General features: G+C 41.1%; 6 protein-coding genes across 8 annotated transcripts in view; 1 reads left to right on the forward strand and 5 right to left on the reverse strand.

The window, feature by feature from the left end:
• Positions 1 to 814: 814 nt before the first annotated feature.
• On the reverse strand, positions 815 to 20397 carry atf7a (activating transcription factor 7a). 2 transcript variants are annotated; one of them, XM_061074341.1, is made up of 13 exons: positions 20342 to 20397; positions 15179 to 15250; positions 12185 to 12281; positions 11831 to 11943; positions 11245 to 11409; positions 10894 to 11042; positions 9815 to 9883; positions 6875 to 6968; positions 6649 to 6768; positions 5530 to 5679; positions 5049 to 5237; positions 4513 to 4618; positions 815 to 3835 (listed from the first exon to the last, which is right to left on the reverse strand). In XM_061074341.1, the coding sequence occupies exons 2-13, from the start codon at positions 15224 to 15226 to the stop codon at positions 3600 to 3602; spliced, it is 1536 nt and encodes a 511-aa protein (XP_060930324.1). In that variant the 5' UTR covers positions 15227 to 15250; positions 20342 to 20397; the 3' UTR covers positions 815 to 3599. The 2 variants fall into 2 exon arrangements, with proteins under 2 accessions (XP_060930324.1, XP_060930325.1); XM_061074342.1 differs by lacking the exons at positions 9815 to 9883; positions 20342 to 20397 and having other exon boundaries at positions 15179 to 15265.
• A 3201-nt stretch (positions 20398 to 23598) lies between these two features.
• On the reverse strand, positions 23599 to 28042 carry asb8 (ankyrin repeat and SOCS box containing 8). Of its 2 annotated transcripts, none has more exons than XM_061074409.1 (4): positions 27986 to 28042; positions 26226 to 26403; positions 26028 to 26132; positions 23599 to 25526 (listed from the first exon to the last, which is right to left on the reverse strand). In XM_061074409.1, exons 2-4 carry the CDS (start codon positions 26352 to 26354, stop codon positions 24891 to 24893), a joined length of 870 nt encoding a protein of 289 aa, XP_060930392.1. In that variant the 5' UTR covers positions 26355 to 26403; positions 27986 to 28042; the 3' UTR covers positions 23599 to 24890. The 2 variants fall into 2 exon arrangements, with proteins under 2 accessions (XP_060930392.1, XP_060930391.1); XM_061074408.1 differs by lacking the exon at positions 27986 to 28042 and adding an exon at positions 27704 to 27770.
• A 1565-nt stretch (positions 28043 to 29607) lies between these two features.
• On the reverse strand, positions 29608 to 42196 carry larp4aa (La ribonucleoprotein 4Aa). Its single transcript, XM_061074484.1, has 16 exons — positions 41673 to 42196; positions 39238 to 39355; positions 38795 to 38953; positions 37361 to 37445; positions 37108 to 37244; positions 36915 to 37018; positions 36703 to 36813; positions 36547 to 36600; positions 36245 to 36454; positions 35665 to 35768; positions 33405 to 33641; positions 33232 to 33286; positions 32976 to 33134; positions 32747 to 32886; positions 32447 to 32651; positions 29608 to 32131 (listed from the first exon to the last, which is right to left on the reverse strand). The coding sequence occupies exons 1-16, from the start codon at positions 41787 to 41789 to the stop codon at positions 31739 to 31741; spliced, it is 2388 nt and encodes a 795-aa protein (XP_060930467.1). The 5' UTR covers positions 41790 to 42196; the 3' UTR covers positions 29608 to 31738.
• A 1794-nt stretch (positions 42197 to 43990) lies between these two features.
• On the reverse strand, positions 43991 to 52906 carry pfkma (phosphofructokinase, muscle a). The gene is made up of 22 exons (XM_061074612.1): positions 52816 to 52906; positions 51784 to 51857; positions 51569 to 51646; positions 50005 to 50194; positions 49357 to 49522; positions 48990 to 49034; positions 48345 to 48453; positions 48145 to 48240; positions 47961 to 48053; positions 47711 to 47836; positions 47507 to 47571; positions 47081 to 47144; positions 46832 to 46978; positions 46336 to 46406; positions 46131 to 46218; positions 45846 to 45998; positions 45591 to 45755; positions 45386 to 45447; positions 45015 to 45126; positions 44828 to 44927; positions 44224 to 44329; positions 43991 to 44120 (listed from the first exon to the last, which is right to left on the reverse strand). Exons 1-22 carry the CDS (start codon positions 52904 to 52906, stop codon positions 43991 to 43993), a joined length of 2331 nt encoding a protein of 776 aa, XP_060930595.1.
• Positions 52907 to 55054: 2148 nt separating this feature from the next.
• On the reverse strand, positions 55055 to 60504 carry troap (trophinin associated protein). The gene is made up of 9 exons (XM_061074613.1): positions 60417 to 60504; positions 58940 to 59085; positions 58780 to 58834; positions 58598 to 58674; positions 58397 to 58495; positions 57720 to 57809; positions 57274 to 57598; positions 56533 to 56735; positions 55055 to 55561 (listed from the first exon to the last, which is right to left on the reverse strand). Exons 1-9 carry the CDS (start codon positions 60502 to 60504, stop codon positions 55487 to 55489), a joined length of 1158 nt encoding a protein of 385 aa, XP_060930596.1. The 3' UTR covers positions 55055 to 55486.
• A 3887-nt stretch (positions 60505 to 64391) lies between these two features.
• LOC133004514 (differentially expressed in FDCP 6 homolog) overlaps positions 64392 to 69469 on the forward strand; it is a 7785-nt gene continuing 2707 nt past the window's right edge. The window contains exons 1-6 of the mRNA XM_061073976.1: positions 64392 to 64529; positions 66084 to 66224; positions 66318 to 66503; positions 67357 to 67584; positions 67689 to 67835; positions 69332 to 69440. Of these exons, the coding sequence (XP_060929959.1) occupies positions 64434 to 64529; positions 66084 to 66224; positions 66318 to 66503; positions 67357 to 67584; positions 67689 to 67835; positions 69332 to 69440 (907 nt within the window). The 5' untranslated portion in view covers positions 64392 to 64433. The remainder of the gene's footprint in view (positions 64530 to 66083; positions 66225 to 66317; positions 66504 to 67356; positions 67585 to 67688; positions 67836 to 69331; positions 69441 to 69469) is intronic.

The following is a 69469-nucleotide window of genomic DNA, read 5'->3' on the forward strand; positions in this document are numbered from 1 at the left end:
TTTACGGAAAATAAGGCCTAGGGGAAGGAGGTAAGTAATGAAAAGGAGGGGAACCAGGACAGAGCCCTGGGGGACACCAGAGGAGACAGGGGACAATTGGGAACGGAAGGATTTGAGTTGGATGAACTCAATGAATGCTACAGTGACTTGCTGCAGCGATGAGCTGGTCTGGGGCTAGCTGGTTAGCATGCTGACGTGAGTCGAAGCAAAGAAGTTTTCGTTCATCGTTTTTTCTTTGTTATGGAGACAGGTCTTAATGAAAAAGAAAAGAAAACTAGAAATAGCGCGCTACAGTTGTTTGCCCCTGCTTGCTAGTGCAGGTTCAGTCTACATAAAACATTTTGTTGACTCATATGAGGTCCCAGTGACCTTTGACCTCTGATTACTGAAATCTCATCAGTTTATCATTGAATCCAGGTGACAACTGGTGAAACTGAAGAAATTCCCTGAGGGCATATTGTGTTCAGAAGCTTAAAATCATGTTTAGCAAATTCTAAGCAATTCATCCATGGGTCCAAAAGAAATTAACATTTGTACCAAAGTCGAAGAAATTCCCTTGAGGTTTCTGGAGATATCGTGTTCACAAGAATGGGACGGACAGATAACACAAAAACAACAACCACTGGCTATCACCAGCACGGAGGCCTAAAAATGTTGAATTTTGGATTTTACTTTAAAAGTACATGAAATAATGATTAAATTACAACCAGAGTACTGTCTGGAGAGAGGGAACACTAGATACAAGTGTTAACTAAGCAGAATATTAAGTAAACATTAGTTGACATTCTGCATTCCATAAAAACAAAGGAAACGGTTTGATATTCATTAAGATGTAGTTTCTTTAATTAAAACTGCAGCACTGTACGTAAGTGTTCATAGTATTCCACTTGGACATGCATGGAAAAGTTAATATATTCATATAGTACAGATATGTACAATAGGACAATTTCTGAAAACATCAGTCCAACAATGGGAGTGTGAAAAACCATTTAAACACAATGTGCAACTTTCAAAATGTTGCATTTCCATTTAAATTGCTCTTCTCATGACAATTCTAGTTAACATCAATATGCCAAAGACTGTGATGATTACAGTTATTTTACCAATTAAGTAAAAATAAGTTAGACAAGGACCATCAAAAACATGACCAAATTCATCTTAGCGAGGATAAAACAATGGGGATAAAATCTCTTTGAAAAAGGACTAATGACGTTTCGTTTCTTTGGGGAAAACAAAAAAACAAATCTGTGTTATAGAAATTTGTTTCTATATTCATCAGTACAATCAGAAGCATTATGATGAGTTGTATAGAGCTGAAAATAGAACACAACGGAGGAAAACAAAGAAATGACAAAAAAGGTGCCGATGACATGAATTACATGAAAACATAAAAGCTAAATATAGTTTAAATTTTCATTTCATACGAACAATCGTCTAGAAGGGACTGCCAGACAAATATAGCGCCAGCTTCAAAGTACAACAAAATGCCGGGCTCGACGTCAGGACTGCAGGACAAAAGGTTCAGTCAAAGGTTTAAAGTATTAAAGTTTCTGAGCAAATTCCCATTCATTTATACAGTACAGAGGAGAGAAAGAAAAATATCATCTGAAAACACAGACCAAGAGAATTGCAAATACTTAAATGAACAGAAATACAAAGCAATAATAAACTTGCATTATTTTAGTGCATAAAGACATGCCCTCATGTTAATGGACAGATATCTTGTCTTTGAAAAATCACATCTTGCAAATACACGATCACATCAGACAGAAGAGGGACAAGAATATACAGGAAAAATAAACAAGAAAAGAAAACCGCTCGTATAGGTGTTCATGGAAAAAATATATTGATATCTGGGTAAAATATCTTTGTGGGATTTCTAAAAAAATGAAGTCATTCGGAGACAAGTCACAAGACGTTTTCCTCCCTCAAAGCTTTTACCAGTGAAGAAGTCTTTGCTGTGTCCCACCACCAGATGACACAAAAGTATATTTTTTCATTTTTAGAGGTTCAAAAGGAATCTTTCAATGATAGGTTGATACATTGTTTTTTCATTGGATGAAATTAACAATTGGGGGGATTTATTTTTGCTAAGGTTCTAAGGAGGGGATATCTGAGGCACAGATGTGATCTTAAGGCAAAATGACCAGAAATTGTGTGTGACATTGTGAGTAAGTGCAAATAACAAGCAGTGATAAACTGTTGATTGTGTCACTGTGACCTCTGAATCGCAAAATAACAGTCCAGCTTTTTACCGCCCGCCCTAGGACAAGTACCTGGTGGTCTTTGGAGATTCAGAGATCGGATTTTTTTTATGGCTTACTTGAGGTTTGGTAAAGAGCTAAAGACAATAAGGGGTTCATTGCACCTCCAGCGAGCACCAAGGATGTGCAACCATCCTGAGAAGTGTGAAAATAACAGTTACAGTAAGTCCAGGGCCCACACTGAGAAACACAGTCACTAGAAAAGTTTCAGATGAAAATGAAAAAAAGGCATCCACTTACAAGCCACTAAACAGTAAAACTGCCTTTTTTAGAGGAAATCGGAGAAGGAGAGGAGAGGAGAGGTGAAATTCCCTTCAGTTCAGAAAAATTATTGCTCAAACCAAATTATTTCAGGGCCCTAAACTGATTTGGGTAGTTCAATGTATTTTGGTTGGGTGAGCTAATCTGGGAGGATGTGCTAATTAGTTAAAAAAAATATAGCTGCACATACTGTATCAAGATAAGAACACCCTAATAAAAAAGTCACATGCTAACAATCTAAATATTAATGTATTAGATCAGGAGTAGGCAAACTGCTATGTTCTGATGTACATAAATACATACACACAGAGCCAATCACACACACAGTTTATAAATTCTATCGTAGAGGGGAGTAACTGAGGTAAGATTTTGGGTCCATGTTGAGATCGCCTTAAGGTGGAACCATTTACAAAAAGGTTTACGTGAACATTTGAGATCCAAGTCACGGAAGTCTAGACAGCTGCTGTGTCTTTGGAGTTGGGGATATATTTGGACGTATGCAGTGATGGCTTGTGTGGGTGTATATGGCTAAAAAGTCGAGGAGTAAAAGGCACTATTCCCTAAACAGTGTGAAGTTGTGTGTGTTGTTGGGTGTCTGATTTGATCATGAGCGTTTATGCAACACGTGTGTGTTTCAAGCTATGCACATTCGTGGTACGTGTCAATGGGGGGGAGTTCGATATGACAGTCCACTCAAGAGTGATGCAGTCCGACAGTCCAGTGGAGACTCATTTTGACTGAGAGTGAGGCGGGATGAGAAGGAAGGCATTAAGGGAAACGAGGGTTGGTTGGGCGGGGGTGGTGGAGGTTGGAGTCCAGCCCCTGTAGTCTGTGGCAAAGTGAACAGGAAGCTCTCTCAAAAGTCTTAGTCCGTTCCCAGAAGGCTGCTGCTGAGCTCCAGGCCACAGCATGATGGCTCCACAGGAGGGTCGGAGAGAGCAGAGGAAAAGGGGGCGGGGCAAAATATGAGATATTTGGATTTCTAGATTGAGGAAGATGGGAGGGGAGGGGGGTGTCCTCTGCTCTTATTTCCCCTCGTGGTGAGCCAAGTCTTGGCCATGGTGGCATCGCTCATCATCTGGCAGCAGATTGAGACTGTGCTGATGCCATGATAATATGAGAGGGTCCACTCTCCGCCCTCTGATGCTGGCCCATTCCTGCCAGCACAGACATCGCCATGGCCTCTGCCGCTGCCCTTGAGCTGAGGCCGTTGTGCCCTGCAGAGTGGCTGGGCGCCAAGGAGCTGTGCTGGATCACCGGGGCGGGAGAACCTGTGGGCTCTGAGCTGTCTTTCATGCTCTCCTCTGCCACTGCACAGAAAAAAACAACGACAGCACATAATTAAAATTCATACTAAAATTAACCAACAAATTTAACTGTTAAATTGAATATACAGTATACTCAATACTTCATAGTGAAAATAATTGAATAATATAATTGTTGCTCAGCAGTTAAAATGTAGCAACCATATCCCAGTCCAAGGATTCAAAATTCTATCAAAAATAATTATGGGGGGGACATTTAAATATCAAATAAACAACTGTTTGAATTTGTAGCCTAAAGGGTTGTAATTATATAGGTTATCTTACCATCAGCTTTTAGAAATATCAATTCTTTACTTTGCCAATGATTTTAGGTTTTCCTCTTTCAGATGCTGGGTTTAAAACCAAACAAATGAGCTGTAAGCTGTTTAGTACAGGGTCTGGCATGCTAATTTATTATGCAATAGCAATAATACATATTTCCTATGTCTTTGCCTTATTTGTATCTCACTAAAAAATCAACCTGGAGTCTGGACTACGGCAAGAAAAATCTAAAGACTGATGAGCGGTGGTGAATTTTAGTCATAACATGATGCAAATGCTTTGCACAGTACACCACCTGTTTCGCTATTAATAGATATGGAAGAAACACAGTTCTACATCAAGTGTCCTGTCATTTGAAATACCACTAGATAAGCAAAATGGCTTCATTGTGCATGGCTCACTTAGGTAGGCAGTCTTCTTTTGTAGGTTGGTAACAGGACAGTCCTTGTGAGCCAGCAGCAGCTGCTTCAAATGAGCCACCTCGTTCCGCAACAGAGACACTTCATTCTGAGAGCATGGAGAATGAGGCCGATCAATGTTACACATCATAGATAAGTCATGCAGTGAAACCCAAAGAAAAATTATAATTAATGCTGGGTCACATAATTCAAAACAGTCTGACCTTTAAACTGTTTTCCACTAGTGTAATGTTATTGTTGTTTGCTGTAAAGCTCGCAGTGGAAATAAGGTCTAAACTTGACCTGAAACTCTAATACAATGAGGATGTGGAACAAGTTGCGATGGGTTCCACAGTTTCAACTCGTGTAAAATGATTCCCTGAAATTGATTTTGCTAATTGAAACATACAGTTCCTCTTAAACTTCCTTGACTTGTTGAATGTCTGACAAATAGGAGGTAAGTGTGACTATACACACACTAACACAGGCCTCCCACAGGCCACATTTCCTTTCTGCCCACCCACTCCAGGCCTACTCACCGCCAGTGAGACGTTCATGTTGTTGAGCTCCTCAGCCTTCTTCTCGAGGGAGCTGACCCACAGTTTGCGTTTCTGTCTGCAGCGCGAAGCGGCGGCCCGATTCCTCTCGAGGAAGCGCTGCCTTCGATCATCTGGGTCATCGTCTACCGTCCGCCGCCGCCGCCCACCTGTAGGCTGTGCGGGTGATACCTAGGGGAGGGTGAGAAAGAAAAGAACAGACGGGAGAGAAGCGGAAGCAAGACAAGAAAGAAAAGGGAAGTTTGAATCATAGTTTCACCATTTTAGTCAGAGCAGGACATAGTCATCACAATACCAGCAGTACAACCCCCATTTTCTGTAACTGAAACAGGGGATATGCCATATATTAAACAAGCCTTATTATGTTTGGGTATTTTTTAAACTTCCCAAGTTTAAGTAACAGCGGTACCTGAGGTGAAAATCAAGTTAAAGGTAAGGCCTTCACTATAGATGACCTGTGTACCTGTGGTTGTGCAGGTGATGGAGCATCTGGCTGCTGGACGAGCAGCTGGCTCTGCTCTGCCCTCTGAGGCACCATGGGGCTGCCGCCCATGGAAAACATCCCCATACTCTGTCCTGACGGGCTATGCTGGGACAGAGCAGCCTTCAGACGCTGAAGGAGAAAAAATGATAAAACCAATATCAGCAAAAGGTTAACAGGGATCAACAGAAAGGACCACAACACTATAAACGGACAAAAAAATGAATGAAACCACAGTTCAGGTTCAGTGAGGGGGGGGGTTACATTTTTTTGTGTATTGTGCTGTGTATGACTAATTTACAGTAATACACACTTATGCTTCATCATGTCACTAAAGCCAATTTATTTTAGGAACAAATGTTTGTGCTGTGAAGTGAGACTGTACTGTGTGCAGTTTTGAAATGCAGTACATCTTGTTGACTGGGTTTTCTACTAGATGTCTGATGTATTCATGATGAAATGTAATCCAGTGCCGGGTTGTACCGCCCCTTCCCTGAATCCTTTCAGGAGTTCATTTAAAAAGGTTCTCTAACTCTGCAGAGATCCTCGCCCGTGTTGACCTGACAGCGTCAAACAGTTACAGCTTATTTTCAGCAGCACAGTCATGTGACATCCTGTTCCTATCCCTTTTGTATTGAGTTCAGATCTGGAGGTTTTGCATGTTCCTGGAACAGTCTTCAGAAAATGTTGGTTGATGTTGTTGCTATATAATATGATCCGGTTTTAAAATTAAACTTCATAGCTTTGAAAATAGCTGACATTGGCTCTGATGGCACAAATCTGCTCAATAGCACATTTAATACACCATGATAAGTATCATTACGAGTATGTACCTGAGCCCAGTCAAATTCTGCACATCAACAAATTATCCCCTGCTTTTTTTTGGCACCAATGTTACACTTGTTACCTGGATTATCTCTGTATAATCATGAATTCGGTACAAATGTGTTGTTGTTGTGTAAGGGTTAAATAAACAAGCAACTGCAGTAGAAAGTCATATGATGAACGAACTAAGCCATTGCAGAGGAAGGCTGGAGGGCCAAGATGGAGACAAAAAGAACAGATAAAGAGATAAAAATAGAGAGCTAATCTAGTGCTGACCATCTTGGCCTCTGAGTGGATGTTGTAGCCAGAGGGGGAGTTAGAGCCGCTGCTGCTGCCTCCCAGAGGAGGACCAGGGATCCCAGGAATGTTGGGTACCATGCACAAGGGTCGGGCCAGCTGGAGACAAGACATGATACATAAATACACATGTATTAACAACTTGAAGCCACTTTTTCATTATATAAATGAAATAAAACATATCATAAGGTTTGGTCAGCCTTACATTAATGACAGAGGGTATCTGTACAGGACCAGGGAGCAAAGGCACTGCCTGGCCAGAGGGAAGCATCATCATGGGGTAGTGGCTGGTTGGCGAACTAGACAGGCAACGAGGAAGAGGGACAACATTACATTACAACTTCTATGTTTACTTGAGGTTGGGACATTAATTGTTTCTTTGATGCATTGTAATGTGGAGGTGGACGTCTCTGCATCTGTGATAAAGTAAAGGCTAATGATGCAGTCCACAGGTCTAAACTGAATGATTGTCAAATCCATGTGGAGAGCACTGACCACTGTTATAGACTGACTGTTTTAGACAGATTTTTGAATTGAAAACCTTATTTAGTCAATTACAGCACATGTACTGTAATCACAGTGAAAGGCTAAAGTACATTTTAAAAACACAAATCATGAGGCTATTAAAGACACACACCTCTAGTCACACATTGAAAACAAACATAATTGAATATTAAAATTCTTTGATGCATCAAGATGCATTTTATCAAATCATTGAGGTCTGACCCTCATTTACAATGATATAAAGTTAAATTATAGAGACTGAAAAAGAAGAGCAACAAGAACTTGCAGGAAACTAATAAACAATTTACCAAAATAAAAGACATTTAAAAAAAACTTTGGATTGGAACAGCTAAAGGAATCAAGATTATCAAAACATTACTTTGTAACCTTAAAATGCCAAATAAAACACAGTTATGTGAGACATTACAGTTAAAATACAGTTATACAGGAACTGAAGATTCTGTCATCTTTGTAAAACTGAAAATGGATTTCCCCTGAGTTTCTGTAACACAACAAGTAGCAACACACTAACAACCATCATTACTCCAAGCTCTGCAGACAAAAACTGCATATACCCAGAAATTTATCATAATTAAGTCAAAAACACAATGTTTGTTATACCCACATAACTTCACATCCGAATCACAGACGTTCAGAACAGCTTTGGAACCAGCAAACTGACGATGTTATATCATCATACAGGGTTTTCAGTCTTTTCTAGAGATCTAAGACTTTTTCAGTTTCTAAATACGCGAATAAAGTCTCATCTAAAAATGGTGTAATTATGAATAGGCTATTAAAGGGCTTGGCAAATACCAGAAAATGTATGGAAACTGACGTTAATAACCTCTAATGATCTTATTTTGCTCATGTCAGTTAATTTGGTTAATAGTTTCCCTAATGCATGCATTCGGGAACTGTCAGGTTTAACACACACGCGAGATGTGACGCGAAGTGAGAGGAACAAACCGGATTCATGATCTGACATCATCGATTAATAACTGAATAAATGTGATCTTCACCAACACACACACACAGGCAGGAGTATGTCTTATACACTTCTGCAGACAGGAGAGAAGTTCTTCCTGCAGATTATGTGTTTTAACTTCACTGTTGCATAAGACACAACGCCCTGTTTATCCAGGAACATAAATATGCATTCAGCAGGTTTTTATAAAGATCAGTTCTGCGTGTGAGTGTTAAGAAAAGCGCAGAGGAGCAGAGTCTCTTGTTGACCAACACTGAGTAATGCGCCCAGGGATGTGCACTATTGGGGGAGGGTGTAATACAATAACTGTTCAAATCAAATGTTTAAAATAATCGTGATATTGACTTATTTACATATCACCCATCCCATGGCAATTACCTTGCTTCAAAAGCAGTCTACAAATTGTTTGGAATTCCTGCCTCTCTTGTGTAGAAGCCTGATATGCTGATTGTGGTTTTATATATTTTCTTATTTTTCTTTACCATGCTGGTAATTTTATTATTTCCCTGTGTTACAGCAGAGGCAGGCGTGGGATAATTCAGTGCAGCAAATTAACATCTAATTTTGGTTGTGCGTAAATGTGGTCATGTGTTGTAGTCTAGAAATGCTTGCACTTGAAGTCCTGCAAGTACAATTCACACATGACATTAGTATTCATGACTAGTGACCACTTGTAATCAGATTTCACTTATCAGAGAGCAGAGAGAGAGAAAGAGAGAGAGAGAGAGAGAGAGAGAGAGAGAGAGAGAGAGAGAGAGAGAGAGAGAGAGAGAGAGAGAGAGAGAGAGAGAGAGAGAGAGAGAGAAAGAAGAGGGGTCTTTGCGGTTTTACTACGAAATACAATTTTTCTCATCTGAAGTAGTAAAAACACTGAGAAGTGTAAAAACACTTTTCCCCGATTACTTTCAGTTTCAGTATTAACCTGTAGCTGGTCAGCAGACATCAGCTTGTGCTCCTGCAATGGGGCCAAGGACGCTTTTGTGCTCACACAATGTGGCAACATGTGTCCACCTCCCATTGTGGTCTCTGCAATGTGTTATCAATTAATCTTGTGTTTGTTCACACCTGCACTTAAAGCAGTCCACTTGATCAGATCACCTGTGAATTATTTTTTATCTTATTAACGATCTACATTAACTGAGTGGAAATTCTGAGTAAACAAAATAATTCTGTGATTTTTCTTAGAATTTCCTTACAATAAGCAACTCATTGTACTTGGGAGCTTTATGAAAACAACCCTAGTTTGCTCGCATATCCACCATTGACACTTTTTTATCACACGTTTACCACACATATTCTATCCTGTTTACTATGTTAAGAGACTTTCACAAGGCTTTTTTTCAGGGTCTAAACAGGGACATGCCAGAAAAGGTCTGTCAACCACCGTGATAATCTCAGCCGCTGCAAAAAGTTGACCATGTTATGGTCCGAATGGCCTCAGCAGTGCAGCATTGTGTTTGATTGTAAGTAAAGTAAAAAAAAGTAGTATTTCAGTTAGATTAAAGTTGGGCTCCCATTCATTGTTTTGACAGTGCAGTTTTTACCAGCAATTACTTAGACTGTGGCAGTGCTCCATAGTCTAATTAGTCCCTCCATTTTCGTAATGGAACAAAAACAATGTACACTTCTCATAATAACATAAAATATCTCAACCTTAGTCTTTGTGCCGTTGCTTCTCTGTAGAGATGTAAGCCTCCATCTCTGTCCCACCCTCTCTCCATTCTGTGGGAAATGCCCCGGGTTCCCATTTATTATTAGCCAACAATGATCAACACACATCTGAAACCACCTCAACCAATTTAACATTATTCAACCATTGAAAACAAGTTGGGAAGAAAGCTTCAATCATATATAAACATAATACAAAACAGCCAGATTTATCAGTCAGCTGTGGCTGATATTTACAGTTGATGGATAACATCACTTACGTAATTCAGAGCTTAAGTTATAGCATCATGCAACATGCATATGCTACCATGTGACATGACTTGAGGCTGTGTTCACAGCGTTTCTACCACATACAGTAAATGAGGGAAGCCTATTCAAAATACTCTCATGCATGAATTACAACATGAACATGATCCTGAACAGAACTTGGATCTTTCAGATGGCTATGTTATCAGTTATGGGGATCTCTGATTGAAAGCCTAGTAGTTCCTTCTCAGCCAAAGAAAATCTGGAGGATGCTGCAACAACATTCCAGGACTACACAACATTTTGCAGGACATTTGACATTTTCCTCTCATTTTCCATGGTGGAATTTGTTAAACAGGTTCTTCAAGTATAAGAGGGGCAATGCATACCATGTCTCTGCACTGTATATACAGCAAATAGGGAATGCTAATGTGTCCATATTGTAATAATACCATTTAATATAATTGATATCATAAGGTAACCAATGGTTAATAAGAAAAACTGTAGATTGTGTCTCTAATCTTATTGGTTGCTAAAGTTAATGCAATACTACACTATGACATCATTATGACATAATTCCTACCAAATTATTGGGGATCTATACAAGCTTCAAGTCATGACTTAAGAGCTATAGGATGCAATGATACCTTGAACTATGACTACATTTTTTGACTTCACTGTGACATCACTTATATGATGGGTCATCATTTTATGATCAATAAAGACATTTTAAAAATTATTTTGTACATGCACACACAGTAAAAGTTCAACAAAGGTCAGCAGAGGTTAGGAGAAGGAAGTCAGAGACAGAGACTTACCCCAGAGTACGATTGGAGGGTGGTGTCTGTGTGATAACAGAGGTCGGTGATGGCATTGTGGGCTGGAGGGCATCAAAGCCAAGGTGTAATGGGAGGGAACCTGGACGCACAATAGTAGGGGTGGGGGCTGAACTCCTGGGGGGGGTGTCCTAGAACATAAGTGTGGGAAAACACATTTCAAAGGCTGCTTTTAAATATACCTGACATTAAACCTCTCAGAAAAGGAGAAAACATGGTTCCCTTCCTTTATTTAACACTGTAAAATTATAACGAGCCATACTCTTTCTACATCATTGGAAGTTTAGGCTTGTTTCTTTATCCACTCATCCCCTGCTTCCAGTTTTCTCCTACCTTTCCTTTAACCAGATACTCTCTGCTGCTGTCAGACTGTCCAGAGAAAGAGTCGGGGCTGTCTGGTGGCGATGAGTCGACCTCTACAGGTTCCTCCTCTTTCACCTTCACTTCTGATGATGTCTGCACGGTCATGTCCAAAGCCCCAGAGTTGGCAGCAGCCAGCTGAGAAGAACAGTGACAGGGAGACAGAGATAAAGGGAGTCAGTTCACACTACTTATCAAAGATACCATTCTCACGGGCTACAGTACAGTAAAAAAGGAAGTGGGTATTAAACACTCAAACCAAACAACGACAGCCTCAATTCATGCAATATATGAATTTTTAAACGCAATGTACAGAAGTGGAACTTAATAAAATCACCCTAACAAATGGTAACAATAGTAGTAGCACAAGGCTGGAATTTCTACAAGCAATTTTTTTTATTACATAGAGTAAGAAAGAAGGAAGTAGAAAATGACAGTCTTTTCAGAAAATTCCCTGGGCCTCTGTAGCGGTAATACATGCATAGCTACATGCAGTCACACACACATCCACGCAGAGAGATACAAACACAGATTTCACCAACCCCACGTCCCTACTTACAGAGTTTTTGGCCCTCTTTTCCTCCTCTTCTTGATCGAAGGAGTTGGCCAGCTCGTTGAACAGACCAACCTCCTCACAGTTCTTTAGGAAGCGAGTGGGAGTAGGTGTCTGGTCTGGCGAATGGAAACGATCACAGATGACTATAAGTGACACTTTCACACATGGTTCACACTTTGCAATGAATATAGAAACCATGTCATGGATGTGAGGTTGCTTTTCTTAAGGTGGCATTAACAGTGTTGGAATACGCCGGAGCCGAGGGAAGCTAAAACAGTTTTCATCGGAAAGACGTGAGTAGATATGAAACAAAAAGGAAGAGTAAAGCTGAGTGTTTGTCTGGTAAACAAAGAATACCTGCTATAATGACAGAGTCGGTCCTGGGTGGTCCAAATTTCAGTGTCATCTCGTGTTTGTGTTTGTGTACGGCCAAGTGGTCTTCATTGGTAAACCTCTGGAACAAGTGAGCGAGAAGATAAGAGGAAAGATAAGTACATTATATAAATCAGCTTAGAGCTAATTTTCAACTTTTTGCTGTTGACCTAAACCCAGATATCATATTGCAAAAGCCACAGACAGATCATCTTTCGCAGATGTAGCCCAACACATGCAGCCTATACAATGTACATTATGTGACGAACCAAAAAGAAAACTGTATCTGTACAATTCTTCCTGTATTAAAAAAACCCTGAATGAGCCCTTTAGAGCCGCAGGACACGGGCTCAAATATCCTTACATCTACTAGAATCTGAAAAGAATAAAGAAAGAGGGCCTGTATGGATGAGCCCTGAAATTATTTTAGGACCACAGAAATGTCAAGAATGAGCAATTGTTTTAAGTGTCAACAAAATTATGAAAAATTGTAAAACTACTAGCTTCGGAAAATACCAAATGAGCCGACTCATCCAAACAAATGCTTTAAACGCAAGTGTAATATTTCTACAGAAGGGATCTTATTGTTGTGCAACAAGGAGTAAAGCATGTGGATGTAGTAAACTGTATTTCAGCAAAGCTCTACATTAATCTACACGTCCTGTTCCTCAATACCAGGTACCCACAGTGGAAGCTACAGAACCCCAGCAGCCAGCCCGTCCTCTGAGACACGCCACTTCTTCTTCTTTGGAGAAGTGGCGAGGCGAATAAGTCAGAGACGTAGGAGGAATAATCTTGGCTCTGGCACCAGCCTATTCACCATTCGCTGCAGCCTATTTTAGGGCGCCGCGTAGCAGTTGCGAGTTCAGTCGTGAGAGTGAAGTGGAAACACAGTCAAGTGTCATGGGACTTATTTTTAGCCCTGCCAGGCAGCATCACCAGTACAACTACATGTCTCATTTGTCTCTTTCCCCTGAACAAGGCGGCTGGGTCTTGTGGAGAGAACTATCTATCCGGCTAATCTCCCCTGTATGAGATACTGGCAGCTCAGATTACCCTTCCAGCACACTAAATACTAGGCATCATAAAATGGGGGACTGCCGCTGCTGCTGTTGTTGTTGCTGTTGTTGTTGTTAAAAGGAAAACCCTAAGCAAAGCCAGGAGTCAATCACCCATGTTCTATTATGGGCATGATTCAGACTTTCCTGGTAGACAACTGTTGCTTCTAAAGGGCAGCAGTAAAACAGTATTTAGACATACGACACTTATGTTTCTAAATGTACACAATTTAAGATCAAACTAAAGGCCATTAAAATCCATAAGTAACAGTGCAGACTTTCTCGTGTACAATTTGTATAGTGAAACTTAAGGTGACTGATATAACTTTTGCTGTTTCATTTACAGTGATTTATGTGGGGCAGCTGCAACATCAAAGAAAAATCGTATTTCAATGTAGAGCAGCACAGAGGCCATTATTCACCCCGCTAATCCAATAATAAATCCACTGCATTTTCCTCATCAAAACGTCAGTTACACAAATGTTACCAACTAACGGTCGCTCATGAACCTAATGGAGCACTTATCAGATTCAGAGTCCTGAGGCATTAGCCGAGACCAAAACAGAGCTAAAAGAGAAGAAGTATAAGACAATATTTCAGTGTTGTGTTTTCAATTTATTTTGCTGCCACTTAAGTCTATAGAAAAGTAATTAACCTTTAATATTTCAGATTAAATTGTTAATTTATAAGAAAAGGGTTTGTAATCAACATATTTATATTGCTAAAAGTAAGGTGGTGACATAAAAAACACAACCAAACAGCTAGCACTATCACACCATACTACGATTCCCTGGCCTGTTTATACAAGGGTTTAACAGTCAAACAAAGCTGAGGAGAGGGCCGCAGCTGTAGACCCCAACCATCAGCGACTGTCACTTTGCCTTGAAACGCTTCCGCCTGATTCTTTTGCCTTAACTGTCAACTAAATATATAATGATGTCTTCCCATGAAATATGCAGAGTATTTACGCCACAGAAACATGTCAAAGGAAAATTCAAATGTCTTTTTTTCTATCAAGAAAGGGGTCCCCAGATGACCATAATATTCTAAGAAGAAAGAAACCAAACAAAATCTTGAGTTATTTACCCAACGCACACATGTTTAACTGTTCAAACCACAGACCACGTGTCAAACAGATCCCTTCTAATCAGAGGTGGGCTTACGGACAAATAACAAATGTTTCCAAACCACATAAACACTTTCTTCCTCCAGACCCCCTGAGACAATCCATCTCTTGCTGTATGGATGTCACAGTCGGCTGCACACAGCATCAGACGGCTGATTGAGCACAACATTAGGCGTGATATTTCCTGTGTTGAATAATCGTGAGTCCTAGGACACACTTCTTTTAATATACTGTTTTTTCAGGCCAAGTCCCGACAACGCACCACGTTACTGGCATGTGAGCACACTATTGGCCCTCAGCTGAGTCACTGAGCGGCTGTAACCTGTGTCTGCAGGCGCTAGAAGTCAACAGTGACAGGTTGAAACAATAACTGCGCTCTGATTACTCACTGGAGCTTCCACTGAGTCACGGCTGGAAGAGACAGCCTTGTCTCACAAGACCACATGCTAGCTCGAAAGCTTTTGGTGTGATGATCATTCAAGAGTGCAGCATAAATCACAGTTAGTTGGGTAATTCTGGCAGGAAGTACAAGTTTGTTGGCAGAACACATGTTCTTTTACGGTCTTCAGGTTCACGCATTGTATATTAATGAAGCTTTTTTAGACTCAAATACAAAAAGTCTGATGTCAAGTACAATTAATTTTTATAGCTTTCAGTTAATTTTCTTGTAAACTGAAAATATGTTCAACCATGTTACAGCCGGCTGTTGGAGAGTAGTTACACAAAGGCTAGACCACTCCACACCACATCCACATGCACACACCTGAAAGCAGGAGAGGGAGGGAGAGGACTTACCTGTCCACAGCCAGGAGCACTGCACACAAAAGGTCGGTCGTCCCCCATTTTTGCAAAGAGCTTGCAATGTAGCTGTGGGAAAGGAGAAGAGGAGAACATTGCTGCGGCTTTTCTTGATTTGTGAAGTGGAAAATCCTGAAAACAACAAAACAGGGATGCTGTGGCTTGTAGTCCTTAGTCTGAGCAGGAAGCCGAATGCTATTTAAAAATAACCCTGGCAAAAAGGAAAACACGCACAGAGGCAGCGAGACGAAGTTTCCCTGGTGATACTTCCTTCACACAGGGGGGCTTCTGGCTGGCCAATGAGGAGCCGCTTACAAAAGAGGACGGCAGCTACCATTTACACAAAGACATCTCCTCCTTCTCTTGTGTCTCGTTTTCCCTCACTTCCAGTCCCTCCTTCTCTCATTACCACTCCTGCTTCTCACTTCTCCTGCACCGCCCAACCTTTTCCAAATGCTTGAAACCCCTCAGTCAGTCTCTCTCTCTCTCTCTCTCTCTGATTCAGCTGTTTCTGACTTGGCACAGTTTCTGTTTCACTCATCTTCATCCACTTTATTGAGAACTCTCATGTGAATCAGAACAAACATCATTCACACTGTACCTCACCTGTACTTGTGGTTCTAGTTGACTCTACCTTCTCTGTGTGGAGATACAAGGGACTCATGGAAGTGGTTCCGCAACGTTACTAACAAAACTAACGAAATCTATTGAAAGGTTTGAGTCAATGTTTACGCACAATGTTAAAATACTTTTGGGGCTCTCATAAAGAGCTGCAAGAATTACTTTGGTAATCAATTAGTTGATTGAGATAAAAATGAGTTGCAATTTTCATTCCGATTATCAATTAATTGTTTAAATAATTTTACACGCAAGATCAAAAAATATCTTAAATGACATTTCCTGTTTTTAATTGTTTTATATCTTAATAAACTATGTAAGTTATGAACTGTTGGTCGAACAAAACTAAACATCTACAAACATCAACTTGGATTTTGAGAAAGCGTTGTGGACACTTTCCAATTTTCTATTGATATATTAGTGTAAAGTGTTTATCTGATTCAAACAGTTAATCAACTAAGTTCTAAAATGGTAACTTGATTGCAATTTACTTTCATGAAATGGAAACTTTAACACATTTAAAATTATTGTGCTTTGTCATTATATCAGAGATAATTGCATGTTTATCTGGCATGTTCCTCTGCTGGCTGGATATTGGGTTAAAATACAATGAAAACCTATTTGTTGCAGTCAATGGACAGTATGATTTGAACTCTTTATCACAATAAAATGTTTACCCTTGAAATTTACAATCGTTTATTAAAATACATCAGCGTACAATAGTTCCTTTTTCATGGTGGCTCACTTCTGATTTTGTTGTACTAATTAATAATGGGGTCGGGACATCTTTGTTGGACTTTGACTTCTGGTTAGATATTATTCATTGTAGTTATTTTTATGATTTTATTAGTGTGTTGATAACAAAGTATAAAGCTTGGCAATACATTGTTCATCATTTGATCGCACTGGAAACCCTTCCTAAGCTTTCCGTGGGTCCCCCCAACCACCAGCCCACCCTCTCTACGAGCACACGCTATTGTCAAGAGTATGCACATGTTTCTGTTTGTTTTTTCCTCCTGTCGGGCCTGAAGCTGCACTGACATACACTAAAGCTGTGAGAGGCTTACGGCGTCTATCAGCTGTTTCCACAGAGGAGAACAACTCCTCACTACCCCCTCCTCCCACCTCAGCCCTGCCCCAGACTCCACCCAACACCACACTGCTCTGCACTGCTGAGGAACCCCTCCACGTGAAGACAAACATGGAAGTTTAGAAAAATAATGGGGTCATTAAATTTAAATCAGGGAATTGGAGGGGTGGCGATGGCGATGGCGACGAACGAAGGGACATTAATGTTTCAACGCTCTCAGCTGGTCCCAAAGTGACGTCTGGCAGCTATTACACAACACAGCCCCACTGACAGGGCAGCAACCAGCAACATGCATCAAGGGCCGCACTATATATACAAGTGGAAACCTCTCAATATACAAAAGCCACTGATTATTGCAATAGTCAATAAGGTGCAGCTGAAACACAATCATGAGCAGGGATAAAGTGCGACCTTAATGATTTAATAATAGCCTCTGAACATTCACGTCTTACATATCTTTACTAATACATCTCCTGAATATTTACTGACTGGGGGACTTAACAGGACAGCCTCCGTCCATCTGTGATGTCTTAACATGTTTGTATAGATTTTTTTTTAGCGTGTTTTTTCACAAAAACGGTTTCTACATCATCTAAATTAAAATCTACAGATTCCATAAATAACATGTTTAGGATTGCATTATTACAGAGGAACTGGCCACAAAAAACTCAGCAGTACAAACTACATGGGTTGAGCATGTAGCCTTACATTATTAAGTGGGACAGATTATTCATTATGTTGGCGAGGCATAAATGTCTGAAAGCTTTCCCAATGTTGAAGTCAGTACATTTTCCTCCTTCCTCCCTCCGTCGACAGCTGCCCCTGAGCCAACACATGATTACTGAGGAATACAACTCTCTCCCATGACACCGAGCCTGTAACAGACCTCCAGTAACTGTCGTGTCGCTCAGCTCCATGACTTTATGAGGAAAGTAGTGTGCTTTAATATTTGTAAGCGAAAGCCCCATCCCGCTCTTTCCTGATCAAAAGGCCAATGAAGCAGAGCTGTCTGATTTCTTGCAGACCTCCCATGCTCTGGAGAAAGACAACAGATCAGTGCCAGGACCCTCACAAAGTGCTTCCAATCCACTAAGTCTATTTGGGCCGAAACGTGTCTGCAAACAAGATACTCCGTCTAGCTCGTTATACCAAGGGTGTGGACTGTGTGGGGAAGTGGACACATCTGGCGTGAGGAGGGGGAACAGATTCTGAGTTTACATCTTACTAGAGACATGCTCGACATTAACTTGGCTGGCTGGTACCAACATGAAATCTGGGATCCGATCTTGTGGGGAGTCCACCATAAATTCCAGATGACAGGGGCAGAAAGCACTATTTGTTTTAACAGATGCCCCCAAACAAAACATTAACTTGATTGTTGATGTGTTAAAGTCTTCTCTTCAGCATCTGTTGCCTGGTTTTGTGGTGGGACAATCTATTTTAAAAAAGATCTTTAAAAAACTGCAGCTCTACAACAAAAATTACACACGTTATTTACTACTTTGGTTGTCAAATTTGTCTCACTGAGAATAGAGCCAGTGGGTAAATGAATACGTTGACAGTGTAATATTTTACAGCACACTGCAAAATGCTCTGCTTTATTCAGACCTCAACTCTGAGAGACAATAACATAGTCACCTAGCGACATTAGTCCTGATGCACATCACTGATATTCATTACAGGCAAGGACATGAAGACCAGCGATTTTCAACACCAAGGTGACATGGAAGCACTCAAAGTGCCCTAATTCCAGACCCACTCATTGAGCCAATTCCAAAGTCTCGCCGTTAACTTGGATTTCTCCGACTCAGCAGGTGTGCAGGAACGAGTCCCAGCTATAATCAGCCACAGCCATCCAGTGTTTGATGCAGCCTGCTAGGAAACTGACTAAACAAACTGTATTAATAGCTTGTGCTGCAGCCATGACTCTGGAATCTGAGGCTTGAATTGCCAGAGGGTAGGGGAGACCCCTCAAAAAGAAAAAAGAGAAAAGGGAGGGGGGAGGAGAGAGGGAAATAGGGAAACTGCGAATTAATGAAAAGAAAGAAAGAAAGAAAGGTGAGTTCTTGGAAATGTGAGCCACAAGCTTTAGTGACCCAGAGCTGGAGTCTGTAGCTGGGTGTGTGCAGCCAATGTGTATTTATGTAAGCAAAGTGAACATGAGATTTTGTAAATGGAACAAATGAAATCCTATATCCATGTCTGCATAACCAACAAGTCCTCAAAGCCAAGTCCGGGCCAAGCCAGCAGACAATGCTGGACAATGCAGGACGGACCCAAGGCAGTTGTCTAAAGCGACACTACATGCACTCGCTGTAAAGGGTTTCTGTTTCTACAAGTACAAAGACAATGTTGATGTGTTGCTTTTCATGTAGAGTAGTTAACAGCAGCCTGGTGTGTATGAACCACATACAAGCATAAACACATGTACACACACATATGTACGTATAGATTCTGCAGGTATGCAATGACCTTCATATGAAATGCATGTTATCACTGAGAGTGGGTCAAGATGTTGGGCTGGACTGTGCAGGCTGCAGTTTTTCTCTAGTGAAACACTTTTACATGTGATGGAATGAGGCACAACTCTGCCAAAAACATGACCCACATTCCTAATGAAGGTGTTGACATGCACGGGGATACGGATCCTTGGGCGTGAGGCAGCTCAGATTGCAATACTATGGATATCATTATTACTCGAGACTTTTGAGGAGGGCTGTCCATGCAGAGGCAGATTCTCATCGCACTATTTTCTACCGCCAAAAAGAAAACAGGCTGGGCAGATGTTTTCCTGGGGTTTCGGGGGGCACGTGGGGAAGAGGTTGAGGTAGCGTGTGTCGCAGTGAACCCCCCGGAGTCCTGCTAACTTTTTTCACCAAAGTTAGTCTAGTCTTGTGAAGCCTCCAGTACCTCCTGGTTTAGCCCAGCCTGTTCCCGTAACTAGACCGCCTTTTCTCCTCAGCAATTGGCTGCGAGCGCGTCATTCATCCGCGTCCGCAGCACGCAGCAGCTCTGCGCCCTGTCAATAACACGGGCTGCTTCGCCCTCATTGGTTCAACGCCTGGAATAAACTTTTTTGTATCCACGCAAAACTAATGGCTAGCTGGCGAGGCTAAGCGTGAACAACAGGCCGGACGCCCAGTGGAACAGAGTCATAATAACAGCGCTACGAGCCGAGTCTCCCGCGGCGGCTCGGGTCCGAACGGAACTGGTGTGTTCCCGCGACGGGAGCGAGCAGCCACTGGGACCAGTGCTAGCTCTGGTTAGCACTGGTCCGGCTAGCGGACTGACACTTAGCGACAGACATGGGTCCCAGGGAAGCTGCAGCACTTCGGACACTTTCACGCAGTTTTCGCGACGACAAACAGAGAAAGTTGCTACTTTACTTTGGTTGAATCCGGTCGAGATAACTGTGGAGAGTTTAAATGGTAATAAAGTGTTTACAAACTCACCCTTGCGCCCCTCGCTCTCTCTCTTTCTCTCTCTCTCTCTCTCTCTCTCTCTGGATCTCCTCTCCTGGAATTTGACACTCCCCTCGTCGACGTCGAGGTATCGCGAGAGTTCCCGTTGAAAACATGTGTCCGCTCGGGGATGAAGCTCCCGAGTCAGTTCATGTTTTCACTCTTTTACTTGAAGGAGGTTTCTCCTGTCCGGCCTCGTCTCCTCCGTCTATCCGAGCACCGGACGAACTGGGGGGTTACACCTTCAATCCGCTTGTAGTTCAATGTGACAGAGGAGAAATCCGACGATCTCCTGAGGGTTTGCATCAGGTTTCCTCGGCCGCCAGGGGGCGCTGTTTCATCCACAACTGTAAAGTAGAGCTAGGTGTAAAAAGAAAAGGCGACCGCCGATATCTCCTCGGAAACCCTCGTGTCTTCATATGAATATATGATGATGAATTTAATATTTGCCTTTAGTTGTGGGGATGATATTTATATTTTTATTTAGTTGTGATGAAGATATTATGAACACCTCTTCGCATTGCTTTCTCGCTACTAAACTTTGTGCAGCCTCATTATAACCCCTTCCCCTTTTTAATAGAACCACTGTCACATCTGTACAAATAAACAAGTACACACATGTATCTCTTGTGGTTTGTAATGAAGTGTACATAACAGATTTAGTCTATATTAAGTTGTTACAACATTACAGAACATTGTATCAATGTAATTCAGGCCAATATTACATTATAGCATATAAATCACGTATATAACCAGTTTCTCTCAAATCCAATATACACTAAGTTTGTGTATCCCTGCAATAAATCTTGACAATATAACAGAGACGTTGTGAAGTATTAAATCAATTGTATATATTATCTGTCATTGTCTTACTATTATCGCTTTTGAGACTGCAGTTTGCAATGGTTTTGGTTTATCCATTATTCTGTTCAACCCATCTAAACCCATAAGGGAAACCTTAATAACAGACATACCTGTTTGTTTAATGCAATTCACTAAAACAGCTCCACAAAATACATCCTGCTTAATTATCAATATTGGATCAACACCTCTCTAAAAGGATTTAAGTAAAAACTTACAAAGAGATCTCAGCATTTTGACCCTCACTAAGGAGGATTTATAACTTAAGTAAAAGTTGTAATAACAAAGTAGAGTTTGTTACAAAGTCCTGCATTCAAAATTGTATTTCCTAAAAAGTTTTTAGCATCAAATATCTTTCAAGTATGCAAAGTACGACATTATGTAGAATACCCCATCTCAGAATTCTATATATTGTTTTAATCATCACTATATCACTGCATTCGATACAGGGGGAGCTCAATTAGGTTACTTTAAATATAGTGTAAATTTCCATCTAGCAATCTATAGTCTTATCTCAATTCTAAATGATATATCCAGATTTTTTTTAATATTATTTAATTATTAATTTGAAAAGTAACTCAAGCTTTAAAATAACTTGAGTCTAGTCAAGTTGAAAACTTTCTATCACTGTGGACTTCATTATACTGAGAGGTGCGTTTACATTTTTTATGATTCCAATTCACATAATCTAAAGTACTGTAAACACCTCTGAATATAATGAGTTGCAATACAAAATCTTTCACGTCTATTACTATTACAAAGCAGTTTTTCTCTCATTTGTCACTAACTCATGTTTATTTCCCTTCTGCAGTTGCATTTAATGTCATATTTCACACGATTAAAGGAAACTGTTGAAGCCTTTGTATGAACAAAGAAAATAAAGGCGGCCTCTTCCCCTCACAGTTTGGTTTCCTTCCTGATTTTCTCACCCTATTCTCTTTCCCTGGAAGTGAACGTCCTGACTGTGGAAGTACATGACAGCATCTTGTACAAACCTCAAACAAAAGGTCAAAATATTAGAAATTAAAAAAGTAGCAATGACTGAACATGAGATTACAATAATTCAACATATCTTATGTTACAAAATGTATAAATGATATGAAACCAGCACTAGTACTGCAAGTACTTAACGCTACAATTTTCCACATATATATACATTTCAGAGAAAATCTCTTTCAGATTCTGCTTTTCAATCCAATCGTTGTGGATTCAGAGGCAAGACCAGAGAGACCCCCAATGGATAATGTGAGAACTGACTGTGCTGAAGTCAGCTGTTCATTTCAAAAGACAGCAGTTGAGGTGCAGTAACAATTGATCTGCTTATTTTTCTTGGAAGATTTAGTTCAGCCCTGTTCCTACAAAGTAAAATGTCAATGTAAAAATAAATCTAAAATGAGTTCCTGAACATTGTCCCCTCTTCTATCACAGTTCATTCAGGACCTAAAATAGGTTTCTGTCCCAGAATGTTTGAATTTCTTGGAAACTGTTCAAAGTAACAGTTCTGGCTGTAGTTGTTACATGATTTCTCATATTAAAATACCTGCTGGCCTTTCGTATGTAACGACTGTAATTCAGTCCAATGATGAACATGAGTTTCACACAGTTAAACTTAAGTCTGTCATTTTCTCCTGTAAGTTAACATTTATTTTTGTCCCTGTACATAATTCTGTATGTGGATTACTCAGGTAAATTCTGGTATAATTTAAGTGTCAAAACAGCATTACATTACATCACATTTTACATTTTCATCCAAATACCACCAAGATGTCACTACTTGATTTGTCAATTTCTAATTCAAAGTTATTAATAATTCTTTGATAATATCAATCACAAGCATTCTAGTAAAGATGAATTGACGAAAACGTACTCAAGCAAAAGCACCACATTAACTTTTCTACGCGAGTCAATCTAAATACTTAAGGTATTCCAAGTACTTGTTGAGTGAAGCCTATTCCCTATGCAACAGTCTACTACATCATTATGGCTCAGTCTCAGTGGTGGCCACTTCCAAATCCAGTTCAGGTGTTTCTTCTTCACCCCTGATGCTGCAGGAGGCGGGGTCTCCTACCTGCCCTTTCTGATTGGACCAGTAAACTAATTCTTCGCTAATTGTTGATTACTTTAACAGACATAAGAAACCAAGTGAACAATGCTTTGTCAAAAATATAGAGTACAGATATATGCTGATATTTGTAGTGGAGAGAAAGGGAAAAGTATCCAAAAATAAATCTATTTAAGCACGGGCACATGATAAATGGACTTATGTACAGTAACTAACTAAATTTACTTTGTTTCATCCTACCACTAACCTCACAGAAACAGTGTTTTATAATTCGTGTCAAATGAGTCCACACTTTTTGTTAATAACAATGGAGATGAAGAATGAATGGAATATAAAGGCATTTACTTTCATTACAGAGAAAAAGAAAAGCACTTATGCAGGCGCATACAAGACCTGATCTCAGAGGTGCATTGTTATACATCTGCAGAGCAAGCAAAACAAAATCAAGCACAGAAGCGGCCAGAGTTTGGACAGATACATTAACAAACTTAACACATTTTGCGGGATTTTTTTAGAGGATATTTGCTTAGGAATCATACCATTTCATCGTTCTGACATTTAAACCTTTCATTTAAATCAAAATTAAAACATATGGTGCAAAATGTCGGGCCTGTTAGCACCCATCGAAAAACCCAAGCTCCTGCATGTTTTGACTGGAAACGTACATATGAAAATATATTTTAAAAAAGAACTTATTCCTTATGGCAACTGCAACAGCTTTAATAAAACAGAGGCCAAATAAATACTAAATCCCATATGACAGCAGGCATGTTGACATCGACTTCTTATCAGTGATGAACTTTTTCAGAAAATTAGATGGAGGTTAGATACGCCTGCCTGGCACATTCAAATTATAATACTCTGACACATTTTGTTGCTTATACTTAATACATACACAGATAAAATTAAATTTATTATTATTTTTTCATTTGTTTTTTTCAATATTTTCTTCACTGTGAGTTTACTGAGACAAACTCAACATTTTCTCCAGAGCACTGCTTCAGGGTCTGCATCCTCTGAATGAATTACTGGACAACCTGCAGCATCAGACATAAGCCCTTATCCATAACCTTTAATTCTTATGTTTGAATTTAATCGTACATCCCCGTTTTACCAACACACTTTATATTTAACTTTGTTTCATCGTCCTCCGTGACAAGCAATAACAGCATACTTGTTTTTACCTCAAATTTAAGTTAAACAAATTAATAAGCTTGGGTGATGGGACACACTACATGTTGTCAAATGATGAGGTCCATCATTGTAGAAATTTGCCTATGATTGGGTTGGATTTCCATTCTACAAAAAAATGTGATGGATTGGTTGCACCAACGATTTCTTTAAGCAAGACAGGAGTATGACAACATAAAGATAATGCAGAGGGGGAGGTGGGCTCTTACAGCCGAATCTGCTCAAATAAAATAAACAGCTCACGGAGATGTTGTGCACTACATAATGTAATGTTCATCTCTCCGGGTGCATACATCTGTACGGATTTGAAAAAAGTAGAATAAATGAGGGCCCGTGTCAGCCGCTTGCCTATAACTCAATGGGAAGCCTTTCTTGCCAGTAGATGTGTGATGAGTTGTCTAATGATCATCCAGTGGTTTCATCCCCTCATTCTCTCAGCAGAAGATAGTCTTTGATAGTCTCTGGTAAGGGAAGCTCTTTTACAGCATCAGGGAAGAACTGCACTCCCAGACTCGAGCGGACGGCACAGCGCGCCAGAGAGCGCAGAGTCGGAGCATGAGACACCATGGTGGTCAGCCTCGCCAGCAGCTGGGGATCTTTGCTCAGCTCCCTGGGAAGGGTGCCGTCCGCCTTTCGGATCTCAAATCGCCCTGCTGCCCGGCACAGCAGCTCAAGGCACTCCTCCTCCTGTTCAGTGCCCAGGCCCCGGGCCAACAGGGCCACCAGTCGGGAGATAGGAGTCTGGCCCTTCAGGTTGGTCACATGGACCAAGGCTCCATAGTCTAGAAGCACTTTGACACTTTCCAGGTTGCCCTTCATTGCTGCCCAGCTCAGAGGAGTGTCATTGTTGTAGTCCCGCGCATTGGGACAGGCCCCGCTCTCTAGCAGGGCCCTCACACATTCTGGGTTATCTTTGAAGGCCGCCCAGTGAAGTGGAGTGTCTTTGTTGCCGTCCAGGGCGTTTGGCTGGGCCCCATACTCCAACAGCAGCTCCACACAGCTCTCATCCTTCTCTGCAGCATAGTGCAGTGCAGTGCGGTTGTATCCATCCAAAGCATTCACCTGATAAATAAAGTCAATGTATTTAGCAGACGTTTGTTATATACGTTAATCGCATAAATGCAAAGACTAGGTCTCGGGTGCTGTGTGCTGCTCTAATTTTTAATTCAGATATTTGCACCAACATAAGTGCCATGTCTGGTTGAAGTCATAGTTTTCCATGATGTTCTTAAGTAAGTAAGTGAATTCTATTAGTATAGCACTTTTAAAAAAACATATCGCAAAGTGCTTCTCAATAAAAGAAAAAAAAATCAACAAAAGCAAGTCTACACTTAAACATGGCAACATGCACATAGGAGAATTTCTTTGAGAACTAGTTAAAATAAATATTCTTCAGGAGTCACATGTCTCTGGCATGGTTACTGAAAAGTTAGGGAACTCCTGATCTACAGAATCTCAATCAAGGCTAAACTGTCTGTGGTTTCATAACAGACTGTGAGGAAGAAGGTAACAGATTAATCTAAAATCTTATGGTTTGGTATGTAGTTGTCTTCTCAGACATACCTCAGCCCCCTTCTCCAGCAGCAGCTCCACACAGTCAGCTTCAGCGACCATACACGCACAGTGCAAGGGCTTAAGTGTGCCATGCATCCGGTTCACATCAGCTCCCTTAAACACAGAGGGAGGAATGATGTCAGTGTGACTGATGACTGGGAGATTTTATTCATTTCAAGTTAAATTGAAAGAGGAGCTGGTGCCTACCTTACGAATGAGATCCTCCACGTTGTCATGCGGGAATGAGCGGATGGCTGAGATGGTGCGGATGAGCCGCTCGGACAAAGAGTATTTACTTTGAATGCTTTGCATGATGTACCACATAGTAGAGCTCATCTGTGAAAGACGACCATGGCACCCAGGCGGGTGGTGACACTACGGTACACTGAAAAACATTTGTTAAGAAGATGGATTTTTAAAACTGTAAGACACAATGAAAATTCACAAGCATTAAAAAGGACCAAAATCCCATAAATAATTAATTTTAAATGCTCCTCTGATGTTTTCAGGTAAAGTCAGGGTGTGCAAATTCAAGGGAAGTGACATTTTTTAGTGTGTGCAATTGAGAGCAGATCCAAATACAAATCTGGATCTAGTGAATTTGAATGTAGTTTCATAAAGGGACTTTGGGGCCTTGGCGGAGGTATGAGTGTCCTTTTAGTTGCTTTAACACAGTAATTTACTGTGTGGTGTTGCAATGTTAGACTTTCTAAATGGACATATATAAATATGCTCATATACAAGGTTTAATTTGATGGAAATTTAATGAACATTATCAGTCAAGAATCATCTAAATTAAACACATATAAAGAAGTTATTAATAGGAAGAAGACATTTTTTAAGTGGGGCAACACTGGTGCTTTAAATAGCACTTATTGATGTTAAGAACAGTGTGATGGCAAACATGAATAAATGCTTACCTGAATAAAACTAAATAACTATGTCCCAGTAATAATTTTGGGGTTGAAGAAATAGTGACAGGGCACTAAACCTCCAACACGTTACCTACAGCAGAGGGTGTGGGTGGTGCATGTCTGCACTGTTGATTATCTGCTGATACTCACCCACAGTTACCCAAAAGCTCATAGTCAGAATAATTACAAACAAGTCACTCAATCTTTTTTGATCCTTTTACATGTGATTTCTGTGTCTTTGCTCTATTGCTGTGTGAATCTCAAACTGCCTTTAAATTGAATCTAATTGTTTGCCGTTCGACTCCTTATTTCACTTGTCACCTCGTAACAGTGTTTTGAAAGGTGCTGTATAAATAGAGTTTATCATCGATACTTCTATTATTATGATTATAAAATGACACTTGACAGCTAACGTTAGCTTGTTTGCTCCACAACAGAAGAAAACCACAGTGATGCAAGTTAAACACCAAGTGACAGCTGTTATGTGTTTAACGAAAATATAACAAGAGCCGCTGGGGTAACAAACACATGGGCTTCTTTTAAATAACAACAATAAAATGATCCCCGACTACATCTCCACCAGCTGCTAGCAGCAAGCAAGCTAGCTAGCTATGTGGCGAGCTAACGTTAGCGTGGAGACGCGAGGGGAAATAGACCTTCGAGGGCGGAGGCAAATGAAAGAACATCAATTTTTAAATCGTCGTGGAGGCTCATTGAAGTGCCCTTGGCCTCCAGCATCGATACATGACCGACACTATGGAGATAACGTACCGTGTTCTGTCCAGGGTCTGAAGGTCTGTCGGGGACTGACTGTTAGCTGCGAGCTTTCACATAAACATAGACCGTCATCACCGCAGCCACGCCCCCCTCCGCCTCCGGAATAAAACCATAGTGATCAAAGGTGGTTCACTTTACCTAACTTACGTGTTTTACGTATATATTTGACTTGCATGTTCTCTGGATGGAAGGCACGTCCTCTCCCGGTGTACGTTCTTACCCAATATAGACCCGTAATGTAACGTTAGCAGGGATCCAGCAGCGGCAGCAACATACCATGAATAGCTCCGGCTCATGTCCATGTAGAGAGCGGTCGTCCTGCACGGAGACGCCCGACAGCTGGTGACACATCAGCGGGCAGTGACCAGGCTGAGGCCCCCCCTGGTGGACAGCTGAGATGAAACCATGACCTTTAACCGTGACAGTTTATCAAGTCATAGTTTTACTACCTTCACCAAGAGGATTTTATTTTCATCTGTTCGTTTGATTGCAGGAATAGGCACATCAATTCCTCACCGATTGTCAGAAAAGATTTGTGGCGGGATGGGGCATGACCATAAACTGTATATATGACCCAACATTGGCAGATCCAGAATTGTTTGGGTTTTTCGTCAATGACGAATTTTTCCCAATGGAAGAAGCCGAGCATGTTTAGGGGACTGATATAAATGTGTGTGCGCAATTTGGTTCAGATGCAAATACAAATTTGGATCAAGTGAATTTAAATGTGGTTTCATTCGGGAACTGATGAGCAAACATTTTCAAAACCTTTTACTAATCGTAGGTAATCAATTGTGCGTTATACTTCTGCACTGTGCTTGCACAATTCATAATCAATAGACCTATGGCTCTAAAGGAAAATTATAGCTTGATAATTGATAGTGTTTTCAACCAGTCCTGTATTCATTTGTAATATAAGGAGCCTCCAACCAGCAATTGTAGCAGTTATACAACTGTTTTTAAAATTGGGTGCCCTGACCCCCAGAAGGGTCATCAGGGGGTGCCTGTGGGTCGCGGAAACTGTAAGGGGTAAAGGGGGGACAATGTGACAATGTGACAGTAAAAACAACCACAGAGTACCACATTGGCATCTAAAACTAGGAGGTAGGAACTCTCTTCTTCCATTTGCCACCACATGCCTTTATCAGTCTGTTTTTTCTACATTGAGGGTATTGACAACAAAGCACATAACATGCCTGCAAGTGGAGAATGACCTTCGTCACTGACAGCCATAAAACCTAGGATAGATAAACTGTGTAGGAGCCACACAGCCCACCCCTCCCACCAGTGAGGGACCAAGTATACACAAACATACTGAAATGTCAAGCACCGTTTATAACGGAAGATAGACACTGAATGTAATGAATAAATAACAAAATATGAAAATCTAGAATATATTTTGAAGTTAATATTACTGTACAGAAATGACTAGGAATGTTTGTAACAGGAAAAAAGTTAATAAAATAAGGTAAATATATTAAGCCGTATGTTTAATTTTGGATATTTGCCATCATATTGCACACGTCATTTTAAAAAAAGGTTTACAACTGGGGGGTCCCCGCCAGAGGCTTATGCTATATGGGGGTCCCTGGCATGGAAAAGTTTGGGAACCCCCCGAGTTACACTTCCAGACATGCGCACATAGAAACCAGAGCCTGAGCTGTGTTGAAGACACCAAAAATAACCCAAGCTACATTTTCTCCATCACTAACTTTCTCACTTTTACACTTCTCATATACTTCTGGCAACACATTTCACTCAAGGATGCATACAAAAGGCAGATTGGTTAAACACCTCCCCCCCGATACCATAAACACCATTGGGTTGCAACCCAGTCACCCATTGATGTGTGTCAAGTGTGTACAAAACAAGGTAGGAGAAAGAAACAACACTGGAGAGCCAAATCAAAATAATTTATTTTTGGTGACATTTCATACAGTTCTAGGATTGTGTCTCAAACACTTGGTTGATCCAATACTATATTTCCTTTTTTGCCACCACAACCCAAATTAACAGAAAATAACCCAAACATATGGAGGGGAGAAGCATCTCCTGATGGTGTTTGCAAGCCTGTCAACATCAACCATATGCTTCTAAAATGATTTCACCTGTCTCTCAGGTAAGATTCTTTTAAAAACAAGTTAGTGCATTTATTTAATTAGACTAAATCACTAGCAGCTCATACTCATTAATAAAAAGGAATAACAGCCCCAGTGATTGGTTACTCGTTTACTGCATTACTAAACCCGAGGTCAATGCATCAAATATTTTCTCTCAGCTGACATCTCGGAACAGTAAATAAATGTCATGTGTGAGTTTTTATTTTTGCCAATGCGATTTCACACAACTTTGGGGAAACCAGCCTACCAAGATTGGGAGAAAAGCGTTGCGCATCAGATTTAAAATAAATAAACTTAAAAAGCAATAGATACAGTGAGTCAAACTTCAAATTCTAAGTCAACCTGTTTGTTTTTTAAAAGTTAAAAAAAAGAAAAGAAAACACAGCAAACTCACCCTAAAAGCACAAAACAAATCAGGTAGATAACCTGCTGTCAAAAGCCTCCCGCTGTAATTTCTCAACTAGAACAATTACATTCTCCCACACACATCTCTAGTGAAGGGTTATTATAATATAGCATAGGCAACTACACTTCTATAGCTCCTTCAAAATCAAGTTTCACTGGGCCAAAAAGTTTCCCCAAGACTACATTATTCAGCAGATCTCGTCAATAAAAATCGAAACTGTATCCTAGCACACTACGATCGTAGGCAGCTGGCACATAGCACGTGAACATTTTTCCAATTCTCGTTATACCCAAAAACCGGCTGCCAAATTTCATCCTCAGCTAACAGTACTCCTTGGTCTATTTTTGACACTATGCCATTGTTGAGAACAATTCACAGATATAAGCTTAACCTGGATATCCTGTGATGTAGAAAAGCCAAACCTCACCTAGGCCACCAGGCGCACTGAATCTTACCTTTAACCTATTCTTTTTTTCCCCCCTCCTCGCTCTCATGAAATACATCACCCTACAACCCAAACAAACATGTAAACAGAGAATCTGACTGATTATCAACATGACAGTTTAAATCCAATGGAGTGGGTACACCCAAAACATTTCAGATAGATAGCAAAGATAAAACTGAAACATAAAAAACTTTGGACCAGGCTAGCAGATTCACCGTGGCTGACAAGCCAGTGAGAACCCCAAAGTGGATTTCGGCTTCGAACAAAACCACACATGGGACTGCGGCGAACATCAATGTTTCTGATATCTGACTCTTACAGTTGAAGCCAATCATGAACCAAGATCAAAATACCACTATAGAACACATTTCATTATTATACATTAGAAGACCACACTGTCCAGTTCCAGGACAATGACTCTTTATCTCTGATGTAAAAATCAAAAAAAAAAAAATCATCCATTTCATTACATCAGTGCAACGGCACACTGTAGCACTTCAATCATTTTGTTTCACTATCAATGCATACACAGACATCAGTCAACGCTTCAGTCATACTTGCGACCCTAAGCACACAAAACAAAACAAAGAAAAACTGATGTCTCATTGCGTGTTAGTGATATCTTTGTATATGTACATGACAAATATGCATGTTCTTTTCTTCTTAGTGCATATTGTTCTTGCAGACCAACATCTATTCTTTTAAATCAAAAAAAAGGTAGAGGGCCGTTTACGCGGCCCAGCATCCCACCTTTCCCCAGCAGAGCACAAATGAGACGGCCTCCAGATAAATCACACTTAATTGTGATTAGCATAATGCTGGAGGACAAAACAAAAGATTTGTTTCCTTTTCAAAATCACTCGTCAAAGTTCTTCAGATGTCATTTCGCCCATTAGTCCTGGATGTCCTGGTCTTAGTCATTTTAGAAGCTTCTCATTGGACAAGTTCCAGGGGGGAAGGTGGCTACCTTAATGTTGTTGCTTTTATGTTATTCATTTTTATATAATTATATATATCCATGTATATTCATACATATTTTTTCGATTCATATCAAGTTTTTACTTTGGCGAAACTGGTGGGATATTCTGCTCCTTGCCAGTATGCCTGTAGCCTCCCTGGGGAGAGTGGCGTCGGGCCGGAGGCGGGCGCCTCTGGTCCCGAAACTTCAGGGCCCCGGCGCCTCTGGGGCCATTGCTGCGATAGTAGCCTTGAGAGTCACGTTCACGTGGCGGCCGGCTCTCCTTGAATTCCCAGCCCCCCTCCCTGTCATGGCCTTTCTCTTGCTTTTCTCCAGGACCACCACTGGAGCCCGCCTCTTCAGCCTTATTAACACGAAGCTCGCGTAATGGCTGACCCGACGCAGTGCCGGAGGAAGCTGGGGCAGGGGCAGCAAGGGGAGGGTCCTTGGGTGGCCGTTGGCACACCTCTGCATAGCTGAGCTTACGTAGCTCCTAAACCAGGACAGGAAAAGGCAAAATGTTGATTTATGTAGCACACAAGCCCAGTTATACAATAACTTGATAATTAAACCCTCAGATCTCATAATCTTAACGCTCATTGGGTTCGGAGTGAAAATTCTGGACTCGTGGTGAGAGAGTGAAAGAATAGACAGAAGAACTGTAGAAGAGTAAAAGATAGAATAGAGGAAGAGATAACCAAAGCCAGTCAGATCACTACCGCACTTCCCTCTATGCGCAAAAGATGTCATCATCGGATGGATAACAATGCCATGTGTTGGCTCTCATTGTAAAGAATAAGATGCTCACCTGTGCAGGGGTGGGACTAGGGGCTGCAGCAGCAGGGACTGGGGTGCTGGGCGTCACTGGTGTGGCGGCAGCAGGGGGCTGAGGCCTGGGGCTAGGCACAGGTTGTGTGGTGGAGGAAGGGCTGACAGTCGTCTGAACAGGTGCGCGTGGGGTTGCTTTTGGTGCTGTGATCTCTACCCGTTCAACTCTCTTCTCCAGACGATTCCTGTCAGAGCAGTTTCAGAAATTCATATTAATACTTTGAGTTTAATAGATGCATCTGAAGCCTGAGTTACATTAAAACCATTTAGGACGTTGTACCCAGGGGCCGAGGGTCCGAGTGGTTGTGTGGTGGATTTAGCTGGTGCCGGGGCGGGACTTGTGACGGCCACAGGCTCTTCTGTGACTGGGGCTTGGACTGGTGCTGGACTCACAGTGGCTTCTTTATTGACTTGATCCGTCTATAAAAAGAAAGGAGGCATGCAGCTTAAATCTCTCCTGAAGTCTTCTTTTTAAGAATGTCTTACAACTGTACGTCTTGCGGTCTTACCTTGTCCCTGTACAGACCACGTACAACATCTGACATTCGGTTTTCTAGCACTGGCTCCCCCTGTGTGCTGACCACGCAGCCGGGAAGAGGTGGGAAATTGGTGGCAGCCAGGTCGAACTTGGGTGGAGCAACCTTGACCTCTGCTAATGGTATAGGCCTCTGATAAAGAAAAATGGAGCCAACAAACAGAAGATCAGGAGACGGTTCTTATTTAAAAACACCAAAAATTTTATGAAAATAGCAAATTGCCATTTACCGTAATCCGGTCATCTTCTCGCCTCCTCCGTGTCCCTCTGTATGTTGTGCTGCGTCTGAAATGCAATTCAAATTATCTCAAGATTAGCCAACAGCCACTGATCACATCACGACCAATGAGCAGCAGCCATTACAGTCAGGCTCAAATCAGACAGCAAATAAAAACAGGTTTACCTTCCGCGACCTGACATGCCACTGTCGTCGCTTGGGTCCAGAGAGGAAGAAGAGGAGGAGAGATGTGAGAATGCCATGCTTAGGTCAGAGACGGTCTGGACTGGGTTAGTGGTGGTGGCAGCGCCAAGAGGAGCAGGAGGCTGTGGGCAGCGCAATCCGGTCAGACTCTCCAGGGAGACGGGAGTTATGGATGCTGCGGTCACTTCACTTGTCCTCACCTGGGGCTTCACGTGGTTTCTGTTGAGGAGGAGAAAGGGTTTGATGAGCAAGGTCAATATTTAGAAAAAAAAGAAACTGCACAGAGACACTAGCAGCCAGTGTTTCCTTTCCTTTTTGCATGACAGGCACATTTTTGGTCTCAGGATGAAAAAAAAGTAGGATTTAAAGGACTATTCTACTATACAGCATTAGTTTGGGTTAGTTGTACTGAATAAACTGCTGAGTCATGTTAATGATGTACGGTGATGCATTTGCACGCATAAACAAAAGGAATATTATGCTGTTTTAAGTAACTTTTCCAATGTTGTTAAATATAAAAATACATGAAACATAATTTTCTGCAAACTGTTCAGCAGCTATTGCAGTTATGCAAATCTGTTTAATGGGCTTTATCATCTCAACATAAGTTAAGCTTGTGGTGGCTAAGAGAAAACTGCTGGTGATAGGATGATAACTGGATTAGACTGAAACAGCTCAAGCAGTTGAAAGGAAACACTGGTGGCACCGACTGAAGCTTAATTGCTTGCTGAGGGAATGAGGCATCATTCTGTGTGCTCGGGGTAAACGTTAACATGCAGGGTTTTTTGGATGATGTTTATGCTCATGGTTGGTCGAAGCAGTGATGACTAATGGCTACAATTTAAACTGAGTTTGGCAATCTGCAACCTGTCTGTCATTGAGTAGAGCTGACAACACCCATGTAAGACCTAGACAGACTACTGATATATTCATGAACCATTAATACAACTTTGAGGTAGATATTGTTCCGCTTGATTCACATGGTTTAATCTTCTTCAGTCTTTGACCCTCAGATCTCATAATCTGAACGCTCATTGGGAAGGGAGTGAAGCACACAACTTTGGAAGGGAAGGATAGATAGAAATGAAGGGAAAGGACAAAGGAGAGAAAGAGAGAGAGAACCAAAGCCAGTTACCGCACTCCCTAGTTTCCCTCTATGCGCATAATGATCTCATCATCAGGTCTGACTTGGGAAGTGTGCAGCGAGCTACGTCTTTGTGAATCTGCGTTTTCACGCTTAACAAACTTGCATAGTTGTCATCTCTTTGTGAAAGATTTAAAGCACTCAGATTAAAGCTCTACAGCTGACCTAGACTCTGCGTCAAACTCATCGCAGCTATTTTTTGTTATGGCATAAGGTAATGCAATCACTGAAAATGAAAGCAGCAATGAAACTAGGGAACAAACAAAAACTAAACCATGAACCAATAAAATGGATGGTTAGTTGTGATGGAGGGAAACCATTGCATGCAATAATGTAAATGCAAAGAGGATATTTTGAAGCCAATGTGATAACTGGAAGAAGCAAATTGCTCAGGATCAGATAGCAGCTGCTGCCATTTAGTAGGCAAGCCTACATTTATCAAATGACATGACAAATCCAGGATGTCCATTACCTGGCAACACAAATATATCACAGTGATGAAAACAGATTTAAGTATACAAAAGCCTGACTGGCAAAAGGCATGGGCCCCGTAATGGATTTAGTCATTTGCTGCGGCAGCATGATAAGACATGATGGTAGCGATGTAGCTTATAATACGGTATAGTCGTGGTACCTGAAGGCATTTATTACATTCTTTCTTGAATAGAGGGGGACACTGTGGGGACAGTGAGAAGACAGGGAGTGAACAACAGTTCCCTGGTGGGGTACATTATCTGTAGACAATAGCAGATGATCTGATGGCCACTGTTTAACTTTATGCAAATGACAACACAAGGTGGTAACACATTCCAATTTGAACACATTTAGAAAATGACAGACTTGGATTTAGGTCCAAAGTACATAACGTCAACTGGAACTATAATTGCTTGCACTGAAAGGGTCAAGTTGTACTTTATATCAATGTCAGTTCAGACTCGTATGCTGTGAGTACTTCAAGAAATTTAAGAAAGCTTGGACCCAATTTGAAGTGATTGCCAGAAGGACGGACAGACAAGCGATAAACGTCAAGCCTCTGGCCACAGCTGCCGCCAGCACAGAGGCATAATAAAAACATTAAGTATTATAACAAGTCCTTACCGGTTCCTGTTGAATTGGCGAGTGATGTTAAGAGAACTGGGGCCAGTTTTGTAGTGTCCAGCTGAGCCAAATCCATTCACAAAGCTACTGTTGGGAAACGGTGCCTGCACAAGGGGGGAAAAAAAGGTAGTATTGGTAAATCCAATTTCATGCAACAACCAATGCAGTTATTACTCACCAGCAACCACAAGGACATGACAATACACTTGGCAGTATCATTAAATTACACTATGTTTGCTCTGGATGTGAAAATACTGAATATTTTGACTAGTCCATTGTTATGCAAAACAGTGTTCAGGTCTACTCACAACTCAAATTGCAAGAAGGGAAGGAATCATTTAAATTCACCCACTGCATCTCTCTACAGACATCACAACAAACAAGGTGGTGATGACTAATAAATGATTACGCAGTTATTTTGAGAGGTGAGACTCCAACTGTTGCAGGCACACAATGTGGCTTTCAAGGTTAATTTTTTGCATCACATTTATGTTTTGAATTGTTGATAATGCACTAGTACAAAATCATCTAGAAGAGAAGGTTTTCAATGGTGGAAAACAAAGGGTATAGTTTGTCTCACCAGAGGAGTTTCGAAATACGGTGTGGGAGAAGTCGTCCAGGTGGGCGGTACGATGCCATAGACTGGGTACTGCTGCTGGGGATAGACAGGCTGCATGTAGAGGGGGGAGCTGTACTGGGACTGGCTCGGGGACTGCTGAGCGTACAGGCTGCTGTCCATGCTACGGTAGCCATTCTTTGCAAAGAATGTGTTGATGGCCTTTATCCTGGCCTGTCAGCAGGAAGAAGAAAAAAAGTGTTAAACAAAAATCAACTTCCCAAAAGGGCTTTCTGAAGTGACAATGGGATTTTTATTTGACGCACCATGATGGGTTTTCCCTGAAATGTTTTTACTTCCTCTCTCAAGTACTTGTATGCCTACGGGAGCAGAGAAGAGATTTAAAAGGCAAATTCATGGTGCAACATTATAAATGAAAACTCCAGCCAGTGGGAAGGGGACTGAACATTGACTGGCAGTACCTGCTGAGCGTCCGTGTCTGATTGGAATGTGATGTACCAGTTGTTGTTGTGTGCAAACTCGACACTTATCACCTTTGGACAGTTGTCGTTTTTGAACAGTGACTCCACTTCCTGTAAATTAGATATATAAAAGGTTTCATACTTAAGCTAAACATGAACAGAAATGTAATGATTCAAGTTAATTATGGTTTTGACTGTAAAGTCATGTTTACCTCAACAGGTGTGGTTTCAGGGACCTCCCTCAAGATGATAATGCACCGCTTGTGATTAGGACGCACTTTCTCTCCTTTCTCATCCACTTGCACCATAGGAGAGGCTGAGGGAAATTCAAGGTATATAAGTGTAGATACAGCACAAATGTATGCAGCTCATTTAAAAATGCACCAGACCCAACTTTTCACTTACATCTCAACACATCCAGGATGAGGTCCATGTCAGTGGTGAGGACCTTGATGCCCTCCATGCTGGCTATGGTCCAAATGGGTACAAACTGGTCACTGTCCATCTGGGACATCAGGTACAAATCCTTGGAGAGATTTTCTCTACAAAACACAATGACACATACACGTAGATTAGCTTTCTCTTGACTTGGGAAACATTGAGTCCACCATCATAAATTCTGGTGTATAAAAAGGCATTGTGTGCGTTTTCCTCTTACCTAGAGAAGTAAAACTCAAGCTCTTTCTTCAGAGACTCTCGCAGATTCTCAGAGGAGATGGGCGGCTCTTCAGCTTTGGAATCCACTGAGACACAAACACAAAATGGCATTGGTGAGAAGTGAAATGTTCATTATATTTAGTACAAGACAAGTGAGACACACACATCACAACTAGTCTGAAAAAAGAAAAAAATGGTTTCATGTGTGTCAATTATCCCCAAGTCACACAGATGATTTGTGAGTGTGTTGAATGTGATATAAATTACTCTACAGGATATTTGTGGCCAGTCTGTGTGTGAGCTCTAAATTTCTCTTGCTGCACCTTTGTCAAAGGTGAACCATGTGGGATGTGGAGTGAGACGCCTACAGGTTCTCATTAGCCTCAGACAAAGAACCACTGATTAGCGCTCAGTGAAATCACCTGCTGAGGTGATGAGCTGGAATTCAAAGCACCTGACTGGTTGATCAATGTGCTGCAAATGTTTAAAAGACGAATTCCAAAAATGGGCAAATAAATCATTATGCTACAAAACTAGAATTTTATTAATTTAGACATTTGTCTCATATTAAAGGTAAAAGAATGTGGATTGGTGGGGCATTGGGTTGGACCAAAAAGAAAGGACAAGCAAGACATTCTATATCATACTACAAACCAGTATTGGTTTGTAGTATGAAATGCACTGATAAAAACAATCAAATGAAGTCAATTTTTTAAATGAAATTTAAACACCTTAATATTGACTGGATTGAGATGTAATGTAAAGAGATCTACTCAAATTTCTGATGACTGCTACGGTGGCCCTTTCCCCCTGTAAACCCTTTGATTCCTCCGACTACCAAATATGTATTAAATATATAAGTAGTTAAAACATCTCTGAAGCTGTCCCCACAGAGGAAACACTTGAACACCTGCTTTTACAGTCAAGTGACAAGCAATTGGAGTAAAAATTGAATCTATTGATTTTAGCATTGATGTGAATTATGTAAACTACTATTAACTGTGCAGGAAAATCATAGATCACTTGATCTTAAACAAAGGACTCACAAGCCTAGCATTTGATCAACTGGCAATTATAACTAAATGTACATGTTGACTTTTACTGATCAAGGAGATTCTACCATATTTCATTGTTTGAATGTTACTCCCACCTTTTTTCTATAAGTTTGTAACATTTCTCTGCGACAAAATCTAATTAAGTCTATTTAAAAAGGAGTACTGATATTTTTTAGGGAACACACAGAATAGTACTGTCTTCATATTTTTACACAGGAAACCACACAGTTTATGGCTAAGCACATTTTAAGCTTTATATTCCACTTAAATTTGATCATCTAGATCACATGAAAATGAATAAATGATTTGAAAAACAGAATAATCATGAGTTGCACAGCCACAGTTGGTGTGTAGACACAACTGCATGTGATGTGACTGACCTGGCGTCCCTGTGGAGGACTCAGCAGGGGAAAAGCCCAACTCTGGAGGGTCCATTCCATTTACTGCTATCTCAGCTGTTACTGTGGAGCTGCTGTCATCCAGGGCCGTGAATCCCACAGTGAACTGCTTGGACCCGGCAGACGATGGCTCAGAATAACCTGTGAAAAAGGTAGTGAGTTTCATTCCTAACCAACAGATAGCCCAGTCAGTTTCTAGGCCTGCTTTGAAAGGCCATACATGCATTAGTAAGTGTTGCCATCGATAAAGCTAAGATGTTTAAGGAAAACGTAAAAAAACAGTTTTCATTAAAGTGTCAACTAGAGGAAAGTCAGTATTTATATCAAAAGACACGGATGTGACAATATTTTTTTTACACTTAGCTCTGTAACAATCAGGGTTTTTTTGAAAGATGTTTAATTGAGCTGGTGGAAGTGCATCTCACCCTCACTCATGTCTGCAGTGGGCCAATGAGGACTGTTGGTAAGAGCCTCGCTGGGAACCGCAGGCATCTCCTGCCACACCTTGGCATTTGGGTTCAAACCGGCGCCCTTAGAGGTGACCTTCAGAGCAAAAACACCAGGATCAGGAGAGTGCAAGTCATTTAAATATTAAAAGCAAAAACCTGTATATTAGATCAAGCATTTCAAACAGACAATTATTTCAATTGGACTAATGCAGTTTGAAAGTTTATACCTGAATCAAACCAAATGTGCTGTAATTACCACTACACCAAGATCCCTAATTTATTTACCTTCAAAAACATGTAGTTGCCTAAAGGCAAGTTGTTTAATCTCACCACAAACGTAGAACAAATAAAAAATAGAATTCAAATAATTTTGAAAAGGCTGCACTTAACCGTATTAAACATTTGAAACCCCCCCAGGTCCTGAGTGTTCACCTGAGAGTGAGATCCAACTTTATTTTTTGTTTTTAAAGTAAACGTTAGAGCAGTGACATACATACAGAAACCAGACACAATGCAACAAATTGGTAAAAATGTGGTCTCCAACTATATTCCACTGGGGTCTGACGTCATGCATGTTACAGCCGACCATCACCAGCCCTGCTGATTTCACTACATCTTTGTATTACTGAATAATCTCCCCTGGCGTTACGTTCTATCTTGGCAGGAAGACCTGCACACCACTGGGCATCCATGGCATATAATTGGAAACCAGAGAAGTACAATGAAATGTGCCCACATTGGGCCCCACAATCCCTTGTCAACAACAGAGGCTATAACCTAATTAACCTAGAGAACAATTAAGACTTTGTACCACCAGGATGTCCACTGTAATAAATGTGGCCAAAACAAAGCTGGGGGGGGGGTTATATCAGAAACTACATTTTCAAATCAGTCGATAGCAATATTCATCATGACAAATGTCACATGATTTCTTTTAAGTTTAAGACTGTTTTGGCTCCTGTGTGAAGATTGTAGTTTTACACTACTCCTTGGGAGCAGATAACGACAAACACTTGGTAAAAGGCAAAACAATATGCAAATCTGAGGTCGATCAATTATGTATCACACCTCCCCACTGTGCTTACACAATGCATACGCTTTATAAAGATACATATTGAACTTCTGTTGTCTACTATTGATGTAAATTATATTGTGATAATTATTGATATTGTTTTATCACCCAGATACAACTTAATTTAAAAAAATCATGAAGGGAGTATTTTATATGACTTGAAACAAGACATTTCTAATTTAGATTTACTCAATGATTGATTGGGAGTCTCTGTATCAAAGTTGCGGCGGACTGGCAGGAGAAAACCCTGACCCTGCAGAGATCTGTGGCCAGGAATAGATCACATACAGAACATATCGAGGGGCACGCACACACACACACACTGAGGTGAACTAACTGTGGATTGTGGCTTTGTGCAGCGGGGAGCAGATGACAGCTGTAACTTCTGAAACGCCAGTAACTGTCACATTTACCAGCTCCCTGTTCCCACAGGGTCACTCTCCACCTGGTGGGAGATCCACTTCTTTGATATGGCCTAAAAGCACTTGGGCCTGACAGGAACAGGTGTTAGTCACAAAATGCCCCGACACGCTTCTCCCTCTGCCAATAACTCGGGAATGGACGTGTCAAACGCGGGGGCCTCAGTGTGGCAGCTAACATTTATGTGCCGTGCAACTTGACACATGGTTACAATGCATGCTTCTGTGTCACGGGCCGTGCCGAGCCGAGTCAGCTGACCGCGCTGCGCCGCACAGGCCAGGTATTAGCAACGCATGTCACTGCGCTAGGTTAGCTAGGAGCGCTAGCTACCAGATCACACCGGGCTGAATGAACCTTCATCCTTCGGTCAATAGTTGAAGCTTCGTGCAGTTACTAAATTAAACAACAGCTCATGTGAGTGCTAGTCCGATCCCGACAATAATGCCGTCCCCCCCGCGGCTGTGTCATAACTTAACTTATCAGCTAGTGATTACTCAGCAAACTACTTAATGAGCTTGCTGGTGGCTGGGGCTAAGCTAGCGTTAGCCGCTGGGGCAGCATTAGCAGGAGATCCGGGCTGATGGAAGAGGGTAAAACATCACCTGCCCGTGGGTCTGCAACGTTAATGGCTGCAACTCAGCATTTGAACAACTGCTGTCGTCTGAGCCGTGGGGTGGCTTTGATCTCATTCGATAACATCGACGTGTAATTACTAAGCTAATCGTCATAAAGTTCACGCTAAGCAGAAACGCGTGATCTTTCATCGTGTGTCTGGTTTCAGTTCATATTTGCTGCTCTTGCCAAATAAGTCTATCTATCCCCATTAGGAAGGGGGTGTACTGTGCTAACAGGTCCTTACTGAGCAGCAGCCACTTAGCTAGCGTTAGCTCGTTAGCTAGCTAGAGAAGGCCTCACTCACCATGCCGCCTGACCCTCCCTCGCTCCCCAGCGGAGCCTCGTCCTTCCCACCGGTCTTCGGTCCCGGGTCGGCCTCCTCCTGCAGCAGCGGCGGCTCCCCGCTCTGGTCTGAACTCATCAGCCGCTCCTGACTCACTTCCACCCCGTCGCTTTCTCCCGGCCCCCGCCAGCCACCACCAGGTCGTCCTTCGGTAACAACCGGCTCGTGTTCAGCAGTAAGTCTGGTCCTCTCCCGTCGGACTGGATCGGCCAGCAGCGCACTCGGACTAGCTGCTAGCTAGCTAACAGGCTAACAGGTAGGCTACAGACGGAGGCTCCCGACCTAGCGTGCTATGAATCAACGGAGCGGGCTAACGACAGATAGCTCAATGAATCAAAGGCGAGGCCAGACCATGACTCTCCTCACAGCACGGTCCCCGCGGGCTTTTCACCGAGTATCACAGCACACACCGGCTTTGCGAGGCGGGTTCCTAACCGGGCGACCGGAGCGGACACTGGGGACACGCACCTCTCCTCAGCGCAGGCAGGCACACAGTCCGCCGACGTCCCGGCTGCCACCGCGAGTTCCCGGTGACCTCTGCACAAACCATTTCCGGTTCCGGCCCCGCACTGTAGTTTTCTGCTGCTTTTTATTTGCGGCATCGCCTCAAAGGTGCAGCAGTAAACTGTGCTGAAAAAAAATGTCATGGTTGTCATGCATTGGTTAAAATGGTGAGAGGAAGTATAATAACTATATCAACTTTATGGATAAAAAATGTATAAATCAAAATATGAGGGACAGGGTGACCTCTGAACTCCTCCCTTCATCACTTAAAGGGAAATTTTTATTTAAGAAAACCTGAAGAAAAGTTCGACAGAATTATGATTAAATGCTTCACTCTCTTGATGTCTCCAAAAGCAAAAATAAATTCATAGACCCAAGATGAAAACCTATACTTAGGAAAAAAATAGTTTGAAATATAATAATGAATATTGATACAAAATAAAGATAATTCAGAAAAGGAATCCCTCAAATCTATCAGTCGGCATCTTTTCAAGGTTGGACCCCTGAAAAATACACTCATTCACCCAAATTAACAAAATAAAAAAGGAAATATTTCAACACTTTTTTATTTAAAAATAAAATATGGATTCTCTAGTTCTTCGGTTTGTTGTGTCAACTATTTATAATATTGATAAATACAGCACAGAGCAAATCTTTAAGTGACTAAAAGTAAAGTAAGGAATTGTCAAACAATACATCCTTTAAAAAATGTGTCGGTAAACAACTTAAATCCAAAAGTGATGTAACGCTTTGTCTTTAAAGCAGCATTAATCCTCCTCCGTGCACTTCATGGTTGTTTGACAACCTGCCAAAGGTCAGAGCAACTCTATGATCTAGACTCTCATGTCATCTGTTCCTGGACTAAACATACCTCCACAATGCTACTGGTGATACCAATGGATACGTGTCTAAACATCTAAATCTTTGAGAGTCCCATTATGTTTCAATAAATGTGTTTCTCTGTGTGATCCGCAGTAACATAGTTTTTCTCATCTGTTTGAGTTAATACACTGATCCCCAAGGAAATTATCACAGGTAAGTTTAATAAATGTTCTGTGGTGTCATGTATAGAAGCAAGAGAGGAAGAACTAATGTAATCACTTCTTGTCCCACTTGAGATGTAATCAATAAGAGCTGATAAGTCACTGAAAACACTTTAATCTTCCTAAAAAGGGTGTTCACAGATAGATCACATAGTAGTCTAGCTATGTGTAAATGGATTATCCATGAAGTTGATAGATTAGTTCCACCATCAATGTTCTCTTTAGAATTAAGAAGACATGGTTTTATAATCAGGATCAGTGACTGATGTTTTCTATAATCACAGGCACCATCACCTGTTTGGTTGCATCTGTCTCCATGAAGAGATAGTAAGTAGAGACAGACAGATGGATGGGTGGGATACACCAGCCTGGGGGTCTCTTTCTTCCCCAAATGTACAAATATGTTGGTTCTCATTGAAAACCTTTATTTGGGAACATTGCCCTGTATGTGCCGCACATGTCCTAGGTCACTGAGAATAAGATCTTCCCAAGCATTCCTTATTAACAGGCTCAGTTCAAAATAAATCCCTCAACAATGCAACATATTTTTGAATGACATCTTTAATTTGTAAAATTGATCCACATTTAGAGCTGGAATTGCCACAAAACACTAGATTAAGTGAGCAAGCGCATGTTCGGGGTAAGAAAGAGTAAGACAGCATCTCATGTAAAGAGACAGGTAGAAAGGTGTTTAACAAGGCTCTGTCCCGGTGCTCCACGAGAGTCTACTTCTCAGAAAGACTTCTTAATTACATGCTCCATATCTGCATGCTCAGACGTGTCGAGCTTGATGTCGTAATGGGCCAGGATCTTCATGATGGGCCTAATCTTCAGCCACCACTGTGTCTTCGGGATGCGGTGCCTGCAGAATACAAGGGGGGGGGGTTCATCAGTTAGGATCACCATTCAACATCACACTGGTCACATGTGGATACAGTAAGTCATTTAGAAAACTTGTATCTTACTCGAAGTCGGTGTCTTCCTTCAGTTCGGTGAGAGGCTGGAAGGTGAGTGATCTCTTCTTCATGCCCAGCACACAGGCAGAGTCGGCCGTGTTGGCGAAGATGCGACCTATGGGACACAGGAAGTCAAATGGTTCAGTCCACATTCAAGGTAAAGCTCGCCATTGTCAACCACTATAACCACAGACTGTTGTTATAATGTTGTCAGTGGCAGAGCAGGTTTACAGATCTTTAAGTAAAGGAAGCAAACCCATGGTGCAAAATCAATTTGCTTTACGTATTAAAATAATATCATATTCAGAAATGTCCAATTATCACATATTAATGGATTATTTATTGTTTCTGATGCATTGATCTATACAAAATAACAGGATATTAGAGCTGTAAGATAAAAGTAACAACGCAGAGTGAACATTATTTTTGAAATGTCGAATTTAAAGATAACACAAGTAGCATAAAAACAAGGAGTCAGCAATGATTAATTTAAAATGATGGGAACAGAACTTGAATCATAAACATACTTAGATCAATTCCGCCCCATTCTGTTGATATCAAGATACATCATCAAAATGTGCGGCAAGGAGCATTTGATTTGATGTCAACGTACCATGCCTGTAGCACGTCTTCAGTTTCTCAGTCAGCCACAGGACAGACTTGGCGCCCATTTTGGTGCCAAAGTTCCTGTCGAAGGGTGTTGGGGTGCCACCCTGCAGAGGACAGAAGACAAACACGTTTATCAGATTGTAATGGAATGAAACAAGGAGAAAATTCCCCTCTTTGTAACGTGCACAAACCTGCTGCGTGTGTCCCAGAACGTTCTTGCGGCAGTCGAAGATGCCTTTGCCCTCCTCTGAGTACAGGTTGAAGATGAAGTCAGTAGTGTAGTTGGCATTGGAGTTCTCGTTCCTATTGTAGAACAGACAGTGATAAGTAATGAAACTCTAACTATAGTTGATTTATGTGCTTTTTTCACACCAGAAATTTTGACCATGGCAGGAAACGAACAAGTCTGAAGGTGAGCCACCGTTAACAATAATTCTGATCTTAATTAAGTCTGGACAAAACATGTAACTAGCTTTTTGCATTTTTGCATTGTTATATTGCAGGGCAGTGTAGCACAGTTCATATCAGCCGCAGCTCTAGGTCACACATAAACAAAACGTACCTGAGAATCAAACCTCTCTTCACTGTTGTCTTCATCTTCTGCAGGAGATGATTGACATTCATCTGTAAACCAAATCCACAGTTCACACATCACTACTCAACAACACAGAAACTTGAACAACTGTAGAAGGAAAATACTTTAAAATATTTGGACTTAGAACTAGAAAACTGGACAAACAGTCAAGGTTCCTCCATCACTAGCTCACCTCCAGGTCCTTAATGTTGAACTTTTCCTCAAAGATGTAGGCAGCGTCGGCTCCAGCAGCCAGACCAGCCATGGTGGCCAAGTAGCCGCAGTATCCACCCATAGTCTCAACGAGGAAGACGCGGCGTTTGGTCCCTGCTGCGGACTGCTTGATCCTGTCACAGGTCTGCAGAGACATGGACCACAAGTGTGATTAGCTCCTGGTTGTTTTATATGTGTGTGAGTGGAGGTATTTACATGCATATCTGGCACTGACCAAGGTGATGGTGTTGAGGGCAGTGTCAGCGCCAATGCTGAAGTCAGAGCCTGGGACGTTGTTGGAGACGGTGGCGGGGATGACGACCATTGGAATGCACAGCTCCTCGAACTTCTCTCTGCCCTGAACCAGCTCAAGGCCTCCCATGTATGCCTGCAGCAGATGGAGATTCATTTGACTGCATGGTTTCAAACTTTTTATCTGCCTGGAGAAGTCTTGACTGAGGCCGAGAGAAAGCTCGGCTGACATTTACAAATGACTCGAATGACAAGGCCACATCTTTACCTCAAATCCACCAATGATGACCAAAGCGTGGATGTTGAACTTGGCAATGTTCTGGCTGATTTTCTCCATCAACTTGGATGGCAGGGATCTAAATCAACCAAAGAGAAATAACACAGTGAAATGCTTCATTTCTACTCTACTGACAAAGGACAGTTTTGTCTTACAAGAAAGCTGCACCGCAAGAGAATATCCACTCATGTTTTACCTCTTGGTGCCCAGCATTGAGCCCCCCTTTCCAATCCAGCCACTCACTGAGGTCCAGGTGAGGGGCTCAATCTGCAGAGGAAGAACATGTTAAATATTCAAAAGCCAATGTTGCACAACGGCTTGGATACAGACAACTATTTAAACACAAAGAGGGAGAGAGAGTCTTGTTTGAATAAAAGCATTTATTTGTTTCCTCACCATCAATATAATATATATAATATTATCCCTCTTTCAACCTAATAATTTTACAGTTATCAGTTGTGTTGTTCTCATGGTATTGGTCTAATTTGTCTCCCTGTTGTGCATGATTATAAAGAATTGGGTTTCCAGTGGTATAGAAGTTGCTCTTTTGACCAAGGGAAACATTTCCTTTCTGCTTATTGTTTTGTTTTCCGAAAATTTCTTGGGTTAAGATTACAAAACATGATTTTTACAACTCAGTCTAAACGGAGTGTCACCAAATCTTAACAAAAGGGGGGAAATCCAAAGCTGACCTGTCCCTCAGCCAGACCGTCAAAGCCGTCATGGACCGCCAGCATGTTGTGACCCTGGATGATGCCCATTCTGACTGCTGCACGGACTGCGGCGTTCATGCCAGCACAGGGGGCGCCAACGTTCACAATGGCCACATTGATGTTACTCTGTCGGAGAGAGAAGAATATTGTTCAAGAGTTCGTTATAAGAGAAGAAGATTTTTGGTGTAAACATTTCTCTGTCGTGAAAAATACTCTTCAGTAACTCACCTTAACCTCTGGGGGGTTGATGTGAGCCAGAAGTTTGTATGTGTTCCAGTTGTTCTCGAAACTCCTGCAAATCATAGACACAATTAAATGTTACAGCAAAAATAAAAAGTACAAATTTCTCTTTTTAAATATCTAACAACTGATTGATTGTTATAACACTGATGTTTTATCTTTTCTCCAATTATTCCTCCACACGTTCTCGAGCAGATGAATGTGAAAACAGCAAGTGTCAAAGTGGAAACATCCAAGTGAAGTTACAATGTGAATTTTAGGTGGCGCACTGTAGTTTATTAATTTATTACAAATATAATAAAATATAGATGAGAAAAGTCAGGAATTGTTCCACTGGCACCCTCCAGGCTCCATGGTAAAACACGTTGCCCTCAAAAGCAATGATTGGTGGAAGTTGAAGAGGAAAATACTTACTTCCCCCTGAGCTTGATAGCATCCTCATATCGGCCCTCAGCCATGGCAGCAGTCACATCTTTGGTCTGTGAAGGAAAGGAAGTGTGAGAAAGACGGAAAATCCCTTTTACTCTACAGTCAGTGCATATCCAAGTAGAGCAACACATGACCAAATGACAGGAGGGGAAATCTGGTGTATTCTGGGGTGAAAACATGTCGACCTACCACTTGGACACACTCCATGAGCGGCAGTCTGACGGCCTGGTTTCCGGACAGGCTGACCACACAGGCGGGGGTCTCTGGAGTGGCCTCCAGCAGCGCCATCACAGCCTCCACACCCATCCTGCTGCCCTGGAGATCACACACAAACACATACACTCAAGTCAGATCATCAGGCGTGTGTGTGTGTGTGAGGAGAAGCAGAATCAGAAGTTCATGCTGTAAAGAGTATCTGATGTTTCGCTGAGATACTCACAAGGATCCTGTCGAAGGCGGAGGGCGTGCCTCCTCTCTGCACGTGTCCGAGAACAGTGGTGCGAGTATCGAAACCGAGCCTGTCAGTCACCAGCTGAGGAAACGTAAAGACATCTATCAGCATGCCATACTGTCTTAGTAGCTTGTAGCATTAGCGCTCATTGATATCCCGAGGTGGAGCTTGCCTTTTTGATCATGTCAGATGTAATGGGGTTACCATCACTGGTCACGGCTCCCTCAGCCACGATGATCACATTCAGACGAGAACCTCGGCCCCTTTGCTGTAGAAAATAAGGGAATAGAAATACAATAATAAACCTGATTGACATGTTGATATGTGAGATGTTAAGCGGACATCTTCATATGCAGTTGAAGACACACATACATCCATCAGCCTCCTGCACAGGTGGTCCTCCCAGTCTTCAGCTGGGGGCATCTCAGGGATGAACACCCAGTCTGCACCGCAGGCCAAAGCCGTCACCAGAGCCAGGTACCTGCAGCCGAGAGAAACCTGTGTGTCAGCTACACCTGTCTATCATTCAGGCTTAGCCATCACACACACGTCTGTTAAGGTAACAACAAAGTCCTAACGAACAGTATTTAGAAAAAATGAAACTTCCTTCATTTTATACATGATATATCTTGAAATGAAAAAATTGCATGTATTGCGGATCAGTAAGATATCATTGATCAAAGGTAGTTGGTGCATGTTTTGCTGTGATGGGACAATAATGAAAGGTGCTCTGGTCGAGCAACTGTTCAAATATCTACAATATCTTCTACAGTACACATAATTAATATTTTTTGATTGCAAATAGCAGTAATTTTTTATTTCATACATGTTGAAAGAAGCACTGAAAGCATGTGAATAAAAAGGTGATAATGCTACAGCGGATTATTCAAATAGATGGAAATCTATTTGATTTCAGAGTGATCACATTGTATATTTACTATCCATTAATGTGTCACTGTCAGAACACACTACAAACACATAAATATACAAAATCCCATGAACACACAAGGTACTTACCCACAGTGTCTGCCCATCACTTCCAGGATGAACGTCCTCTGGTGGCTGTTGATGAAAATGATTTAAGGAATGATTTACATGCAAAAAATATATAATATACGTTATCCCTTTAATACATACATACAACTAATACATATAAACATCTGCACAGTCTGTGCATAAGCTGACACGTGCAACAAATGTAGTAAATCTATCCAGTAATTAGACTCTTTCTTGACAGGAGCAGCCTGACCTGATGCTGCATTGTGGTATATGAAGATGCATCGCCTCATACGTATATGTGTTATTCTTCTTCTCTGTTTTATGACCTATAGTCAATATGGATTTTCTCCATCACTACATCCACAGTGGGCCAGTGATGTCTGACCTCTGTGCTGTGGTGGTGATGGAGTCCACCACCTCCATGATGCGGTGCAGGGCGGAGTCGGTGCCGATGGTCATGTCAGTACCGCAGAAGTCATTGTCGATGGAGCCGACCATACCAACGATATTCAGGTGGGTAGATTGCTGGGCTTCCTTGTCCGTAATAGCACCTAGAAAACATTGAACATATATATTTGAATATGTTGTGTTATTTCTAGAAATCTTTTTATGATCATAGAGATCAGTCTGAAAAACATATTCAGTCTAATCAGTGCTTTTTTGACATTTCACAGACATTATTCTTGGTCTTCTGAGCCCAGTTTGCCATTATTAAGTAAGGTATATGAAGTATTTAGAATCCAAGGCAGGAATGGTGGAACCCGACTCTCAATAATGATAATTATTGCTGAAAATGTCAATATCAGTATCAAAAATAGGGTTTGATATGTGAGATTTGGTGAAAATCTCTTGGATTATGACCAAAATTTAAGTTGATCTGTCTTCTTGAATACTGTGATAACTAGTATCCATTTGGAGTCAATTCCCACTCATTGGTAGAAACAATTTGTTCCTCCGATCCACCTTTTAAAGATGGATCAGAAAGACACACCCCTCAGGACACATAATCGTTAGTCTGCGCTTGTCTCTTTACCGTCTTTGACCAGGTCGTGCAGCAGTTCACTCCACTCAGTCCTGAACTCATTGGCTCCAGTCAGGCTGCCGTCGCCTCCGATCACACACAGGTTGGTGATTCCCAGCTTCACCAGGTTCTCAGCGGCCTTCATGCGACCCTCCCTGGTCCTGAAGTCCCTGGAGCGGGCACTGCCGATAACAGTGCCTCCCTACGACATGAGGAGAAGCAGATTATTTTAACACAGACACTGACACAGAAACAATATCTGTATGAGAAAAAAATAGATAATGTAATAATTTGGTAATAACTGACATTTAAACTCCATCTTTTCACAGAATGGATATTCAATAAATACCGGAATATATGTTGCTGATAGGCTTCAAATACTAATCTCTATGGATGAATAGGAATGATTGCAGCTTTATAACACAGTCTCTATAAACAGGGGGGTGGGGCACTGTAAAGGTGAAATCATGGAAATTTGGCCTGTGTCCACTCCATCGCTCACTTTCACACACTTCATGAATCTTAGCATGTCATGTCTTCTCCTCTGACAGGCCGCTTTATTTAGCCAACAGAGATGCAAGATGAAATGTGAATCACAAGTTTCACAATGTTACTGCATCTCCATCATCCTTCAGTCATAGGATAGGGTCGTTTAATAACCTCACACCGAATCACAGTTTCCAATGTTATCAGACACCTGAAGTGGAGTAAGTGCACGATTAAAGGTTGTCCAAACAAGGTCAAGCTATACCTGCATGATGTCATTTTATTTGGACAACCTGCCATCCCCTTCTCAATGGAGGCAAATGTTATTTTACTTGTAGCACAGCATTGATAATTTTTGATTTAAAACTTTAACAACGTGTTTTTATCACATTAGGACCAAGAGTTTGAAGCCATGCCAGCAGGTCTGTGAGTCTATACTTCAGGCACAATGATATAAAGAGCCCTGTTACTCAGGATAACCCACAGACATCACAGTTAACCCAGGAGCTACTGTTGACTGGGGACATGGCCCCTGTGTAAACTGTTAACATTGTGTTCTGTGGATTATACAGGAGGTTGAAGACATTTTCTGTAAATAAGAACTGAATTGCTGATTAACTTTTTAACTGTGATTTTGCATCCCTGTGAGAATCATGATGAAAAAAACTGCATTGACCTTCAGTGTATTGATTTCATGGCAGAAATCTCAAGACAACTCAAACTATTACTGTGAGGAGGGATGCAGCTCTGAGAATTCCTGGGAAATGGCACTTTATTCCTACTTGACCAGAGATTTTCCCTATTCTTTTCAAATTATTTCCTTTCTCTTCTCTCTTTCAGTCTAGATTTCATCATTATTGACAGAGGGGGTTTGTCTGCTTTGTAAAAGACAATACTATTAAGATCCAGTTTTTGTGAGGTTGGTGAATGAACTGGGATGGTTGAAGACTATATAAAAGATGTGTTAGCTACATTTGAACATGCTGGTTTGTGTCGTGACTGTCTACACTTTCAGCATAAATATGTGGTTTGTGTGATTAGACAGCGTTGTGTGGGTCAGTGTGCGTTGACTTGGCTGCACGGCACTCACCAGCTGAAGCATCATGGACACACTCTCCCATGTGGCGAGGCGGATGTTGTCCCCTCCGTCCACCAGGCCCTGGTAGCCCTGCAGCACAAAATACAGATACACTTATTCCCCTGCGGTGCGACCAAACACACAACTTTGAGATGATACCGATTAAAAGAGGCGTCAGATTCTTTGTGTTGTATTAATGTTATGACGTGTCAGTGTGCAGCTCATACCTCGTGAACAAAGTACACTTTAGCTCCGGTGTAGAGACCAACTCTGACTGTGGCTCTCACGGCAGCGTTCATACCTGAGACACACAAATGTCATGGTAAGTGATGACTGACGAGTGATTTACACACTTTCCGAAACAAGCTCAACATCAGATCTGACTTGGCGCTTCCTGTCGGAGGACTTTTTGGAGCCATCTTAACCTTTAAGTGACTCGACCTGCACGTTGGCAAGAGATGAGACAAAAATACCCAGAGGGGACAGACTGGACCTGAGAGTTTGGGGACTGCATGTCTTGTATGTGCCATACACTAAAGGCCACAGCGTGTGTTTGTGTTGTGGTACGCTGGCAGCGCCTGCAGCTCTTGTTTCACCAGAAAGCAGCTGTGGATTAGGGGGCGTTTCTCTCGTCCATACCAGAAAAAGGTCACAGCCACTAAAATTAGCCCCAAAGATGTGAAACAACGGACAACACTGACTGAAGGGACAAGTAGAAGATTATCAGCTCTAAAGGGTTAGAGTCAGGCTCCGAGGAAAAGATCATCGAAGAAATCTGAGGAGAATATGAGACATCCCTAAAACTCAGCTTTGAGTACAGATGATGGAGTAAGTGTGTATAGAAGCTTGATGTCCAATATTCGGTGAGTTAGTAAAAATCTAAAAATTCTTGGTTAAAACCTGACAGTTAAAATCAAGAGTGCTTAGTTCGTCATAAATCTTTTCCCACTCATGACTTCAGATGGGCTTCAAAGGCAAGCAGCCATCATCCTAACAGCTGGCTTTCTGCTGTGCCACTCTGACACATTGGAAAACTGTTGCTCGTCCCTTTGGTTCTTTGGCTGCTGAACTTCCTCATGATGCCGTGCACTCAGAGCGTTAATGCAATGCTCTCAGTGGAGCCTGCCCGATGGAGCGAGCCTCTACAGCTGGTTGGGATTCAGCTCAGAGACACATCAACATGTGAGACACTGTCACAAAGCTATTTCCTGAAACTCTCCTACTCTGATCTAAACAGTGGAGCCTTCTCCTCTGCTTACCTTGGGCGTCTCCTCCTGATGTCAGCACAGCAATGGAGCGTCCGAGCCCCATCTTTGTGGGGTCCATGGCCAGATCAGGCTTCGTGGACATGTTTCCTGAGGAGAGGTGGGTACGACGAAGGGAATTGAAAAAGGAGAAAGACAAAGAGTGTGCTACTCTTTCTTTGCCCTCTGCTTCTCGAGGGAGCAATACGTGGAGGGGCAGGCTTTATAGGCAGCAAATCCTGCCCCCCCCCACCCTCGACCCCCCTCGACCCTTCCCACTGACACCCTCCACTGCACACTCACCAAACTCGACTAAATATACATTCAATTCTATAACCACCTGCGACAGACAGTTAGAGGGAGGGACACACAATGCACATGGCTCTAATGTGGTCCCACTTCAGAAATTAAAGGTAGGCAAGAGGGATACAGAGTTATTTTTTTCCAATTAAATTATAAATAAGCGACACGATGACAAGGATTGTAAAAAGAAATAGGTGCTTTTGCAATGAAATTATCCCTGAGCAGAATAACCACATCAGTTTCTGAAAGAAGAATCCTGAATATGTCAATTTATAATTTGTCAAGAAACAAAAGTGATAATTATATAATTACTAACCATATATAACAGTGCATGTTTGATATGAAGGCTTTTCTTCCTTTATTTCATTACTGCTAAGGGGTTTACGTGTTCCTGTGTTTGTCAGCAGAGTTAGACAAACAGTACTAAACTCATTTGCAGCAAACTTGGTAAAATGCATCGGGGAGAAACTTAAAGTAATTTAATTATGGTGTTAATCTGACTAAAGGGGCCGATGACTGGATTATACTGCAGGTGCCAACTGTGTTTACTGAGCTCAGCATATCCTGCTTTTTTCATCATGCCCCTCCCACATGGAACAGAACAGTCTAAACTCATTTTGATCCTACTGCCATTTCAAGTTTCAAATATCACTTTATTTTACCTCCAGTTGCTCTTGTTTTAATTGGTAAATTTGCCTTAAATCAAAGTTGCTGTACTGTATTTGTTCCAAGGACTTTCACTTGTGCTTTTGTTTTGCTATTTGACACATTGTAACAGTTTTTTATTTGTGTTTCCTTGGGGTCTGGGAATGTTTTGTTTAATTCCTGTACTTGGCTCCATTGTAAAAAAAAAGACATATTTAAGGTGTTGCGATCTTGGTCTGTACAATCTGGTGCAGTTGATAAGAGTCCTCCTTTGTTCTTTTTTTTTCTATCATAATCATGAAAGCTACAGAGAGATGTGATTGCTTGGCGTTGGCAGAGGTGCACGTTTTTCTGAAAATCATTCCAGCTACTTCTGCTTTTTAGATTAAGTTTGACACGTAAGTTTAGTGAGATTGTCTCTTTGGGTCGCATGAGGGCTTGACATTTCCACGCCCAAATGAGTAAGCTTAATCCGCAGCAGGGTGTATAACCCATGTACTGTACAGTATGTATACCTCTAAAGTGTCTTCTTTCCTGACATGACACATGTTCCATGACCTTCACATGAAGCCCATACATGCACCTGGTACATTTGGCCCAGACGTGGGGAATGTAGGACAACATGGGACATCTTATCCACATTGTTGCTAGGCTGTTCACATGAGCGGCAACAGCATGTTATAAGAAGGTCTGATAAGAAACTGGTTGTGGTTGTTGCAATGATAGTTAAAGAGGTAGTGCAGAAATGTTGGGTTGTGTTTTCATAAAGTTGAGGGGCGTACAAGCAGAGCCGTATTACAAACTGCATAAAACAGGATGTTACAACATTGCTGTCAACATTGAGTAATCAACCATAAGGACGTGATTTTTTTTTTTACATTAAGCCCATTTGTTGTAGAGTTGTGTTTCTAGGTCATATTATTATTCGAATATAGAAAAATTAGGTCATTCATTTTGAGAGTTCCAGTTCACACTGTTTAAACAGGTTTCATCAAGAAAATATTTGTGTATTTTAACCAGATAAGTAATCATATATTTAATAAACAATATGACTCAAGCTCCAAAAACAGGGGATCAATTCCCATCAAACAACCAATATTGTAACTTTGTCTACTTGGTATGAATTCAGCTGATAATTTCCTGTTTTTAAACACCAAGTAGTACAGACGAGTTTAACATTAAGATTGGTGGACTGTCCCTTTAAACTATTTCAACCTTTGAAATCCCACAAATTAAACATGGCTCTCCAGTAACATATATACATTTATTATACTGTACAATAACAACTTTAATTTTCGACCCTCATCAAAAAATACAAATAACGAACCATTATTTGAAATTCGACACAATAATCTATATGTAACCTACATCTATAACACTACTGAGGTCCAGTGCATTCATTGACCTTTTACAACATTTACTTTTTCCCACATTCAGCTTTGGACTTGTATCATAAACACTTCAGGATGAACGATGCTTCATTTTACAGATATAAACTCTTTTACAAAGCATCTATTGAAAGAAATAATAACATTTTTAAGGAAAAAAAGATTTGTGGTTTCAAAACAATTATACCAGCAGCCTTCTTTGGAGCTGTACTAAAGCTGGCAAACATCAGTGTTGGACAAACATCATCTGCTCCATTAAACAAAGTCATCAGTACATTAGTTTCAGCTTAACATCCTCTCTGGACTTTCACAGTAAAAAAAAAAAAAAAATACTGTAGTTGTAGTGCAAATCATCTCTCCTGCTGTGGAGAGCCGTGTGGGGAAGAAGGACCAAAGGAGAGATCACAGCCAATGGGAACAAATCTCTGGAAAACAAAACAAAGCTGGTTTTTCAAAATGTTTACAGAGAATATCTCCGTATAGGTTTAAGGTTTCAGATTCAGAGCAATGTGAGAAGTATGTCACACAATGACATAATAAGACAACTTGTACGGCTGTAATACAACACTGTGCTATATCATACTGTTCCGTGAATTAAAGGAATAGCTGAACATTTGAGTAAATATGTCCTTTCATACTAAGTTACAGAGAGCATTGATAACTTTCATATCTGTGTAATAAACATACAACTACCGGTAGGCCGTTAGATTATTTTAGTCTAGCTTAGATTTAAAAAACAGTGGGAAAGAGTTGGTATTTCTCCGTCCAAAGGGAACAAGCTCTGTCTGTTAAAATCTGTCACCTCTAAAACTCACTGATGATCATGTATCGTTTGTTGAATTCGAAAAGGAGCCTAAGTTTAATCAACATATATAAAACAAAACAAACACAATATCCCGGATACAGGGATCCGGGATACTACAGAAGCGATCGTGTTGTGGAGCGTGGTAGCTGGTGATATATTTGCTCAACCAATCACAAGTCACGTGCAGCTGTCATGATGTTTCCCAACGTTATTATAGAATCAAATTACTAATTAAAACCAAATGGGTGTAATAAGAACTACCTGAAATGACAAAGCAGCTTTACGAATAATGTATCTAATGTATTGTTTTTAGTTTGATCCGTGTCCCATCCACCGACATGGAGGAGGCAGGGTTTAGAACCAGCCTGGACCGATCAGGAGGTTTTTAATTCACTAATCCTTTTGTGGTGTGGTGTAAAAATATTTGTGACTGCTAATTAAAGATTTAGTTCTGACATATACTGATTGCTTATTGTATAAGAAATAACCAATAAGAGGATGATTTCATATAAATAGTTATTAAGGTGACTGATTTAAGTCAAACTGCCTTAGACGGCACCAGTCCCACTGCACCATCAGCGGTGTACTCACAGAGGACTCTTCAAAGTGCAGGATGGAGGCCAGTGGGTTTCCACAGCGAGGCCGAGGAGGAACAAAGCCAGGAGCAGTGGAGACTGACACTGAGGTGTAGGTGGCCACCTCCTCATCCAGACGCAGCTCCTCCAGAGGAGGAAAACGCTTCCGCAGCAACGCCACCGCAGGACTCAGACCGCGACTCTTCTGAGTAATGAGGTCTGTGATAGAAAAAATCTCTTTTAACATTTTCAACATAACAGCACCAATCAAGTTAGTGCTCACAGATGACATGTGAAATGAAATAAATAAAATTGTGAGGATTATGTGAAATATTGTACAAATGAAAAAGAAACCAGAAGAAGAAACCTTATTGATCATAATATATAACATCCATCAAAATTAAGATGAAAACCACTATTTTAAAGTAATTAAAGGACTAAAGCAAATAAAAGGAGGAAAACACTGAGTAGTTCAGCTGGTAAAGCTTCCATGAGATACTGTTCTTTCAAAAAATGTTACAAAAAAAGGTGAACTATCCCTTAAAGGCTACCAACAACTCACAATGCAACACTCTGAAGGAGACAGTAACTCTCCATTCCAAAAAAAGTTGGATCTTACTTTAATAAAACTATTCCAAGCGTTACTTCCAGGAAAATAAATTGTCTCGTATTCAAGTCAGTACAGCAGTATGAGGATTGTATGTTAAACACTATGAGACACGGTGATTATTATGGTTATATGAAGCATCAGTGTTACCTCTGTGCAGACTCTTAACAGAAGTGTTGATCTGACAGGTTGGTTTTAACACAGATGATGAGTCTTCATGCAGCGGCAGCACATTTCTCTGGTCTGATGGAACTGGAAGGAGCTGATCCTGGTCAGAGGATTTCTCCTGCTTCTCAAAGCGTGGAGCTCTGAGCAGCGCTTTGCCCGTTGAGAAAAAAATGACGGACTCTCTTTGTGGTTCTTGGAGGAACAGCTGTACACCCGCCACCCTCTGCTCCTCCTCATCCTCATCCTCGTCATCCTCACTGCTGTTAGTTCTCCTTGATTCTCCCTTTTCTTCACAGTGGGGTTTAGTCTAGAGAAGTGAGGGAGAAAAACAAAACAGAGCAGTGATTTTTAAATAAATACTCTGTGACTAAACTAAGATCTTAATTCAATTTGGATCCATGTGTGTGTGCAAGTGGTGGATTTCTTACACTTAAAGCTTTAACTGGGAGCGTTTGTGTCTCAAGGTCTTCGTCAGCGTTCAGCTCCTCTTGATCATCGAACAATCTCTGCACGATCTCCTGATGACAAACAGTAAAGTCATACAAGACCCAGAGCAAATATAACATGCAATGCAGTCTGTTAGTTTTTGGTAGCTAAAAAAAGTAGCTAAATATCTAATTTCAAAAGTGATCAAAACTGTGATGGAGATGCCTTACATTTTTTTTAATTCCCTTCAAGAAATTTTTTTTACTTCGACTGTGCCACAAATTTGTTTTGTTTTGCCTACCCATTTGACAATGATCTTGTTAGAGGTTTAGTGTTTACGATTTAGGGGAAAGGGATCTATTGGTAGAAATTGAATATAAAATAATCCTAGTTGTGTTTTCTCTAGTCATTCTTTTCATCTAAACTTAACGAATTGTTGTTTTCCTTACCCGAAATGAGCCAATATGCTTAGATACTTTATATTTATATCTGGAGCAGGTCCTTTCTCGGAGGACGCCATGTTTTTTTATAGTAGCCCAGACTGGACAAACTAAACCCCTTTATGACTTCCATAAGGCTAATACAGGTTCTCTTTCATGTTGATACAACTAAATTCTACACACTGAACCTTTAAGCCCAGATCTGTGTAAAATGTATCTATACACATTGTAAAACTGACAGAAGGAATCACCTCCTGGTGCGGTTGAAGGTTGGTTTTGCAGCTCCTCAGACCGGGAGTGTTGGTATACGGTGACTGCTGTGCGGATAAATGCCATTTCTGAAAACAGCAGCATTATGAGATAAAGATTAAAAAAACAAAAAATCGAAATGCATGATGTCAAAAAGAAAGAATATGAGCATGCGATAAATGAAAACTGACCATAGCTGACATGGGCTTCTGTCTGCCGTCGCGGACTCTCTGTGGAGACCATTTCTTTGGAGTGTCCTTGAGTGCAACTGTTGAGGACAAAACCACTGAGTCACATCAGGATAAAAAGGACAAAGAGATGAAGGGGTCATTAGGTTTTATAGAACAACAAGAACAATACTGCTGCGTCTTACCCATTGGTCCGCCGGTCTCCTCTGTGAGATTTTTCTTAATTTGCACTCTCTGAGCCTGGGAAAGAAAATGAGACAGTTTCAAAAGCAGCATGGATATATATATAAAAAAAACCTACAACAAAGGAAATTAGAAGGAAAAAACGCTTTTATTGAGTCGTACTGTGTAGATTGAAGTTCCTCGGCCTGGTGGACAGACAGACCTTCGGGGCGTGGCACCCAGGAGCCCTCCAGCATTCAGCCCCACGTTCTGGAGGATACTTTGCAGGGCGCCGGTGTCCGGGGAGAACTGCACCAACCTTTCTAATCCTGTAAGAAGAGCACACATGCAGAGCATAGGCTGACTTGATATGTAAAACCATATAACCCAGTATTACATCCAAGTAATACTGAACCATTTTCGAATACTAATTGCATATTTTAATTCATTTTAACTGGCGATCTTACTAAATATCAGCTCACATCCCTTGGGACTTGTACTTATTGATATCCTTCTTGTTTTTTTTAAATCACTAACTTAAAGGAACATTACATTTTTAGGATATACTTTCTTGCTGAGAATTAGATAAGAAGATCAAAACTAACTGGCTGTTAGTCCGCTTCCAGTCTTTATGCTAAGCTAAGCTAAATGGCTTCTGGTTCATTTACCAGACAAATATGAAGGTTGCGTCAATCATCTCATGTAAATCTCAGTAACACAGCTATCGAATGCATTTCTTGAAATGTTGAACTTTAATTGAGATAAACTATCCCTTTGCCTTCTGTGCCCATTTTAAACAAACAAAGTAAGAAAGAAATAATGAGATAGGATTTTTCTAATGTAACTGTCTTTACCTGCCACATACTTAACTGAATGACATATTGTGTTTCTCAGTCTGATGCTAACCTGTGGTTGCTGCAGCTTTTTGTCGACTCTTCAGGATAGACACTCGCTGAGGCTGCAAACAAGGGAATCATCAGAAGATACACAGATAATTACTCGACTTATTCTAGAAATTTATGATTTTAAAAACTGTTGAACATAAATACATATTCAAACAAAAGTAACATCTCAATAACAACCTTTTCAGTAAAAGTGTTTGGTCCAAAAGACACTGTACAATAAGGCAGTAAACGACCATCATCAAACCAGCTCACCATATATTTATATTGTTTGGACTGTGGAGTTGCAGATCCCAGAGCTGCGGTGCTTACGCCCTCATTCCGGAGGATACTAAGGAAAGCTGCGTGGTCTGTCTGAAAGTTCTCCCCTTTGTTATGAACACAAAGGAAATCAAACTTAACAGTGTTTACAACTGTTTACAAGAACAAAACAAGTGAGAAACAAGTAGAAATGTCAACAAAGTAACAACTAAAATAGAGAGCAGGTGATCAAATTAATAATAAGCTACAATTGTGTTATTGTACAGGTGACATCCATTCCTCTACCTGGAGAATTTCAGCTGTTAGAGCAATATACAATTGGATAAAGTACAGTTAAGTAAAATAAGGAAAAATATAGAAAGCAGACAAACCAAAACATATCAATTTAGAATTATTGTGTGCACGACTTAACAAATAAAAACAAATAGTTGTTATCATATATTCAGTGATACTGCTCAATACAGAAAAAGAAGCTCAAAAGCAGCGTGCTCACTTACCAGTTGAACTCTTCACCTGCGTGGTCAGCTGTGTGTTCTGATCAGCATGTGATAACTTGGTTGGATCTTTGAGGCTGAGCCGGTTCATGTTTGTCAAACAGGTCTCTGCACTAAGAGCAGGCTGAGCAGAAGAAGCAGCACTGTTCTGACGCAGAGCGTTATTATGAAAGGCTGACAGAGGATTGGACAAAGTAGCTGAAGTCTTGAAAGTGCTCAGGGGCTCGGACTGCCCTGACAGGTAGGATATTTTCTCTGTGACCTTTCCATGAGACTTATGTGTTGAGTCAACATGGCTGTTTGACACAGCCGGATGTTTAGTAGGTTTTGAAGTAATGTTTTGGGTCCTTAGACGAGCATTGGCTACATTGTTTTCAGGTTGGACAGCCTGAGCACCGGGCTGTGACTTTGGCTGTAGGTTTTTGCTGGTTGCTGAACTCTTGGGCTGAGTCAGGTTAAAAGGAACAGGCCTGGTGCACGGCTTTTTCTTCCTAGCTTTACCCTGAAGTGAAAGACAAGGTCTTAAGAACAGAACAATTATCAGATTAAATAAAAGCATTTCAATCTGTGGAACAGGACGGAGGCACTTACAGCCAGAGGTTTCCCCTCCCATCTTTGGTGGGATTGAGTGAAGTCAACGGGAGGCTGAAGAGGAAGAGACTTAGCCAGCACTGGCAGTCTGCTTACAGCTGGTCGCACAGCTGGCTTTCTGCATGTGTCTGAACTTCCTGGATCTTTGTTCTGATTGTCTTGTTTAGAAAGATGAGGTGCAGACACAGGTTTGGAAGGTTTTTGGTTGGGTAGGATTTTGTTATGTTCATTCTTCAATCTGTGTGAGGAAAAAAAAACAATAATTTGTGAAATAATTGATGAAACTATTCTCACCGACCACTTCATTGGAAAAACGTGTATATTAACGCAATTATCCAGCTGACCAATCACTTGGGAGCAGCACAATGTATAAAATAACTGACACAGGTCAGGAGATTCAGTTAATGCCTCTGGAGTTTTTACTCAGAAAAGTGTGAAAAACAAAAAGCATCCAGCTCTGTAGACAGAAGCGCCTTGATACTGAGAGGTCAGAGGAGAATGTCCAGACTTTTTGGAACTGACAGAAAGACTATAGTTACGCAGAAAATTACAACAGTGGTGAGCAGAAAAGCATCTCATAATACACCACACGTCAAACGTGGGGTAAATGGTCTACAACAAAGAACAGAGATCTGATCCTGCAGTGGACACAGGCTTGTTAAATCTGGACATTTGAAGACAGGTAAACGTAATTAATCTGGATTTCTGCTGAGGCTGCAGATGACAGGATCACAACTAAATGGCTACGTACAGCGTGATCATGCCACAAGACGAAAGTTTCAAACTGAACGAACACAACAATGAGATCAGTGAACGTCGAAGGCCAAGTTAAATTACAGGGATTTTATATAAAGGTCAAACATTTGATCTGAATTAAATAGAACACCTCTATGATGTGGTATTCTACATGTGTTAAACAAAATTTTTTTATCTAATTTTTGTATTTTATTGAGAAAATGAAGCCAAATGTGTGAACACAATAAGCTTTGGAAATTGACCGTCATTGACACATGCCACAAACAAATTTACATCTGTACTAAAAAACTACTCAGTGCCCAGCCAGAAAGTGAGTGAGAAAAGAAAATGTAAAAAAAATGTGTATATAAACTGATTTACCTCAGAAAGTCACTGTGGACTTTCTTCTGACTCTGCTGCCGGAGGACTGCAGAGGAATCCATAATGATGACAGGACTCACCACAGGAGGGGGGTGGTGGTGTGAGGAAGAACTAGAGGAGCATGAAGGAATGAATTCAAATTTAAGATGAGCATGATGCACCATATAGACTCATACTAAAGAGAGGAGACGAAAATATGCACATGGAAAAAATAAAAACAACGGACTACAATTAATTCCAAATTCACCATTTCCCTTAATGGAAGGAAGCAAGAAAACAATCAAGTTATATCAGGCTATAAATAATGAAATGTATCTGATAGTAGCCCAGCATGTACACAATTTAAACCAAAGTGTTTCTAGCAACTTTAACATTAGAAATTAGCTTTAACCCGCATATTGATACATTCTAATCTCTCGTCGGGAACACACGCCACCTGAACACCTAAAGCTGTATACTACATATTTTACTTACTTTCCAAATACAAAATGGCCCCTGTCCCTTCCTTCTGAGCGTCCAGTGAAGTCACTGTTCAAGTGAAATCCGAATGTTTTGGTTTTCCGGGCGTTTAGGAGGAATTTAAAGATCCCTTGTTTGGTTCTCTCTCACCGAGCTTGGCTGTCAACTTCCTGGACTCGCGGCAGTTTGTAAAAAGCGCGCTCTGCCATTGGTGGAGAGGGGATGCGGTGCCGACCAATGGCTGCGCGCATCGAGGCTTTCACAGCGGAGCTGACCAATGAGCATCGGACTCTCACAAACAGCTCCATGGCAACGACGCGAAAGTTTTACCAAGTGACTTTTTTTGTTAAGGTCCACCCCCCCACCCCCCTGACCCCCACCACTTATAAATAGAATAGAATAGAACTTCATTTCCAGAGTAAAAGACACAAAACAAGTAGCCTAACATGGAGCAAATCAAACAAACATGAAACTACTGACATGAAGGAGACCAAATCAAATACTTAAAATAAAGATTTCTGTTTCTTTCATTCAGAATGGAAACAGCCATTGATTGGATGTGGAGTTATGAAGATGTATTGATTTATTTTATGGTATCTTGATCATGTTTATTAAATGAGTTGTATCATCAGACAACAGAAACAATTTAACCATTATACAGCTTGTTTATTTACTCTTTATTCACTCATGCAGATGGAGATTTGTCACCCTTTTATTTTATTTGTCCATTTAACACCGTTTATTCAAATGACCCAACAACATGTGAGACATTGGAGAAACCAAAGTACTGTAGGCTAGCACATATACTTTTGCAGTCTATTTCCTCACAATTCAAATGAACAACACAATTAAATCTAAATAACAAAAACACGTGTTTGTTGAGCTAATATCACTTAACTAGCTAAAAAATGCCATGGATAATTGTTCATTTCATAACATATTTTAGAGTCATGCACTTAACTGTCAGGGTCTTTTTGACCTTACATCTGGCCAGTGAGGTCTGTGAGATATAAGTCTGACAGCATCACTAGTCCGTGAAGGCAGCAGAGGTGAAAAGCCCATGCAGCACACAGAACTAGAATACAACCTTGAGGTACTTGTACTTTACTCGAGTACATGATATTTTGCTACCATACACTCATATACTTCACAATAATTATTTGACAAATATATTTAAAGTTACTTTTGTAGCATTACTTTGGTTTGTTTTGACAAAATATAGGACCAAGAACAACAACAATATGCAAAGCAATACAACTCAAAAAGGGACATATATCTGTTATAATGAGGGCTGCAATAACCAGTTAAGCTGACAGTTTATTATTACTCGTTTGGCCATTAAAAGGTTAGAAAACTGCAATTGAAAAAAAACTCATCACACAGTTTATATGTATGGTTGGTGCATCAGACATAAAAACAACGATTTATATTTATAAGTATAAAACAGTATATATAAGAAGAAAACAATGTACAAAAGTAGACAGAACAATAAGTTATTGGGCACGTGGTACTACGTCTTATTAACATTTATATAGTTTTAAGGGAAAGTTCAGGGTGATAAATATTTGATTGCAAGACGCTAACTTGTAACGGGGCCTTTTCATAAAGCAGTGGTTGTGCTCACTGCTGGAGGGCAGGAGCAGAGAATGCAGTGAACAATAAGACACTCCCACTCTGTCGCTACCGTGGACGTCCAGCAGGTGTCACTGCCAACAGACCGGTAAAAGCCCATGCCTCGCTGACAGCAGCAACACAGTGTGGGTGTCTGGCTGTCACCCAGGGGCCCTGTGTCAACAGCAGAGGGAAGAAGAAGAGACCAAGAGGAGGAAACCAGAAAGTAACACTGCTGCAGAAATGGACCTGCGGTCTGAGCTGCTCAAGTCCATTTGGTACGGCTTCACGGCCCTGGATCTGGAGAAGAGCGGTAAGGTGTCCAAGTCTCAGCTGAAGGTGAGTGGATGGTCCTCTACCTGGACGGTGGGACTTCAGTCCTTTTTATTTTCTAATCTGTGAAGCCACTGACTTTTTTTACTCTGCTGCCTCATTTCCTCCCTCAATTCAAATTCAATCATGTGGGCTCACTCAGAGGAGGATGAAGTGAATATATTTCAAGTCCTCAGCAAACTAAATGTCACAAATGCATTTCTTACTTAGTCTTTGTTACACTTGATCCTGTGCTACAGGAAATAAGGGTTTATATCATCTGATGTTACTTATCAACAATATTTCCTGTGTGAGACAAACCGATTTAAAGCTCATTCTGTTCAACAAGGAACAAATTTGTTCCCTTTATTTCTAGTGAAATGCTGTCACTGCTGACAGAGGACACAATATGCACCTCTGTCTGGCAGGAGCACGAGAGTAACAGTTTGCGCTCAGTCTGTATATGAATGGGAGCCCTCATCTCCAAGCTGCGCTCGCACTGGGCCTCGATGTACCAGCTTGTAGTGCAAAGGGTCCTCTGACACTGGACCTGCCCAGAGACCAGCCTGTTGAATGGAGTATGTTCACAACATGAGTCTGTGTACGTCAAAAGAACATTGTTACAGTGAGAGCGAGGACAAAGTGGAAACATGTTGGTGATTGTTGTCTCTTGCCACAGGGCTTCAGTGAGGCAGCTATATTTTTGTTGATCTCATCGTTATGTCACTTGGTCTTGGTGTGGGCCAGACTCCATTGCCAGCCACCTCCAGGTTCCTGCGATGTGCGGACGGCCACTCCTGGCTTGCAGCGGGTCAGCCTCATGACTGGGCTTATCCCCCTCATGCAGGCAGCCCGTGTACAGGCACAATGTTCTTAAGACATGCTTGCAGCCGAGCGGTTTGCACGCCTTGGCCTTAAAAGTGACAGATGTTGTAGTGCACAGGAGACGAGAGACAGGATGTGGTTATGGCTCAACACACAGAGACTGGTTGTCTGATAAAATGCATCAGATATCTGAGGATGTTGCACACTTTCAGTTTAAAAAGTGTTGCAGCAATAGCAAAGGCCTGATTTTATCAGATAAAATCTCTTTTGACAAAATAGTTTGAATAGAAGTATTAATTTACAAAATACACTGTATGTTATCACTGAAAAGTACTACTTGTCTACTTCCAGTAGTTTTTATGTCACATTTTTTATATCACTCTATATTTTTTAGAAAGATTCCACCAATATTATTCAGCTGTAAACCTCTTTGAGCTGCTCTAACCTAAACAAGTACTCACTGATTGAGGATTTTTATGTTTTTTAAATATGCTATTTGAAATGTTTCAATGCTGTTTCTCTTCAAATATTTTGCATACACACTATTTTGTAACACCAATCCATGTTAAAATTCACAGCTTCAGCTCCATTCATTTTGTTTTTCCACAACTTCTTAGATCAGGTTGTCTGAGGAAATAGTGGTACCGACATTTCTCCTTAACAAACCCATCTCTCTAGAATATAAAGCTTTGGCTGTGTTTTACATTTAGCATTTCATTGCAACAGTTTTCAATCCTATACATTGGGATTCCTCAGGTTTTGTCCCACAACCTGTGCACAGTCCTGTCCATCCCACATGATCCCGTTGCTTTGGAGGAGCACTTCAGAGATGATGATGATGGTCCTGTGTCCAGTCAGGGTTATATGCCTTATCTCAACAAATACATTCTGGATAAGGTGATAAAAACACAACCACATGCTCTTTTTGTATCAATCTAATTTGAATCACTCTGAAGTCAAGGACTCTGTCTCTGCATTCTGTTGTTGCAGGTTGTGGAAGGATCTTTTATTAAGGAGAATGTAGACGAGCTCTGTTGGACTCTTACGGCAAAGAAAAACTACCAGACGGACAAAAACAGCAGCACGGTTCTGCCGGAGAGGGATGCTTTCCAACTTTGGTGTCTTTTTAATTTTCTGTCTGAGGACAAGTACCCCCTGGTTATGGTTCCTGATGAGGTAGGTTCAAAGAGGATATATTTAGATCTAAAATATTTTTTTAATGAACTCATTGCGGTTAGAACCACAAAAATATTTTTTTTATTCAGGATAAGAGATATTGCTTTTGTACAGAGTAATACAAAAACAATTTGGGACATCTTGAAGCCAGAGTTGCTGCTTTTTTCTAAATTTAGTCGCATGAATGTTATGGCTTAATATGCTCTGTTGTTGACTGTAAGACTGGAGTCAGCAACAGTGGGCTAAAGATTTTTTTTGGACCTTAAGTTCACCCAGGCTGAAACCTTGTATCGTGCCATCATGGAACACTGTTTTTTTTAAACAAAGCGGTGTGCGCTAGTTTCTCACTTGCAAACTCCTTCTGGTTTCCTGTCAAGTGTTTTTCACAGCTGCTGCCAACAGAAAGCCCTACATTTCTAGGGCAGGGTTGTTACTGTCACGCTGAGTTAAAGAAAACATGATCCAGTTTTATTTAAGTGTTTTAGCTTCACATGCTGACCCTTGTACAGAGAACACTGTGGTGTAATATATACCACAATGATGTAAGAAGTGTTACTATAGTGTAATTGAGAAACAAATGAATACAAGTTACTCTATAGAAAGATTTACATTGTTGAGTGAGATTTTTGATGGTTCATATAAAGAAGGTGATTTATTGGGCAAAGCTCGACAATAAATTTAGTAAAGTGAAAAAATTACAGGAAATTCAGTCAAATGTAGTTACAAACACAAAGAAGTTTCAGATAACACTAAAACAAGGATTCCCTTGAGTATGATGCAGCAAACACAGATCATTCAATTGAGTCATTTTAAGTTTTCAGCCTCAAGACGTTTGGTTTCTTCTCCTCATCAGGTGGAGTACCTCCTCAAGAAAGTGTGCATGGCCCTGAGTATTGAGTTCAACTGTGTTGAATTGGAGGACTTCTTCTCACAGGACTCAGTGCAGCAGAGTGGCATTACTGTTTGGGTTTTTCTTGAGATGATGAACTCAGGGAAAATTACCAGAGGAATTGACAAGAGCATAATCAGCATGGCTATAGAGGAAGCGTATAGAGAGATAGTTGGTGATGTCCTCAAAGAGGTAGGTGACCCATCTACCACAAGAAGATCGTTTTGTTGGGGTCCTGACGGGCTTGTGTCTCGGGCAGTAACAGTAAGTGTGTGTGTGTGTTTGGACCAATGCAGGGATATCTTTGGAAAAAAGGTCAGCTGAGGAGAAACTGGAAGGAACGCTGGTTCACCTTAAGGCCGAGCAGCTTGTGCTACTACACCGGGGAGGACCGCAAGGACTGCCAGGGTGACATCGCTTTGGATGGGAACTGTTGTGTGGAGGTAAGCAGCCGGAGATGATCATCTCTCAATCGCTCAATACTTAACACGGGAGGTTTTCTCTTAAATTTGTTCTCAAGAAAGTTCCTATGTAAACTCTCAATTAATTTTCATTGTCCACACCGTTGTTCCTATATTGATGAATCCTATTATCTTGTAAGTTGAAAGCTTGTGCCTTTCATTCCTAATTTGCATAAATAAACGCCCCCACTAATTCCTATAAAAGGAGATGAGACTGCAGTTCCGTGGTTATACACCGAAATCACAGAGACGGAAAAGAAAGAAACAAAAATAGCTCTTCTCCCCCCCATAGAATACACTGCTCCTGACACGCCACGTCAGTATCTGGCCACAACGTCACGATGACTCAATCTTGCATTATGCACGTCTAGCAGCTAGTCTAGCACGCCAACTAGCAGAGTCAGGTAAAGCGAGAAGAAAGGCCGACATTTTCTATACGCACTAGAAACACCTGACCAATCAGAGCGGACTGGGCTTTATAAGGAGGAGGGGGCCTTAAAAACCCAGGAGCTAAAGCAAAGCATTTCAGATGCAGCAACGTATGGTGTGAGGAAAGTTTTCTGAGAGAGCCTTTTCAAGTCATAACTCAACTTAAAATGATGGACCTGAATATCAGTATAATCGGTTTCCTTTGAGACAGCGGTTGCCCAACCTGGGGGTGGGGACTCCCCAAAGAGGTTGCAGGATGAATCAGAAAGATGTCAAACAGAGCACTTATTTTAATGATTTCCCTCAACAAAGGTTCCTGTGAATTGCCGGAAAATTCTTCATGATTAAAAGAATAGAATTCTAAAAACATAAAATGAAACAAAACCTGGACGAATGCGCAACCAGTTATGATGAGTCAGAAGATTCAGTATCAAAATGATTGGGATGTGGAGGAGGGCACGAGTTTATGTTTCACTTTTGTTAAAAAACAAAACCCTCTGAAATGCTCTTATGATGACTTAGACCCTTCTTTCTTTTACTTAGTGAAAATCCCACCCTTTCTGAACACTCCTTTGCCCTGATAATTTTCCTACAGTCCCGAGATAGAAGTTAGAAACTGAACATATTCTGAACAGTCAGATTACAAGTTCCTCACATATCTCAGAGCTTATATAGAGTGGTTGCTCATGCCTGCTTTTGAGTCAATTATTAGCCCCTCAATGCCACATTGAACAAAACTGAGTACTGGCAAACAAACATTTGGTCAAGTTCAGCCTTTTTACCACACACTGCAACACACTACATGTTTTTCCCTAAAGGAAAACAAAGAATCATCTGAAATCATGCTTTATTATAGGAAGTAGACGATGGTCAAATATTGTTTGGTCGTTCAAAATGGATCAAAAACCTCCTTTTCCCAGTGAGTTGACAGTTTTTTTTCTCTTCACCACAGTATATGTAAGAAATGGTCACAAAAAATCAAAAAAAGAAAATCAATACATGATCACACAATATTTACTGATACAGTGACTGTTTCCCTTGTTGAACAGGTGCTGCCGGACAGAGATGGGAAGAGATGCATGTTTTGTCTTAAAACCCTCTCCAAGACGTATGAGATGAGCGCCTCAGACACCAGACAGAGACAGGAGTGGACAACAGGTCAGAATACACTGATATAATTCATTGAT

Source organism: Limanda limanda, chromosome 7 (assembly GCF_963576545.1).
Source record: "Limanda limanda chromosome 7, fLimLim1.1, whole genome shotgun sequence".
NCBI classification, from domain to species: domain Eukaryota; kingdom Metazoa; phylum Chordata; class Actinopteri; order Pleuronectiformes; family Pleuronectidae; genus Limanda; species Limanda limanda.

What these genes read in the sequence shown, in the direction of transcription:
- troap (XM_061074613.1), bottom strand. Translation starts at nt 60,504, where the DNA reads ATGAACCGGCTCAGCCTCAAAGATCCAACCAAGTTATCACATGCTGAT. An exon ending in AGAAGCCCATGTCAGCTATG is followed by an intron (nt 58,496 to 58,597) that starts GTCAGTTTTCAT and finishes TGCTGTTTTCAG; the next exon opens with AAATGGCATTTATCCGCACA. An exon ending in ACCAGGAGGTGATTCCTTCT is followed by an intron (nt 57,810 to 58,396) that starts GTCAGTTTTACA and finishes GTTTGTCATCAG; the next exon opens with GAGATCGTGCAGAGATTGTT.
- larp4aa (XM_061074484.1), bottom strand. Translation starts at nt 41,789, where the DNA reads ATGAGTTCAGACCAGAGCGGGGAGCCGCCGCTGCTGCAGGAGGAGGCC. An exon ending in AGGGAGGGTCAGGCGGCATG is followed by an intron (nt 39,356 to 41,672) that starts GTGAGTGAGGCC and finishes TTTGCTCTGAAG; the next exon opens with GTCACCTCTAAGGGCGCCGG. An exon ending in CTTGAGTTTTACTTCTCTAG is followed by an intron (nt 37,245 to 37,360) that starts GTAAGAGGAAAA and finishes TGTGTTTTGTAG; the next exon opens with AGAAAATCTCTCCAAGGATT.
- pfkma (XM_061074612.1), bottom strand. Translation starts at nt 52,906, where the DNA reads ATGTCCACGAAGCCTGATCTGGCCATGGACCCCACAAAGATGGGGCTC. An exon ending in TGTGCAGGAGGCTGATGGAT is followed by an intron (nt 48,241 to 48,344) that starts GTATGTGTGTCT and finishes TATTTTCTACAG; the next exon opens with CAAAGGGGCCGAGGTTCTCG. An exon ending in TCATCATTGGTGGATTTGAG is followed by an intron (nt 45,999 to 46,130) that starts GTAAAGATGTGG and finishes CATCTGCTGCAG; the next exon opens with GCATACATGGGAGGCCTTGA.
- asb8 (XM_061074409.1), bottom strand. Translation starts at nt 26,354, where the DNA reads ATGAGCTCTACTATGTGGTACATCATGCAAAGCATTCAAAGTAAATAC. An exon ending in TGGAGGATCTCATTCGTAAG is followed by an intron (nt 26,133 to 26,225) that starts GTAGGCACCAGC and finishes TCTGTGTTTAAG; the next exon opens with GGAGCTGATGTGAACCGGAT. An exon ending in TGCTGGAGAAGGGGGCTGAG is followed by an intron (nt 25,527 to 26,027) that starts GTATGTCTGAGA and finishes TTTATTTATCAG; the next exon opens with GTGAATGCTTTGGATGGATA.
- atf7a (XM_061074341.1), bottom strand. Translation starts at nt 15,226, where the DNA reads ATGGGGGACGACCGACCTTTTGTGTGCAGTGCTCCTGGCTGTGGACAG. An exon ending in GTGCTCCTGGCTGTGGACAG is followed by an intron (nt 12,282 to 15,178) that starts GTAAGTCCTCTC and finishes CACTTGTTCCAG; the next exon opens with AGGTTTACCAATGAAGACCA. An exon ending in AGATACCCTCTGTCATTAAT is followed by an intron (nt 6,769 to 6,874) that starts GTAAGGCTGACC and finishes TCTTGTCTCCAG; the next exon opens with CTGGCCCGACCCTTGTGCAT.